Below are 72089 nucleotides of genomic sequence, written 5' to 3'. Positions count from 1 at the left end.
CCCCATTCATTCAGTTCCTGCATTGGCCAACAGTACACCATGTAGGTATGTCATGGGCACACCAGGACACTGGTGGTCTGCCTCACATCTACAGTCATATAAGTTCTACCCAATGTCAGTTTTGGTATTAGGTGACATCCCAAATTATGAATCTTCTGGCCTCAGTGCAAATTAGTTCAGTTCTCTCATGATGCTCCAATGCCTGACTCACAGTTGGACTGATGCCAACACCAGGTTATGTGGGCCATATTTTTTCTTGTGCCTTGGCAGCCTCCATGGCTGGCAGTCACCCTCTGTGAAGATCTGGGGCTTGGCTACACCACCCTTCTAGGAAGATGCCAAACTAATCACCCCAAATGTAAGAGTTGGCACTTCGTTCAACTCCTATTGTCAGAAGAAGTATTTCTCCCCAGAGTCTAACAGACAAAGAGAGTGGAGAGTACACAGTACTGTGGCAAAACTCAGTGAGACTGTTTAGATTGGGAAGACAAAGCTGATTTTAAAAAAGACACATTTCTGTTTCTCTTCCATTCTTCAACACTCGAAAGCACCTAGACATGGCTGTCCAGGATTCCTTGTGGTGACACAGAGGAGAAACAACAGATTCCACGTCTCCTGATGATCACTCATAATTGCAGTATCACTCATGATAGTGTGACTGTTCCTTTTACAAACCAACCCAGCAACAGAGGAAACGACACACCACTGCTGCTCCAGCATCAGTGTACATCCAGCACTCTTCACAGTGCCAACTCCTGTCAGTTCCCAAGCAATATCTGTATTCCATTCTGGATGGCACAGCTGCTCTCAATCTCTTGACTTGCTGTATATCTACCATTCATCGACTTCCTGCTCTGCTGCTTCTTCTGGCACTTCTACATATGTGCTCTCTTACAAGCAACTGTCAGGTTTTCTTTGCAAATCTCTATGTGCCTGGAATCTTCTACTTACTGTCGCTGGACCAGGCAGCTCTTCCCTTAAAAAAACAAAACAGAGAGTCAGAGACTGTAAAATCAGTGCATGAATCCAGCTGACCTGCAGAAACCTGTATAAAATGATGATCCTAAACAGTGTTACTAACCAGCTCCTCTTCGCTCTAACACTTGGTGTCTGTTGCATACCTGGAGGAGAAATTCTATGACTAATAGGCAGAGCAAAGGAAAAAAGACCTTTGCACAGGGCATGAAGGATGAGAATAACTTTTTCTTTGTGGACCTATTTGCTCTTTTTTAGTTCATAAGTGTCATGGAAATCCAAGTCCTGGACTTGTACAGGCTTGAGGAATATAGGCAGAGGGGTCAAGGAGGCAGTCCACGCCTCTCTTGTCTTTTCTCCGTGCTGTTTCCTGTTGTAGTAACAGTACTGGAAGGAAGCAGAAAAGTCAGCTAAACAGCTCCCATCTGCCACAGCATCACTTCAAGGGATGCCAGAGCTGCCTGTGCAACTGTGTTCAGAATAGAGTCACTGTGGCCTATCTGCTTTTCTTGTGGAAGACAGATGTTGCTTGAATTACATCCCTCCATAGATGAAATAGTTTGTTAATAGAAACGCAGCTTGTTGTGCTCAAAGTTTTGATGATCTCATAACAACTCCCTCACCTACTATCAAGATCTCATTCTTCTGTAATATACACAGTGCAATGCCTTAAGAAGTTACTTTCCAAGACAATCAGGTAACTTATCCCTTGCTTAGAGTTTCTTTGCCTTGACATTGCTGATTCTTTTCCCTCTAGTTCCACTTCAGGGTTGCCCTGGATGTGCTCTGCACAAGCCAAACAAAGAAGTAGCTGAGTGAACCTAGCTGGTATCCCAGTGCATTTTGCAATGCCTTCAGTGCCCTCTTCCATGCGTGCAAAGCAAATATATTGAAAACAGTGAAAATATTCAGTGTCTGATTTGACACAGGTCAAACACTTGCCTGAGGACCTCAGCATTACGTGGCTCGTTTATGCTAGGAGAAGGCCTCTTCTTTACAGCCACAGTGTGACACATGCCTAAGTTAAATGCTGTACCTGCTAGTGCAGAGCACACTGCCAAGAGTTAGTCTTGTGTGTAAGAGCTAGACCAGTTTTGCAGAAATCACCACTTCTGTTTTTAAGCCTACAGTATTTAGAGCAATAAATGTACTTGAGCTAAAAATTCTGGGACAATTCTCGTAGCTTGGCTGGTGCCTCATATGTTGTGCCCCCAGTCAGGGTGTGTGTTGTGAGCTAAGGAGACCTGCACTGTACATATAGCTGCTGGGTCACACTGCACTATGGGGTGCACAGCCACTCTACCTGTACCTGGCTCCTCTTCTCTCCACATGGCTGATTAGGGACACATTCTCATCCTTAATCTCCTTTCAGGTTAGTTCTGCCCTGACAAAATTTTGTCTGGCCTGTCTTTTTGCTATTTTGATTTTCTCCCCAGTCCATCTCTTTTTTAAAAAATACAAGTAAAATCAGGCTGTTATGGAAGGAAAATATGCCCAGAGGGTAAAATAGGAGAAAAAAAAAAAAGAGAGAGAAATACTGCTCTCTTTGGCCTGGCAGTAGCCAGGAAGAGCTGTAAGTCTCCTGGGAGGTCTTGTTACTGAAGATCAAAGAGGCTCAAAGCAGAATTGCCTGCTTTGGAAAAAGTCTCTAGAAAGCTCTTAGCTCAATCCACAAGCCATTTCCCATTCAGCAGCTTAGCCTGTTATATATCTTGTGAGCCTCCTCTAAAGCAGAGAACCAAAAAGTGCAGATTATGAAGTGGGATTTTGTGGCCCCATGTATATTTCCAAATATGTTTATTCTCTGAGCAGGTTGTAATTCTGAGAGCAGGGCTCTTGCAAGGCAGAGACAGAAGCATCCAGAAAAGTAACGTGTTATGCTGTGTGACAAATAGAAACCCAATCGGGCAATTTCCAATCAGAATTTATTATATGATAAAAGCAAATTCAGCGCTGGGTGATCAGGGAGGGGTTCAACAACTCCCAACACCTGTCACACCCAAAGAAGACAGTTGTTCTACATTTATTTCCAGCTACTACATGAATATTCATTATACATAAGTATAAACATTACACATTGTTAGGCACATGAGTATAAACATATTAGATACATAAGTATAAACATTACACATTGTTAGGTCATACATTCAACAGGTGTTTGCTTGTTATCTATGCAAAGTTATAAATTTTAAGAAAGGTGCTATTATCTAGCTAACTAAACAAAACTCTCTCACTATAAATCCTACACAAGGTAAAAGGGAGGTAACTTGTCTTTTTTCTTTTCATAGGGGCCCAATTAAGTTTTACAATTTGTTTTTCTTTTCTCTTTCCAGGTCATATTGACCTTACACTGTTTTCTCTTAATTAGCTCGAATCATTCTCTCAGTTTATCACATGCTGCAAGCACAGTGTTCATAATTTTTACTCACAGGCGAGCTATAGACATGTGAGCAGAGAGGCATAAACCAGAACTACCTCATAACAAGAATGTATATCAAGAGATGGAGCCAATGGGCCTGGCCACTATTGCTGAGCAAGTTAAATCTAGATCTCCCTGGCACACAGGTGCTTTATTTCTTTTTTCAGCATAATTCTGCAATAAAAGCTCTCTTTCCTCTAGGCATTTGTGGCAGATGACTAGCAATAAGTGTAATTGCATAGCTAAGATATTGCTCTTGCTGCAGCTATTGGTTTCTTTCCTCAATAATGATACAGGCAAGAATGTTTGCACTTGGTCCTTCACAAGTACTCTGAAAATCAGAGAAGACTGAAGCATTTCCTGAGTTCAAAATAGAATAATGTATTCAAAAATTATATTCAGAACATCAGTATTCTGAATGAGGCAACAAATAGAAGACAGACCATGTACCCACCAGCCTGATCAAGTGCTTAGCAGAAAGTGCTTCTGACTGTATTTTTAATGCATGGCAGTCACTATATCGCTGTAGTCACTACATCGCTACAGTCAAAATATTTGACTTTGTTTATAGATGCCAAAAACATCTCTGAAATTTATCTTCCCAAGTGACTGGGTTTCTTCCAAGCAAAGATAAACAAATGCTTGTCTCAGAGTTCTCAGATCTCTAAGTGTTTCAGGTTGTCTGAATTCTTCACAACACAAAAAGCCAGGCTGAGGCACCGGGAGACTCCTGGGGGAAGTATTCAGAAAAATACTGTCAGTGTGTTGCCCCTCTCCACGTGACAGCTAGACCCACAAATGAAATGCAGTTCAACGCAGGTTGTACTGTGGGCAGGAGTTACATGTAAATCTGACCTTGGCTTGGAAAGCTACTGAAGTGACCTAAGCCACAGAGAGGAGACAACTGTGCTCTTCCAGAGAAGGCACATCTCGTAGTGGGATGTATCACAGGCAGTTGTTCTTCTTGCATGTCTGTAGTCAACTGTTTTTTTCTATTTCCAAGGGGTAAGCTGTGGGCTGGAGAACTGTGTCTGAGCTGGGGTATTCACCATGCAAGGGATGTAGGCCTGTTGGAGAGAGTCCCAGGGAAAGCGTGAGGTGGTCTGAGCCCTAGGAAATGTGTGCTGTGACAGCGAGAAAAAGAAGGGGTTGACTGTACTTAAACTATCCTGGAATTGCCTTCTCTGCCACCAGAACAACAGGGCTTGCAGTCTGCCCAGGAGGCTGCACACTAATGATTCACACAAATATTTTAAAATTTCATATTCATGGTATTGACTACTGTGTGCCCTAAAGATACTGGTTGGTGAGCTGTCACTTGGAACATTTTAGGTGTGAACACATGCATTTTACCCTGCAGCAATTTTCCTCTGTGAGAATAGTGATATTATTAAAGTTTGCCCAGAGAGCCTTTCAGCAGTTCATTAAACACAGATGTGTATTTTGTGTAGTATTAAAGCAATTCACTCAGTAATTAACTAAATGTATGATAAGACATTATAACTAACATTGCTTCTCTTATAAAAGTGGTTCTCATTTTTCTCAATCTACTGTCCTCCAAGCTGATGGCATGGCAGGGGGAGGATCCACATCCAAATGGGATGGGGGTATATTGTTTTTGAAACCACTGCATGGCCCTGACAGACTTTCCACCCAAGCATGTCGAGTTCTCCTCCAAAGCAACTGCCTGCACCAGACTTGCCAGTCTTCTCCCTCCTGTCTCCATTCTACTCCTTCTCAACAGCAATCTTGAGAATTCTCCATATCTTGCCTTAGTCTTTAGGACTTCCATTTTTCTCCTCCTTAGGTACCACGTAGTTTCTCACTTCATGCTGATGCTGCTTCTCTTTTCTCAAGGGCTGTTTGGGTAGTTTTGCAGCACTGTGGGTTGACCCATATTCCACAGTGGCTCTTCCATGTACCTTTATTCCCTGGGGCTGTTGGACAGCAGAGCCAGAGCTGGTCTCAGATATGCAATGGCCTCAGACTTAGGACAGTTTTGTTAAGCCAAGGCTCCCGCATACTGGGACCTCTGTTCCCCTGAAATTCAGGGGATGTATTTATCATTCCTTGCCCTGCTCCACTGCTGTTCTCAGCTCTCTGAATTCCCAGCATTGCAATTGCACAGCAATTGCACAGCAGAGGGAAGTGCATCTTCAATTTTCAGGTCACAATTCTTGCTGCAGGGGATCACCAAGATTTTGGTTGAGAAAAGCAGTAGTCAAAAAGTCTTATGTTATACAGCCACGTGTTTTCTGTCCTTATGAGGGAAAAAATCTTTTCTGAAGGATGGTGGTGGGCAGGAATGCAGTGCTACACCTCCTATGGCAACGGGGAGCAGCAAGGAGACAGCTCTGGAATGGTCTCTGTCTAGTGCAGCAGCTTGCAGGATGTGTAGCCATGGACTGTGGGGTAAGCTATGCAGAAAGTGGGAAGGAAGATGGAAAAAGATGGCCTGGGCCATTTCTGCAGCTATGTTTTTGTTGAGCAGCCAGATCTCAGGTGATCCCTCTTCTCAGTACATGGGAAAATCTGTGGCAAATTCAGGGAGATGCTGTATATGCAGAGTTTGCATCTTTGCCCTAGATGCAAAAAAAAGAAAAAATAATTATCCACAGAGCAGCCACCATTCATCAAAATCATAATTTCACTTCTGTTGTTCATAAAGGGTGGTATAATTTTGTTTTTCCTAGCGATTAATAAGACATAGAGCATCCACTGGAAAAATAGAGTACTTTATTACACCACAATGTCCAACATTCCTAAAGATATCTGGGATACTCCCTAAATTTAAAATGGACACACATCCCCAACCTCAAGATAGAACTGAATGTAATAATATGAATCAAGTCTTCAGCAGGTTCCCACTATGTTGATTTGTAACCACAGAATGAAAGTTAATCAGTGTAAATCTTATTTTTGAATATTTCGGCCTCGACCCATTCTTATTCAAGAAGTTTTATTTTGTTCACTTCCACCAATAGTGAGCATATTGTTTGTAAGGTAAATAGAAAACCCCTAGATCAATCCACTTTTCCTTACAAATAGTTTGACTGGAGCCTCTTTGCCTTATTAGTACAATGTAACCTGCAAAGCTCAGTGCTAGACAGAAAATAGAACAAGATGAGGAACTTGCCTCCTCTTCTGAGCACTTACTGTAATTTTGCTGCCAGATTTCTCTCACTGGGTTTGGAAATGGTGTTCTGTATGTTGGTGATGAGCTGTAATGGGATCCCACAAGAGGTCCCCATGTCACTGCTTAATGTGCTGCTGAGCAGGAATCTGGGAATATGCTGACCATTATCTGTTTAGGCACTTGCAGCACTAAACTGGCAGAAAAACGCCAGAAACATCTCACTTCTAGAGTTAAAATCTGACACCCACAAATGAACAGGGCGTTCAAGGGATTATAATTAGCAGCCTTCGTCTGCTGCACAGTTTATATAATTTCAGTGTTTTCAACTGGGAGCAGTCAAACTGGACAATAGGTATATTAATAAACATTTTTTTTCTTGCATTTTCCCAAGGTATTATTTTTCCCTCTTGCTTAATGTAAGGAAGATGCCTTCAGACTCACTTCGACCAAGTTTGCTGGTGGGGGAGGCAGGGGCAGAGAAAATGGAGAAGAGATGCTTTTTCTTTGGCAGATTTTTTATAACTTCTAGATCCCACAAAAACAAGACACTGGTTCTCTTAGGGGAAGGTATTTCTCTTGTTCTGTGAAATTTAATAATAATAATTTGAACACAGGAAAAAATTCCATCTTGGTCTTTATGTCCTGGATCTCTTTACTCATCTGGCCGAGCCTGGGATTCAAATGCCTGGATGATGCACAACTCATCATTCATGCAGGAAGGAAACAGTGTGAAGAGAATCAGGAGAAACAGAAGCATGGAGAATTGTAGATACTCCTACAGACTTGTTGATGGAGTCACAGCAGAAGCAGAAACACGAATCAGTTTCTTGCTCTTTACCCTCTTAGCCAATACATACAATTGTGCATTCTTGTTTTCATCCCAAGGTGAGAGCTTCCGATCTTGACCTGCCCTGTGGGAATGACAGTAGTGGAGACTGTGCAGTCCCTGCCTGGTCTTTGGGCAAAGGAGGTGGTTGGAGAAGGTGGAAGCACTGACAGGCTAAGCAGGGTAAGCAGAACTTCTGTTCCCTGGCAGGGTGAACTTTCCCCTGGAGCACTAATCAGCAATATATGGTGAAAAGCCTCCCTTGGGATCAGGAGACAAATACTGAAGGTGTTCGTGAGACCAGAAATAAAATATCCTGAGAGTATCCCAGAGCCTGGGACATGTTAGCATTTTGCACGTGACCTGGCAAGTGTTATAAGAGATAGCAAAAATAATGGAGAGACAAAGAGAAGACTGGGGAATGTGGATGAGATTAATAATTAGTGGCTATGAAGAGGGTCTTCCAGGAAGAATTTTCAGCCTGAATTTTATCCTGACGAGTGTTGAGAGGTTTGCATGGCAGCTGCAGGCACTTTGGGAGCACAGCAAACCCTGTGCAGCACTTGAGTGAGACGGCGCGTGTGAGTCAGCCGGCACTGCACACCCCTCGAGTGGGTGGCCTGGCAGAACGAGGAGGGGCCCTCACACTGGCTGAGTGAGGGTGTTACTCCCTGCTTCCCCTGAAAGATTCACAGTTCTCAACAGCTGATCCAAGTCAGTCTCACATAGCTGCTGAGACATCCACAGGAAACAAAGCCCTGAAGCAAAATGGGGAACCTCTGGAAGCTGCCAAGGATCTTAGACTGAGTGTTTTCTGCTTTTGGGAAGGAACCTGTTCCCATTTGAATAGCAATCACTCCAAGTGCTTCCAGGGCTATATGAGGACAGCTCTAGGCAGATGCATGCCCCACTTCTGCCTTAGAGATATCTAGTAAGGAGTGCTTAAACTCAAGCAAAAAGTCTGACGTTACAACTGGATTGGATGATCTTAAGGGTTGCAACCTAAACAATTCTGTGGTTCTATGTTGATTTCAAAACATCATAACGAGATGCAGTATCCAAAATCCTCACAAAACTATAGACCTTTTGATGACTCTGGCGACAATTGTTTTCTCTGGCAACAGTCTCCATTTCATCAGCTAGTTCAAATGATTTTGGGAGTGGAATGGGATGGTCTGTTTTCCTTATGATGCTTGCACTGCCCATCCCTGCCAGTTCATGGGTTTCCCCATGTGTTTTTGGGCTTTCATCAACATTACAAATGCTGTGCAGTTCTTCAGGAGAGGCATACAGTTCAAGAACTTCTTGTGAACCTGTTACAGGTCAGCACTTGCTATTCTCACAATATCTGGAACAAGTTTTTGATAACACCTTGGATAACTCATTTTTCTACTCCTTGTAGTTCCTGGCTGGTCTGATGATTAAACCAGTCTTTAAAAATGCATTCTTCTCAGGATTCAAAAAGAGCAATGGTTTACCTTCTCAACATTATTTTTTTTTTTTATTTCACTCCCAGTGATAAAGCAGAAGGTACGCTGGTTTTGAAGCTAGAAATATATTTCAGTAACCTTTTGAACATTTAATGTTTTAAGTCTCCAGCATTAGCATATTTTTGTGTGCTATTTTCTCTGGTGTAATGGTTATCTGTGACTGTCGTATTCGTAGGTAGAAATTTAAGATTCTTGAAACAATTTTCAACATACATTTTTGATGTTCAATAGGGCTTGGGCACCTGGATCCTTATAAGACTTCTGAAACATCCATAATCAATCCTGATCTCCATCTTCTGTTAAAATGCTTGGCAGGGAAGGACTCAGTCTAAGGGTTTACAGTCTCCCATCCTGTTAGGGAACAGATATTTCTCCACGTGCCTGTTGTTCATACAATGAAGACAGCATATCTGACAAATAAAAAAAAAAAAAAAGAAAAAAACACACAAGCTTTTGCTCTTGGCTTCCCAAAAGCAAAATACCCTCATTTGGCAAGGATTTTCTAGTTTCTGAAGTTTAGTGTTCAGCTTCTTACCTTTGCAATAATATATATGATAAGAGCATTTTCTCCATGCCATTCAAAAAGAGAAAAATACTCACAGTTTGCTTGTGAAGTGTGGCCATGTAATGACTAGCACTTTTTTTCCGTGGTAGTGTTTTCTTCTGGAGATCTTTTCAAGTGGCCTGAAAATAAAGACTGAATAAAATTCTCTGCATGGATTTGCTATTGCTTGAAAATAGGACCTTTGAGGACACGATGTGCCTTCGTGAAGAAAGACCTCTGTTCTTTACTAAATGACAAATAGTAACACCATGGGCCATCTGGCCTAAAGACTATACTTTCCTGCCAACGTTTATGCTGTCCTTCAAGCCCTGAAGGTCCCAAAATGTTAGCTTCAGCTAATGGTCTTGAACTATTCCATGGCACTTAAGCCATGGGATTCTTCCCTTGTAAAATGGAGGTGTTTGCACACCCTGAGTGGTTTCAAACACCTGCATAGACTTCAGATAATGAACTGGATATATTGTCCTTGATTGGGTTATTAGGAATGTTGTTGGCAAACCAGAGGTTGTGTTCTGCTGCAGAACACCCTGAATGTGCTGTTAATCTCTTGGAATTGCTTACAAATGCTCAAGCAAATTTCTATGCAGTATTTTTTAAATTATTGACTTCACATAATTTAAACTGCATTGCTTTACTTAGGGTAGGGAGAGGGACAATCTACTGTAAGTAGTTATTTTATTACTGGCTACGGACACTGGAAAAAAACCAGTAACTGAAGTTGAAGTTCCAGTGAAATTTCTCAACAAGGAAATTAAACATCTTTTTTAAGAGACTGTAGTTATTCTTCTTTGGGCTTACAAAAACTCTTCTTTCTTTTTTTTATTTTCTTTTTTTTTCCCCCAAAGCCCAGTAAACCTAATAGGTTTCTGCCTTGTTCTTTGGCTCTGTTATTGGAAAGAGAACGTTGGCCTCAGCAATGATCTCTTCTTGTGGACATGCTTCCATATGTGCCTTTGGGAGTAACTACTGTTTTTCGTGCAGCTGCCTGAGCAGCATTTTCCACAAGCAGGCCAGACATCACCCTGACATTTGGGCCTTCATCTGTTGCTTGGACTGTTCATAGGCTGGGATCTGTCACTTAAATGCTGAGGAACAGAACAGGACTTGACTTGAGGAAAATAGTGTGTCTCACATTGCTTTCCTTTCTTCTCCTTCAGCGTGATATCTCAGGGTGCTGCTGAGATCTTCATTTGTTGATGGAATATTTCAACAGCTTCTTTAGAAGGATGCCAAGCAAGCAGAAAATAAAAGCATGCATTATGTATGTGAAGATACTAGTTCTCAATTTTTGTACAATTGCTTAGATCAGATCTTGACAGGATGTGGCTGTGAAGTTGTTCCACTGATTTCTAGTCAGTCTGCAATTACCTAGAAGTCTCAGGTTATGAAAACACATCACAACATCAGCCAGGGTCCCCCCAGGACTACTACCTCATGGTTTGGGTAAACCGCTATTATTAGAAACAAAAAGTGAAAAACACAGGTAAGTAGGGAGCAATAAAAAGGAGGAACATATCAGCAGACTGTGTTAGAAATTATGCAACTTTCTGTCCCTGCTGTGATTCTTCCCCAGTCCATTTCATTGCAGAGATAGGTGCCTCATTGGAGCCCGTTCTCATCAGATTCCCCTCCCAGAGTCAGCAGCCAGGCTTTTTGGCAGATCTCATAGAATAATTTGAGTTGGAAGGCACTTTCTATAGGTCATCTTTTCCAACCCCCCTGCAATTAGCAACAACATCTTCAACTAGACTAGGTTGCTGAGAGCCCCATCCAACCTGAGCTTGAATGTTTCAAGGGACAGGGCACCTATTACCTCCCCCGGCAACCTGTTCCAGTGTTCGACCACCTTTATTGTAAAAAAACATTTTTCTTACTTCTAATCCAAATCTACCCTTCTTCGGCTTAAAACAATAATCCATGGTTGCATGTGACAGCGGAGATGTAAGCGAACATTGTGCACACCTGGGCAATGACTAAGAAGTATTTCCTAACCACATGTCGCAGGCTGTCCCAGGCTATACCCAATTCTGCTTATCATGCAGCAGAACAGGGAGAGAGAAATACAATGAAAAGCTTATGAGTCAAGATAAGGTGAAAGACATCACTTACCAATGATTACAAAGGCAAAACAGACTCAGCTTGGGGAATTTACTTCTATTTATTGTCAATTAATAAAAGACTAGGACTAACCTACACATCTCCCTTCCTCCATGGCCTCAATTTCATTCCCAACGTCTTACCTTCTTCCCCCTGAACAGTGCAGGGAGACAGATATGGGGGGTTTGGTCAGTTCACAACACACTGCCTCTGCTGCTTCTTCCTCCTCCCACTTTTTCCCTGCTCCAGCATGAGGTACCCTGACCCAGTGTATAACCCATGAGAAAAAGTCCTTCACAACCTTCTCTAATGTCGATCTTTCATGAACTGCTCCAAAGGGCGTCATTTCTACAGGGTGCAGTCTTTCAGGATCAGACTGCTGCAGTGTGGGTCCCCTGTGAGGTCACAGGTCCTGCCAGGAAACCTGCTCCTGAGTAGGCTCCTGTTCACGGGCCACAGGTCCTGCCAGGAGCCTGCTCCAGCACGGGCTCTCTGCAGTGTCATGGTTTCCTTCAGGGCACATTCACCTGCTTCTTTGTGGGGACCTCCATGGGCTGCAAGGGCACAGCTGCCTCACCATGGTCTGCACCATGGACTGCAGGGGAATCTCAGCTCTGGCACCTGGAGCACCTCCTCCCCCCCTTCCTCACTGGCTTTGGTGTCTGCAGGGCTGATTCTCTCTCATTTTCTCACTCCCCTCTACCAGCTGCTGTTGCTCAGTATTTTTTATTCTTTCTTAAATATATCACAGAAGTGCTACCACCATCACTGATGGGCTCAGCTTTGGTCAGCAGCTGGCACTGGCTCTGTCTGACATGGGGGCAGGTTCTGGTGACTTCTCATAGAAGCCATCCCTGTAGCCCCTCCACTACTGAAACCTTGCCATGCAAACCCAATACATACAATATTTTACAGTGTGGTGATACCAGCCCACTTCACTGCTTACTGTACCTACAACTTATGCCAGCTGCAATTTGGATTGCTACACTGTCTGCACAAGGTGAGGATGAGCCCATGGTGAAAGTAGTCCTGAGAGTGGCTGCGAAGATTTGGGGATCCAAAGAGTTCACTGAAAGGATTGGTAGTAAAGCAATATTTCTCACTGTCCTTCTCGGAAGTCATTGCAAATGACTACTCCCACTACCATCAGGCATGAATGCTGCTCTGTGTGGTCATTTTAAAACTGAAGGAAGAGATAGAGTATGGGCAATGTGCTCAGTGCTAGTTTCTGGCTTGGCGTGTTTTTTCGTTTGTTTCATTTTGTTCTACCAATGTTTGTAGACAATACAGCCTGCTAGTCCAGATTTTCCAACATACTTGAACACCTAAGAATAGATAAAAGGATATATAACACGCACGGCAAAGCCTTTCAGATATGTATTATAACTTCTAGTACCTTAACATAACTAATTATGATACCCAGCAGAAGCAGCTGGGACTCAGGAGCTGCAAGTTGCCCAGAACCTGCAGCAGGGTATGTGTGACAGCTGTCAACAGATTATACTCCTTTTCACGTAGAAATTACTGATATATTGGTGCCCACCACTGTATTGAGGGCATTATTAAACTTTGAATTCCAGATGGAGCAGACTGGGGTTTCAACCAGATTTCAAACAGCAGATTTTACATGATGTTTCATGAGTGAGCTGAAGCTTGAGGAGAATAATCACAGCTTCCTCTGTAAACCACAAGTCTTAATATGTTTGATGAAGTACCAAATATTACACACTGAATGATTATGATTATAAGGATCATAGAATTACAGAATCATAGAATAGTTTGGGTTGGAAGGGAATTTAAAGGCCATCTAGTCAGCAATAATCAGGGACATCTTCCACTAGATCAGGTTGCTAAGAGCCCCATCCAACCTGACCTTGAATATTTCCAGGCATGGGGCACTTATCACCTCTCTAGGCAACTAGAGTTGTTTTATCATTCTCATTATAAAAAAATGTTTCCTTATGTCTAGCCTAAATCTACCCTCTGTTAGTTTAAAACCACTATCCCACATCCTATGACAAGAGACTCCACTAAAATCTTTGCCCCCATCTTTTGTCTAAGACTCTTTCCAGTATTGAAAGGCTGCAATAAAGTCTCCCTGGTGCCTTCTCTTCTTCCAGGTCTCTCAGTCTTTCCTCACAGAAGAGGTTCCATCCCCTTGATCACCACGCAGCCTGGATTGGTACCAGGGTTTGCCCAGGAGCAGACCCTTGCACTTGGCCTTGTTAAATCTCATCAGGTTCCCATGGGCCCACCTCTTGAATCCATCCAGGTCCCTCTGGATGCCATCCCATCCCTCAGGAGTGTCAATCTCACCGCTCAGCTTGGTGGCCTTGGAAAAACTGCTGAGAGTGCACTCGATCCCACTGCCTGTGTCATTATATAATATAAAATACAGGCCCTTTTAAGACCCTGAGAGTGAGCAGAACTTGAGCGGTGCAAGCGGTTAGGTCCCAGAGGCACAGAGACAGACGCTGTTCTTGTTAGCACTTTCCCTGTGTGCTCCTGGAGAAAGGAGAGAGGAAGACTTTTTGCTTGCCCTACAGAGAGTTGGAGGTGCTGAAGTTGGTACTGGCAGCATAGCTTTTCACATCCTCTTTGACAGCATGCTCATGCTTACTTACCACACCCAAGAGAAAAGGATCTGATATTCCCCTCAGTGTGTTGGGATGTCTGAGGCAGAAAGTTCAGACCTGTCTGACAGTTATTCCACCTGTTAGTTCTGTATTTAAGACACTGACATAAAGCAGCTCAGCTGCCCTGTCCCAGGTCACCTCCACCAGTTCACAGGACTGGTAGATGGCAGACTTCTTTTTTAATTTTTTTTTTGAGTGTTGCATTAATTTTAAATTTTCTGAATCTCTGACACGTCAGGGAGAAAAGAAAATCTCATCACGTCTTCTCTAGAAATGTAGTTTGAAGAGGATATGACAGTACATTTTAATTTTTTAAAAGTTCTCTCAAGCAAAGTGAATATTTATTTTGTGCCTGAAAGCATCTATTTTTTGAGCCATAACTTCTAATGTCTATTATTCATAATGTACTCTTTGGCTTCTTGACATTCCCTAGAGATGTCCCAGTCCCTGGCAACATGTCATTCTTATTAGAACTGATTTCTATGGACCCTGAGTGACTCCCGGAAAAACACAGTGGTCTCTCTCAGGAAGACAAGGCAGGCCTGTTCTCATTGTTGCTGTGAGAGAAGCAGTCCCCCAGTACCAGCTCTTAGCCTCTTAGTTTTGTGCTGCTATAGCGGGTAACTGACATGAGACTTGACTTTTTGCTTGATTCTTCAGTACATTTGCTATCTCAGGAATAAGCCTTTGGTCCATAAGCTGAGCTGGGTGTTGCTCAAACGAGTCATGCAGAGAGGAAGTAAGTGAATGTAAGGTGCTTGGCTACCAGAGAGCAGGACAGTCCCAGACAACAGTCCAAAAGATAATAAACTTTGTGGCCGCAAGTTCCCCAGCTCATAATGCATCCTTGACACCAGCACAGGAAAGAGGTAGAACCAAGTGAGTAAGTGCAGGATGGATAAGAACTGTTTAAGCTGTCTTTTCCTGCTGGCTCTGTGTCATCTGCATCCCCAGCACTGACTGCTAGAGCTTATTTAACAACTTAAGCATAGGCAACAGGAAGCTGTCCTGAGGGTCCTGGAGTCATTGCAAAAATTGAGGTACTGCAGGTAGATAAATAATCTCTTGGTCTGGCATGCACCATTAAACTATATACATAAAATATCTGTATGGAGTGACTCTATGACACACACTGCTCTTACTCCTTTAAGTACATTGTTCCTAAAGAAAGAAAATAAAGACCCCAAATAGTCAAAGAAGCAATTCCAATTTAGACCCTATAGGTTTGGTGCTGGTAATGCCTTTGTCCTGTACAGAATTTCTGCCTTCCTTTGGGGTAAGTGGTATCTTTCGGGGTGACAAGTATCAAAGTTGACTGTTCTGTTCTTTGTTGACTGTACTCATGCTCCAGATGGAGGCAGGAACATGAACCTGCAAGTAACAGCTGGCAGCTTTATTTCATTTCCTGCTGCCATGTGACAGTGCAAGAAGTCTTTGCAAGAGGAGGTCTGCAGATATGAGTGTCCAGCTTAACTGCAGTAGCTGTTCCTGTATGATTTCTCACTGCACCCTCCATTTCACATCAGGTCTCAGGAAAATCCAGTGTTGGATACCTGTAGTGAAGCCTGGTGTGACAGACCCCCTGTGATTTCCTGTTCTTGGAATCTGCTCGTGCCTGCACAATATTGACAACAGGACTTGTACTGTCATTGCACTGGCACTGCCAGAGCAAGTGTCCCTGTCTCCCAGCAGCAGCTCTTCAGAGCCAGAGTCCATTGTGCACCTGGGTGCTAGTGGCATCTGATTTTTGGAGACAGCAGCCTTTGCTTAACAAATGATATGTGTGAGACAGATGGAGAATGTTTTTTATGGCCAGCAATGGGAAGGAGAACAAATAAATAATGTGAAGAGCAGACCAGTTGCTTTTTTACTACTGCTGTATCTGTGGCTGCTGCCATACAGGAATCAACTATGATGTATTTGGTGCCAGGTAACAATAATATTTAGATCTCAGAGGAAATGTGAGGTGGAACAGGAGTCAGATGAATGTTACCCTGCCTGAGAGGTATCTTTGAGGAGCCTCCTGAGCCTGCCAGATCCTGCTTTGCATATATGTTTATTGCCTTGTATAACTGATTGACTACTGTTCCGATTGCACAACCTTCAAACCAGGTGCCTGGCAGTAACCATCTATTTCAAGAGGCATGTAAATGATTTTCTGTCCTGCCTGGAATTCAGTATGCCTTAATGGAGCTGGCCACAGGAAAGTTTCAATCTCTTTCCAGCTTTCACTTTGGCAGGTTATTGATGTTTACCTCAGTAACACAAGAGAAATGATGGCAGTAGTCACATTAACCTTTCCAATCAGCTACATGCTGGTTTCACATTGCTCTGCTAAGAGCCTGGCAGTGGCTTTTGGGAGTCACAGATGCCATCTCAAAACAATTAAATACCAAGGAATGCCATTCCATTCTTTTGGCTTAATTAGCAATACCACTGTGCAATTGCATGTTAACTGTTTGAATGGCCAGTGCACCTGCTCATTTTCCTGCATGATTCTCAGCACAACAAGCAAGGCCCATGCTGACCAGCCATGCATCAAAAGTGGAAGAATAACCAGGCAGAGAAGCCAGCAAGCACTCTAGATCTAAATGTGGCCATATTTTTTTATTGGGAAGAAAACAAGGGTTTCACCTGGTGCTACCTCACAAAATGTTTTTAGACACAGCACCTTTACAGCTGCTGTAAATCTGCCATGCATATCCCTGATAATGTGGACACCTGGGATTCTCATGTCACCACTTCTATAACACGGATGCTTATGGCCAAATAAGAAGAAATGTCAAGTACCCAGATCTCCTGAAGAAAACAAATGATCAGTCAAATGTGAGACAAGTGGACTAAAGAAAGAGAGACAGAGAAAGGATACTTATCAGGGCAGGAATGTTCTTTTACTACAATTCAGTGAGCAGATGTACCAAACACCCATTGCAGATTTCAAAGTACTGAAATCTGACTGGTTTCAGTAGTTCTGTAGCAGCTCTAGGTTAGGAAAGAGCTGTATTGTCTTTGCCACTCTCCTTGGCATCTGATCTTTGGTCCCAGAGATACACTCTGTAGCAATATTGGAGTTTTACAGCATAGGACCCTCCACAGACCGGCACAGCAGAGGAGGAAATGAAACACCATGCAAACTGTGCTGATTTTGACTTGACTAAACTTTCTTCACAGTGGCTGGTATGGGGCTGTGTTTTGGTTTTGTGCTGAACACATGGTTGATAATACAGAGATGTTCCCATTATTGCTGAGCAGGGCTTACACAGAGCCAAGGCCTTTTCTGCTTTGCATAGTGCCAATGTCGAGGAGGCTAGAGGTGCATGTGAGGCTGGGAGGAAACACAGCCAGAACAGGTGACCCAAACTGACCAAAGGGATATTCCACACCATATGACATCATGCTCAGTATATAAAGTGGGGGGAAGAAGGAGGAGGGGAGTGACAGAGTGATGGTATTTGTCCTCTCAAGTAACTGTTACACATGATGGGGCCCTGCTCTCCTGGAGATGGCTGAACACTTGCCTGCACATGAGAAGCAATTAATTAATTCTTTGGTTTGCTTTGCTTGTGTGCTGGTCTTCTTGCTTTTCCTATTAAACTGTCTTTATCTCAACCCATGAGTTTTCTAGCTTTTATTCTTCCAATTCTCTCCCCGATTCTGCTGGTGTGGGAGTGACTGAGCAGCTGTGTGGGGTTTGGTTGCTGGCTGGGCTTAAACCACAACACAAACACAGCTAGGAGCAATAGGGTAGCCTTTGCAAGGGAATAGCTGATTTTGCTGGCACAAAACAAAGGACTGACCACCTGGGAGACAGTGTGCCAGTTACTGCTGACTGGCTGAGGACCAGGGTTTTGGCAGAAACTCTAAAAACACCCTGGTTTTAAAAGGCAGCAGCACTCTGGCAAGGTATACCCTCACAGCCTCATGGATACTGTTGATGGCATCCTCTGGCATCTTTAATGACACCTTGTTGAAACAGGATTCTTGATGGTGCTCATCAGTCCCCAACGTGTACAAAAGCAAACTGTTAAAGTGCAGGTTTCCATGGAGAATCTGTTAGACTTTCTCCTTGTATATCTGAAGTTCCTACCAAGGAGGCGCCGAAGCAGAGTCACGCATTGTTTTTACAATGGGAAAATGTACACTGCGGAGTGACTTTAGAGATTTACAGGCAATGAACCAGCGAAAAAACAGTGTTATCAGTTGTTAAATTTCTCAGTCTTGCAGAAACAAATTAACTAGATTGAGACTTATTATTCAAAGATAGGAAAGCCCTAAAAAAAATCACATCTCCTCTGAAATTTTGTCTGCTGGTGTTAGAGTGCACTATTCTTCCTTCATTGGAGCAGGCAGGCTGCCCTTGCATGGTCCATTATCAGCCTGCATTGGTGTCCCTCTCAGTGGCAGCACTGTTCACACATCAATGGCCAACACCGGCTCAAATCAGTTATCAGGTATGATGGGACTTTTTTTCTCTGCCCTGAGACAGCAAAGAAATAGCTGATAGCATCACCTTTCTGAAAGTATTGCAGTGCAGGACAGACCTGATACGTGTCTCACAGGAGTGCAGTGGGATACTAAAAGCACTAGGCTGCCTGATGGATGCCTGTGGAGTGAGGCTTTTCCACCTTAGCTTCCTCATCACAGGGAGAAGGGTGGTTGCAACATGTTTTAACAGAACATTCTGGGCTGGTCCTGGTTTCTTTTCCCCACCAAGGGTACATCTTTTCCTGTCTACTAACCAGGTGCTACCAGTGACTTGAGTCATCTGGTTTCCCTCCATCTTCTCATGGCATCACCCACACCAGCTTCTTGCTCAGACACCAAGCACTAGCACTAGGTGCTTTTCTTGGACCCCATCCACTAAGACAAAACTTTTGTAGGACACTGTCTCAGTTTAAGGAGACTGGAGTGTTTTGCTAAGGAGGATGAGTTATGAGGTAGACCAAACTCCTCTCTCTCAGCAATCGTAAATCAAAAAAATTAAGAGGCTCCAATTGAGGAATTATGGAAAAAGGAAGAAATAACAACCCTTTATTAAAGGATACATGTATATTGGCAAAAACAGCAAAGGAACACAAAACCAACTAAACAATAATCCTGTACGCAAAAAGTCCCCTTCAAAAAGGAGACAGTCTGATACTTCTCTGTCCTCTGGTGCGATTCTAATCACGGTTGGCAGGGAGCACTGTTGGATCACTGGTGGGCATCACTGGTGTTGGATCACTGGGGGCCCCGGATTGCAGGAGAAGCCGAAAAATGGAGATTCTCCCCCCCCACACCAAGGAGGGGAAGGGGAAAAAAGGGGAAGGAAGGGCAGTTTCTTTCCCACTAAACTCACACTGTTTGCAGCTGGCTGTAGTCAGGAGTCCCCCTTTTTCGTCAAAGAGCACAAACTCTGCGATGAATTCTGAGCATATTCGGGCTGGAGGCAGGGGCAGCGCGCAGGCAAGCCAAGGCCAGAGAGCGGCCAGATGACCAGGCTAAACGGCCTCAAAGCTTTTCCAATACACACCATTAAGGCAGAAAGTGAAGTGCTACTTTCTAAGGAGAGGAGGGGAGAAAAACTCCCCACCCCCTACCCAGCCCCAGAGAGGGCTATCAGGCTGGAATGTAGTTCTGCCAGCCAGCTCCTCTGTGTAGGTAATCACCCAAGGCAGAAAACTGTCCTCTCCATTCAACATCCCCCCCACACATGCAGCTGGGGAAAGAAAAATTCCCTTTTGGTTTTTCAGAACAAGTAAAACCATGACAGATACTTGTGTCTCTGTGGAGCTGAGGGCACACAGAGAGATGCTACTTCCCATTCTACAGAGACAATAATAGAAGGGTTTGGGCTGGAAGAGACCTTGAAGATCATCTAGTTTCAACTCCCTGCCCTAGGCAGGGACACCTTTCACTAGACCAGGTTGCTCAGAGCACCATCCAACCTGGCCTTGAACAGCTCCAGGGATGGGGCACCCACAACTTCCTTGGGCAACCTGTTCCAATGCCTCACCACCCTCACAGTAAAGAATTTTTTCCTAACATTTAATCTAAGCCTACTCTCTTTCAATTTGAATCTGTTCCCCCTCATCCTGTCACTACGTGCTCTTGTAAATAGTCTTGCTCTGTCTTTCAAGTTCCCTTCAGGTACTGGAATGTCACAATTAGGTCACGGAATGTTCTGAGTTGGAAGGGACCCACAAGGATCATCAAGTCCATCCAACTGAATGGCCCATACAGAGACCAAATCCATGACTTTGGCATTAGTAGCACCATATTCTAACTGAGCTAATCTCAGGTTCCACCTTGAAGCCTACTCTTTTCCAGGCTGAACAATCCCAATTCTTCCAACCTTTTCTCACAGTAGATGTGTTTCTATGAGGTGCTCTCAAGGAGAGAATTTGGGGTCCAACCAAGTAAGATAATAATAGTTCAGAGCTAATGAAACCAGATTGTTTTTAAGAGGGTCTAAGTGAAACTCCCAAACCACAAAACCATTCTGAGTAAATTCACAAGTTTGTTAACTTTACAGACTTGGGAGGTTTTGCACCAAGATGTTTTAGCCTTTTGGAAAGTCTTTTCTTAAAATGTAGCTCCATTTTTAGTGGGGGTGGGAGGAAAATAAGTGTAACAAACAACTCTCACAAAGGAGGAAATTTGTCCTCTTTGAGTTGGGTCTTGAAGTGGAACTTCAGGAACCAGCTTTCAGGACTGTATATCACTTTTTCTCCATCTTCTTAATCTATGCAGCATTCTGAGAGACTGGTTAGTGCATAAACCAATTCCCACTGACACAAGACAAGACACACTCTCCCCTACACTGCTGGCATTGACCAGCTTTACCAGTATAACAAGGTACAGTGACTAAATAGTCATTTCACTGCCTGTGCAACAAATTTGTACACGGCAAATTCTTTCTCTTTGGTAAATGATGCACAGAAAGTGGCATTTCCATAAGATCATCCAGTGCATAAATATAAAAGAGAGTTTAATTCTCTATGTGACAAAATTACTTCCAAAAGGAAGAACTGGAAATAAATACCACAGTGAAAATATCTGCAGGAATTTATGAGAGACTAATTGGTTTTATCCTTAGTGACACTGTCAGGGTTATGTCCTGATATACTGTGGTATCTTAATGCTGTGAGAATGGGCATATTTAAAGTGCCGGAAGATAAGATAAAAATCCCGTTTAAAAGATTATGTCTTGCATCAATTTTCTGCCAGCAGCTGGTCTGTGAGTACACTAGAGAAAATTCTTCCTTACAGCTTCTCAGTGAATTTTTGTTCCATAAGGTACATAGCAATCACTGTGTTACATGTTGAGTGTATGACAAATACTGAAGACATTGTAGGTTGTGTGCTTCTGCTCACTAACGCAAATTAAGCAATTTGTTATCGCCGTAGCCTTTAATACTGAAACTAGAACATCAGGAAGAAGAATGGTAATGCAGTATACGAACATGCTTGTATTGCAGAAGAGGGTACTTAGACAAACAACTCCATCAGCTTTGCTGCACAGAAAGGAGAAAAATAAGAAGGAAAAAAGCTGCCGTGAAGCCGCTCCAGCAAATTTTCCCTGCCCTGAACACTGTTCTGAAAAAGCAAGAATTCATACCCTAGTGTTCTGCCTTTTCATCCTTGGTATAATAATGCCTCATAGCCACAGCGGTAGGCACTGTGCAGGAGATGGTTCCCGCCCCAAGGCGACTGCAGCAAAGGGTACAGGGTGTGTGCAGCAATACTCAAATGCCAGGTCTTCTTCTTACCCCTGTTTTGAGTGAGTTTGGGGTCCTAAGCAGCTCCTTAAGTCCATTTAGACACAAGTCTTTGTGTCTGGGTGAGATTCATCCAAGGGTACTGAGGGAGCTGGTGGAAGAGCTCACTAAGCTACTCTCCATCATTTATTATCAGACCTGGTGAACCGGGGTGGTTCAGATGGCTGGAGGTTGGCCAGTATGGCACTCACCTACAGGAGGGGCCAGAAAGAAGATCCAAGGGACTACAGGCCTGTCAGCCTGACATCAGTGCCTGACAAGATTGTGGAGCAGATCATCTTGAGCACCATCATAAGGCACATACAGGACAACTAGGGGATCAGGCCCAGCCAGCAGGCGTTCAGGAATGACAGGTCCTGCTTGACCAATATGATCTCATCTTATGACCAGGCAACCCTCCTAGTGGAGGAGGGAAAGGCTGTGAATGTTGTCTACCTGGATTTCAGTAACGCCTTTGATAGTGTCTCTCACAGCATTCGCCTGGAGAAGCTGCAGCCCATGGCTTGTACAGGTGCACCCTTTGGTGGGTTAAGAACTGGCTGGATGGCCAGACCCAGAGAGTGGTGGTGAACGGTGCTGCATCCAGTTGGCATCTCATCACTGGTGGTGTCCCCCAGGGATCAGTGTTGGGCCCAGTCCTGTTTATTATCTTTACTGATGATCTGGATGGAAGGATCAAGTGCATCCTCAGTAAATTCACAGATAACACGAAGTTGGGGGGGAGTGCTGATCTGCTGGAAGGCAGGAAGGCTCTGCAGAGGGATCTGGACAGGTTGGATTGATGGGCCAAGGCCGATGGTATGAGTTTCAACAAGGCCAAGTGCCAGGTCCTACACTTTGGCCACATCAACCCCATGCAGTGCTACAGGCTGGGGGCAGAGTGGCTGGAAAGCTGGCCAGCAGAAAAGGACCTGGAGGTGCTGGTCAACAATGGCTAAATATGGGCCAGTGTGTGCCCAGGTGGCCAAGAAGGCCAGTGGCATCCTGACGTGTATCAGGAATAGTGTGGCCAGCAGGACCAGGGAAGTGATTAGTTCCCTACACTGGGGACTGGTGAGGCCAAGCCTCGAGTGCTCTGTCCAGTTCTGGGCCCCTGAACAACTCTGAAATAAATATCAACGTCTCTCTCTAGTGTGTAATTATTGGCTTGTTGCACACTGGGTAGTGAATACAATTTTTGTGAACAACAGTACTACTGAAGTGAGACCAGAAACCTAAACACTTCTCTAATGCCAGCATTTATTCCAAGCACCGGAAGATGGAGCATTAGCAACCTTTAAAAGCATAGTTCAAACGATGAGACACCAACGGTGGTGGAAAAGAAGCACCTGAGCAAAACCTCTTCTAAAAGAGAGACCTCAGTGCCCACCCACTGTAACCCCAGAGCTCCATCCTTCGCCACTCACGGAAAACCCCCCCCCCCCCCCCCCCCCCCCCCCAAGAACCTACGAAAAAGAAAGGCATTGCTAAATGCCGTCGCCTCCATCACAATCTCGCAGTAGCGCCCTGACCACTGAGGAAAAAGCAGTTTTCACACAACTGCCCTCCCAGCTCTCCCCGCTCCAGCACAACCCACCGACGGCTCCGGGGTCGCACGCGCGGGCTTTCCCTTCGGGGCTGTTCGCCGCCTGCCTGCCGGATCGCTACGGCGCAGGTGCCCGCGGGAAGGGGCCGAGGCGGTGGGAGAGCTCCCGTAAAGCTTCAGCGGAGTGCCTGCCCTTGGTTTTTGCCTCCCCGCCCCGGTTTATCCCCAGCCGCCCTCCCGCCGGCCGCGCTTTCTCATCAGGCAGCGAGCGGGGCACCCCAGTACAGTGCCGGGAGCGGCGGCGGCGCCAATATGGCGGCGGCGGTGGTGGCGGCCGGGCGGGCGTGTGCCCGGGGAGCGCTGCGGGCGGGATGGAGAGGTGACGGGGGGCCGGGGTGTGCTCCGGGCGGGATGGAGGGGTGATGGGGTGACGGGGGAGCGCGGGGCTGGGGGGGCGGCGCGGAGGGCAGCGGTTACCGCCCGCGGGCCCGTGTCCCCTGGCAACGCCCCGGTCCGGGCGGTCGCCGCAGGAGGCCGGGCCCCGAGCGGTGCCCTGCAGATCGAGGGGGGCGCGCTGCGTGTGCACATCCATCCGTCCCTGTGTACACACATATATCCATACATACGTCCATATGCACATGCATATATCCATACATACATCCATATGTCCATGTGCACATCCATTCATCCATGTGCACATCCGTGTGCATATCCATCTGTCCAGGTGCACATTCATCCATATGCTCATCCATAAGTCCATGTGAGTGTACATCCATCCATGTGCACATCGTTCCATCCATCCATCTGTGTACACATCCATATGTCCATGTGTACATATATACATCCGTGTGTACATCCAGTCACGTGCACATCCATATATCCATGTATTCATCCATCCGTGTGCATACACATACATCTATGTGTACTACGTACATCCATGCGTACATCTGTCCACGAGCACATCTGTACATCCATCCGTGTACACGTCCATATATCCATGTATACATGTATACATCCATGTGTACATCCATCCACGTGCACATCCATCCATCCATCTGTGTACATGCACGGCAGCACAGACAGGGGGTTTGCAGTGTCCCTGCTGCCTTCCTATGGATCTGAGGTGTGAGCAGGTGAGAGCAGCCCCTGCTGCTTCGTGTTCCCGGGCTGCACTACAGGGCTGCTGTGGGATCAGGGAGATCAGGAGTGTTCCCATGATTCCAAGGCGGCTGGTTGTTGGCAAAGTGTACTTGAATTTGATAAGCCCTTGCACTGATTTTCCCTCCAGTGCATCAATTCCAGTGTAGAAAAAGAGTCTTGGGGTGTGTTGAGCACGGCTGCATCTGTGACCCTTTAGCAGTGGTTGCTGTGGCACAGCATTTAAAGGCCAGGGATGAACTCAAAGCCAACAAACAGCCCAGTGGGTGCTGCTCTGTGGGTGCCTGGGTCAGAACACACCACAGCTGCACGTGTTCCCTTGTCAGTTCAATCACTCGGGGGCCTACAAGAGCTAGAGAAGAATTCAGTTTTGCATCTAAGCAATGCCGATTGGATTTTCTAAATAAATGTCAGGTTTTTCTAAAACTTGTATTTTGTTAGGTAGTGTCAACCTAATTGCTCTTGCATGTGTTATTCTTCTTTAGGATAGGAAATGTGATAAATGCCATATAAAATAACAAGCTTTACACTCACATCATCCTCAGTGGACAAGGTTGCTGCTGTCATTACATAGCAGTTTCCATATTTTCTTCATGTATAGTAAACATGCAGTAAACAGGTACTTCATAACATAAATGGAGTTTAAGCATGCAAGTCTTACTTGTTGTAGGGTCTGGGGCAGGCCAGCTGAGCGTTTGGAAACCTATATCAGTCGTCTGTCAGAGTAACATGGGCAGCAACATGTGCCTTAAGATAGTGGAGTGAGGTGGTTTGCTTTGTAATTCATATATCGTTTTCTTCCCACGCTTTCTACCTTTCTCCTCTTATGTCATCCTGGACATTTTTAGTTGATAGGAATCTAAGTTTGTTTCCTCCAGTTCTGTAAGCATGTCTTTCTGGTTTCTAATCCTCTTCAGTTGCTTTTCAAAACTCAAATGTGTTATTTTTTTTTCCCGGAAGAGGTTTAAGTGTACTTAAGAGGAAGTAAAAACATATATTTTTTTCCGCTGAAGATCAGAGTTCTTCTAAAATTTTGGTTAGAAAATTGGGGAAATTATTTTTTGATATATGGGAAATAATACTCTACAACTGAAAACTGCTACTGAGTGGCATTTTCTGAGTTCTGTAGTTACTTTTCAGATTTTTTTTTTTTACTTGCATGCTCTCTTAAAGTAAAATTTCTAAGTTTTTTCCATTATACAGTGTGTTTAAGCACTGAATGCTACTGAGGTTTGGACAAACTTGAGGTGGTATAGGTGTAGTTGATGTAATGCCACGGGTACCTGAGCCTTTGTATTGCTAAGTGCCCTCTATTTGTGACTTCACTTTGCCTTTCAGCAGCTCTGTCCCCATTCACTCCAGCAGCCCTGGCACTGTTGCAGAGCCTTTGGGACATTATTTTCCCCTTGTTCCCATGCTGTTGTCCTTAAGATCTTGCAGCTGTGAATCCCAGTAGTGTTTGGTGAGTTCTGCTGGGTAACAACTGGCAGGAGCAGAAAAAAATTCTCTTCCTCCCTTTGCATTCTTCTGGATTGTAGGTTTTGGATTCATTAGGGTATGTGTTCATACTGCTTAACAGCCAACCAGCCTGCCTGTATCCAGTGAGGAGTTTAGAGTTTACACGGATCTTGATGAAAATGGGAAATTCTTATGGGGGAAATCATTTGCAGCACTGGAGAGTCACTGAGTGCCAACAGCAATGCACCCTGCTAATAAATCTTTGTGAACCTATCTCACAATCCTCTACACAGCCTAAGTGGATTGTATACACTTAAGTTACAGACAAAGTCATAATGAACTACATGAATGCCTATGTGTTTTCCATGGAAAACTACTGAAGTGGGAATAAAGACCAGATCGCATTAGTAAAAGTATATTAAAGCTTTCTGTTAGAACACCTGGAAGCTAGGCATGTTCTTTGCTTTCAGTAGAGCATATTCCTTCTTCCCCACCTTAAAAAAGCAAAATAAAGTCCTCTAGGATTTTTTTAGCTTCTACAGTCCTCTAAAAACTTCCTTGCCTCCAGTCCTAAAAAACTCTAAATCTAAGTAGTTAATGAATTTCAGATCTCTTTTCATCTGGGCAGTCTATAATGAAGTGATACCCATTCTGTAGCCAAACTGCAATTAAAGCCTGAATATTTGGGGGAGGGGCTGGAAAACAGGCCAGTGGTGTTTCCCTAGTAGAGGGAAACATTTTCACTGTCTAGTCACAAGTATATCCTTAAAAAACCCAAATAATTTCTTGCAGGTAGACCAGGAAACATAAAAGGCTTCAACTGCTCCTAAATTATTTATTAAAATCATCGGTGTCTTCTCAGGTGGGATCCTCTAACTCTTTTTGATTTGGTTACTTTGGTGTTCCATGCTTAGCTCAGATAGATATGTGTGCTGTGATTTAAAATGCTCTCCTTTCAAAGTGTCTGTTCCCTTGGGAGCAGTATATGTACAGAAGTGTGTTGGTATACTTTATTAAATACCAGCATTCAGTGTATTAGACTTTGGGAATCATGTGGGTTTGAGTGGGGTTTTTTTGCCATGTCTTCCTCCACCCTCTTGTCCTGCTTCCATTCAGACTCCAAAACAGTTTTTCTCCCAGTGTGCAGAATATGGTCAACACAGCTCCTGTGGGCTTTCCTAGCCATGCAGTTTTGATTGCCAGCTCCGAAGTGAGTTCTTTCACTGTCAGTCTTAGAAGTAGGAATTGCTCTCACTTTAGAAATGGTTGTATCCTAAGAGATTTGTCGCTGGTTGCAGTGAAGCCAAGATCAGGTCTTCTGACCTTCTTCTATCACAACTGTGTTTATTTGGTTGGCTTCTTCTTTTTCTGACATTTGACTTTTACTTCTGTGCCCCAGCCATTCTGTCAGAATTTTATTGCCTGCAGGGTTGATGAAGATTGAGTGAATGGGCAATAAAATGGTGAATATAAATGATGATAAATTTACATTTTAAGACTATTTTGAGAAGAATTTTTTAGAACTTCCTGCTACATTACCCCAGTTAACTGAAGTGATTGTTATTGGCCTAGGGGGAGCTATTGTCCTGATTTCCAAAAAGATTGTTGTTTTATTGATACTGAGCATGACATATTCATGTTCATGTTCATGACATGTAACAGAACATGGCAAAAGTCATGCTTATTTTCTGGTTTTAAAATCTAGCTGAAACGAATTTAAATGTTGTTTAGGAAAAAGTAGATTTAATTTTTTTTTAAATTTCATTGTCATCTTCTGAATAATATTGAATAATTGATTTCAAGAGAGTATAGCCCATTTTAGTTCATTCAATATGCGTGCTCTTTGGATTAATTGATGATTTAGGTAGAAAAAATTTGGATTCCCTATTTTTGAAGAACAAGCTCTCTGTACTGGTGAATAAATGAAAGTATATCTTGCTTTCCTTGTTGCAGGCAAGCACCTAAGCCTTAGCAGTTATAACATACTCCCTTTGGCTAGTGGAATAGGAAACTTTCTGCATTATCTGCACAACCTTGATAAACTAAAGTAAATCTCTTCTGGATATGATAACAGCATGTGTAATTGGCTATCCTTGTAATAATCAAATCTGGAAGGCCATGGAGAAGGTACATTCTCCTTTCAGAATGCCAGAGTAAGTTCACAAATTCACAGAATCACAGAACAGTAGAGGTTAGAAGCTTGGAGATCATCTAGTTCACCCTCCCTGCACAGAACAGGATCAGGTAGAGTAGGTTACCCAGGACTATGTTCAGTAGAGAATTGAAAAAAAGTTTCATATGTTCATATGGAATTTTCTGGTTTTAAATTACACCCATCTTGTCCTGTCACTGGGCACTAATGAGAAGAGCCTGACTCAGTCTGCTTTTTACCCTCCCTTCACATATTTATATACATAGGTAAGATCTCTCCTGAGCCTGCTTTTCTCCACACTAAATGTTCCCAGCTCTCTCAGACTCTCCTCTTAATGAGAAATGATCCAGTCCTTAATCATCTCTTTGCTGGACTTTCTTGTGGAATATCCGAAGTTGGAAGAAACCCGAAATGATTGTCAAGTTCAACTCCCTGCTCCTCAAAGGATTCCCTAAAACTAAATCATGTGACTAAGAGCATCATCCATACACTCTTTGAACTCTGGCAGGCTTGGTGCTGCAACCACTTCTGTGGGGAGCCTGTCCCAGTGAAGAACTTCTTCCTGATGTCCAATTCTCCACTATGTCCAAGTCTCTCTTGTAATGGGAGAACAGGACACAGTGCTCCAGGTGTGTCTCACTGGCGCTGCTTAGAGGGGAAGGATCACCTCCCTCAACCCATTGGCAACAGTCCTAACACAGCCTAGGATGCTGTTGACCTCTTTTGCTGCAAGGATACGTGGCTGGCTCGTGGTCAACTTGGTGGCCACCAGGAGCCCTCGAGCCCTTTTCTGCCATGTTCCTTTCCAGCTGTTCAGCCCCCAGGATGTGTTGGTGCATGTGGTTCCTCCCCAGGTGCAGGGCTTTGCACTTGCTCTTGTTGAACGTCATGAGATTCCAGCCCATTTCTCCAGCCTGTCAAGAATCAGCAGGACTCTCTGGTGTATTTCCACTCCTCTCAGTGTTGTGTCATCAGCAAACTTGCTGTGGGTACACTCTACCCCACCACTGAGGCCATTCATGAAGATATTGAGTAGGTTTATCGGGCCCATTTCCGATGTGGTTTTCGTAGCACATACATGATTTTATGATGTATTTATTTATCACTTTTATGTCCAGGAACATTGTTGCACATTTTGCTGGTAGGACAATATTTCTACTTTTTGAGGGCATAGAAGTCTTCTAGTCTTCTGCTCCTTGTGGCATTTTCTATTGCAATATATTTCCCCCACGTTCTGCTTTGCTCTTCAGTACAAAAGGTTCGAGTCGGATTCCCTTTGAAAATTACTGGTTTTTCTTCTGGTGCGTATATTTGCAGAAAATAATGTTTTGAGGAAGAAAATGTCATACATATATAAATACCCTTCTGTCTTTGTTCTCAGGGTTTGCCTCTGTACCAGTGAAAGGGAGTTGCTGTTCCTATTCTAGCCTGGCATGGACTTTCCAGACACGATGTTCCATCTCTGCCCCCTGGAATGTGACAGTTGAGCAATGCAGAAAAAGCAGTTTCTTCAATACAAGTAAGTGTCGAATTGGATAAAAATTATTAACTAATAAAAAGAAGAAGAAAAGAAAATACTGCTTTGGAGAGAGACAGTCATAAAAATCTATGCATAGTAACTTTTTTCTATCTCCTAAGATTATAGTCGCAACTAGAGGTATTGACAGAAGTGCATGCACAAAGTCAGTTTATTATCTTTTAATAGCAGGCAAGGGTTTGTTTTATGTCACAGTGAATCCATCCAATATATGTCATTGGATGGAAGGGGGAAGCACCTACCCCTCTTTCCTAGTCCTTCATTGTGAATATAACTTGTGTGTTTATCTTCTAAATTATTTTTGAGCCACGGTCAAAACGTACAGTTCAAGCTGTGCTGTCTCAAAAATGAAATAACTGAAATGCAATAATGTGTTAAACAAAAACTGTTGATAATGTCCTGCTAATTGTCTGGTCAGCTGCAGTATTTTCTTCCAGTCCTGAAAGGAATTACACCCATGCTTAACAAAATGGAGAAATGATGACTGTTTCAATTCGCACTCAGGACTGTGAAGTGAGATAACTGAGGGGCCATCTCACCTACTTTATGGTTCCTTATCCTACCCATGGGGGAATAGAAGGAATAGTAAGGACAGAATCTCTGGAGGAGATAAATGCAACAATTTGAGAGTCTGAGTTCTTTGACTGTTCATGATGCATAGACTTTAAGAGCTTTGCAAAATCAGGATTTCAGAACTGGTGGTGTCTTCCTATTCTCAACATCTGAGTGGCAGAATACTGTATTTTTTTTCTTTACATTTGGTAATGAAATGGGGTTTAAACAGTCACGCTGCCTGTCTGTTACTCTTATCCAGTAAATTTTCACTGTTGACTGATGTCAAATAACTGAAGGTAGAGAGATCTCCAAAGACTTGCAAAAGGCTGCAGTGTGAACCACAAGCTCTGCATGGTAAAGGTTTTCTAAGGATGCCACCTGCAGGAAAAACTCATTTAGACGAGCAATAACAAGATAAGAATATGTAAGAAGCTAAGCACTGTTGATATTTTGTTTATCTTAAATTTAGGCACCACAGATGATTGCAATGTGATTACAATTTGTAGGTTAGATTGTTTCCTTAATTAGGTTTATGTTCATATTCACAAACTCTAGATGAGCTCTGTTTTACCAGAAGTTTTTCCAGATGCCTTGGTAATGACTGAATTAAAAATATTTGTTGTGATGGCATCTGTGCTGCTTGACTTAATAAAATTTTAAACAAGTTATTTTTAAACAAGTTATTTTTACTACTGAAAAGTATTGGCTTATCTAATAAGATGTAACAACCTGGAAAAATTAAAGTGTACCTCCTTTAGGTAGTCAGCAGAGATAGTAGCCATGAGATTCAGAAGATGGAGGGGTTTATATTTCAAAGTACAGTTATTCTAAGAACAGTTTCTCTAACAGAAGTAAAAAATAAAATTTTCAGAATTCAAATGAAGTAGATACAAACAGTATAAATCACTCATATCCTCTAGCAGTGCAGTTACTTTAGAAGTGGTAACATTTAAAATGCAGATATGACCGTTTTATGTGACATAGTTTTCAAATGAAATGTCAACCATATGACAGTGCTTTGTGACTGAGAAAGGTGACTATACTTTTCTATCTTGTTCGTGAATGCTTATTTATCTTCCATCCTACTTCTAAAAATAATACTATGCTCTCGTTAGTAGGGTCACCTATACCTTCAACATAACTATTATTTTTAATATTTTAACTGATTGAAATAGAAGGAATTCATTTAAATAGGAGGAATTGCAATTATCCTAGGCAATCTGTGAGCCTTATCCAGATAGGTGTCTCCTCCAATTCTGACACAAAAACATACACAGGGATTTATTCTTGTCCTATGACATATTTCGGTGAGTTTGTAATGAAATAATTTAAAATTATCTTCTTATTCCAGGCTTCTGTCCCTCCCTCCTTTCTCCTTTTCACCGTCCTTGTTATGGGAAGCAGTTCAGTTTTTGTTTATTGGTTTGGCTGTCTCCCAGCACTGGGAGTTATCTTTGACCCCAGTCGTCTAAACTAGCCACCATAATTTTCTCAACATCCCCTATGTATCCGATTGTATGTGAGAATAAAGAACTTTACTTGATACTGGGGCTATATAAAAATTATGCTCTCCTACTCACAGTATTAATTCCATTAACTACCCCTGGGAAACAATCACAGAACCATAGAATGGTTTGGGTTGGAAGGGACCTCAGAGATCATCTCGTTCCAGCACCACTGCTGTGGCCAGGGACACCTTCCACTAGACCAGGCTGCTCAGAGCCACATCCAACCTGGCCTTGAAAAGAAGAACATAGTTTCTCTGTTGCTGGGTGATGTTTCCTCTTAGTTTAGAATACAGAATAAAGAAGACGATGATTTTTCAGAGTTTAGAAAACTATATATTGTAACAATCAAGGGAGAATCCTTTAGACCTACAATATAAAACTGTACTCTAGTAATGTGTTTTGTCTCTAGATGCTTTGAGTACTGGAAGCAGTTGTACTTAGTATAAATCTCTGTGTTCTTTCTCAGAAACATCAGTTTCTGAAAGGCTGCTCCTTAATTACATTTCATGTTTTCGTAGTCCTGCGTGAGTTTTCTTTGGATTAAATTGTTCATTTTGACTGCTAAATCTAACTCGAGGATCAGAATGAAAAAAAATACATATTTTTTCAGTTTTTAAAGAATTTTTCTTTAAGTATGAACAGTGCAGATAAATAATTACTGAGTTACCTCTTGTCATTATCAGTATTGTAAGAAGAGTTTTGCTGTTTTAGCATTAAGGATGTGAGGAGTTACAATTATACAACTGCTTACTTAGCTGTTTTACGAAATTGATTCTTTCTTCTCCTTTTACTCCTTTCAGTTTTCCAACTTATTACTCTTTGTCTTTCTTTGTATTCTAAGCAAGCTGGGAACTCATCTTTCAGGAGACAAAGAAATCTGCTTTTAGCTTCAGTTCTGTTTTCTGATATGGTTTATAGCAAGTCTTTTGGTAGTACTTGTGAATTACTCAGGTGTGATCTAATATTAATCTGAAGTGAACACTTGGCTTACTCCTGATATTCAGGGATAGTATAAAAAGACACAAACCCAAATCCTTTTCAGAATATTACAAATATATTTTCTGTAAATTAAGCAAAATTGAGTGATGTCATACAGACTCTCTTAATGGTTAGTGGTGATCAGCTGGCATAATACATGCTTTCAGCTAAATTCAGTAGTGGATCTCTTTCTAGTCTATTAAGTAAATCTTACATATGACACTTTTTTCCCCCCCTCTTAGTAGCTATGTGCTTTTGGTAACTGACTAGGAATGTGTAGTGGCTTTTATGATGGTTTCTATTTTAGCTCTTGAGGAATGCATTGCGTGCATCCTATTTTACAAAGGCAAAATAAAATAAGGCCATAAATCAGTAAGAGACTGCACATCTACTGTACTGTCTTCATTTTGGAACATTTCTATAAATGTGAAAAGCAGTACAGTAATCCTCACGTCTGGTTGGAGTTATTTCCTCCACTTCAAGACATTTCTCCTGCCTATGTATATGCTCTCTAATCACCTTGGTGCTTTGCTGCCAAGTCAGATTGACCTTTCTTATAGTCAGATTTTTATTTTTCTCCATTGCTGTGTTGTCTGTCTGTCAAAAGCAATGTCCCCACCATTGTAATCTTCTTGATGACAGCCTATCCCTTTCATATTCCATTCTTGTCACTTCGTCTTAAAATCAGTGTGATATCTGCCATCTTATAAAGAACTCAGCTCTGTAGCCTGTAGGCTTCTGATGTGTTTCATTAAATTCAGCTGCTTTCCAAACACATGATGATATTATTATAGACTGATTAGATGAACTGCACTTTGGTACCAAATGTGATGTTTTCATCTGATTCTAATTTTGTCAGAATTTGTGCAGTGCTCGAGGCCAAAACTTGACTCGGTCTGACCTCTTCTTGCTGTATCTGTTGGCATTGCCTAGTCTCCTTTTGTACAAGACAATCTCCTTACTCTGTGACCTCTGCTAATTTCCTCTGTTGTAATTAAAGTGATCTTATTGTAAATGAATTTGGAGTGCAGCTCAAAGTGCAGAATTTTTTTTGAGTGTATTACCAGCTCAAGAGCTTGTTCTTTTCTCTCAACCGCTTGTTGCTGCCCCTCTGCAGCCTCCTTTGTAGCTGTTATGACCCTTTGTCAGGCCACACAAACTGCAGACTGGGAAACTGTTCTAGCTTAAAAATAACCTTGCTAAGAAAAATGAAATACCTTTATTGTATTTCCATGTTTCCAAGCTAGCAGGATTATCATTTTAAAAAAATAATTGCTGGTCACAGTGCTTTTTGAATAAGCTAAGAAGCTTAACAGGATTGATGATCAGCCTTCCAAGTCATGGAACAGTCACATAGTTCACTTAAGAATGTGGAATTACTGAATCATGTCTTACCTAGTTACCTTACTTTTTTTCCCTGAAAAAAACTGATGGTAAGGAGGTAATGCATTTCTATATAAGTTCTGGGGGGTTTTGGTGGGCTTCTTTGTTGGCTTTCCCCCCACCACCTCCTGCATTTAGCTCATGCATCAGTTAGTCATAATCAGCTGGAAGGTTTTTCAGTGCCTGACATTTCAGACACTGGTTTCAAGCCATTTGATACAGCTGCTGTTTGTGGGATATTTTTTTTTACTCATAAACCTCTGGACATTAGGGTTCATTTGAATGTCTTGAAAAGGGCATGTAATTTCAGACAAAAAATTCTTTTTTTGAGAGCTAAAGCCTACCAGGAGCAAATTCAACTCTTGCCTCACAGCATATAAGAAGTGTGATAAACATTGCTGTTATCCATGGGCATTTCTATTTGTCTGTAATACACAGATTTTCACTTGTCTGCAATACAGCTGAAATCTGTATTAAATATTTTGCCTAGTTGTATTATTTGTACAGTATGTTACTTGGGTATGTAGTGACTTTGGAGGCCATACTGCTCTTGGCTGTCATGAAGGAATACTGTTTTGTAGCTTCTTGACTTGCATAGTTGTGTGTACTTGCTTTCTGGTGTACTGAGCTTTGATTGTCTGATTCAGAATTCTCAAAAAGGAGTCAGTTGTGCTTCCCACTTTGAAAAGGATTTTTGAGTGAAAAGGTGTTCATCATATCCTTGGAAGGGCCACCTTGACACCTTAAACAAACTTAGTCAATACAAAAATGAACCTGGGCACTTAGTGGTACCTTTGGGCATCCTGGATAGCTCCTGTCAACACCTCCCCACGTTGTCAGCATAGCAGAGCTTTTCCAGTTCCAATGCATTTGCCAGTCTGTGGGACAGGATCTCCCAAGTGCATTAATTGAACAAGAATGAACTGCTGATAGGAAACTGCAGCAATTTGAGCGTGGTTACTTTAATTCCTTTGGTTAAAAGTGTTTACTGCCTTTTTTTTTTTTTTTACTTTAAATACACAGATCAGAGAAGACAAGATTTAAACTGCCATAGTAACATTGCCCCCAGGTTAAACACGTAACAGCATTAATCTGCAAATAGAACAATGGTGACACTTCAGTATTCTGTGGTGAGAACCTTCTTGTCTGGACTAACAGAATGAAAAATGACCAGCCTAATTGCCTTCTATGATGAAACAACTACCTGGATGGATGGAGAGCAGTGTGTATTGTCTACCCCAAATTCAGCCAGGCTTTCCATACTGCCTCTCACAGCATCCCCATAGGAAACTGAACAAGTGTGGGTTGGATGAGTGCACAGTGAGGTTGATTGAGAACTGGTTGAATGGCAGATCCCAGAGAGTCATAATCAGTGGCACAGGGTCTAGTTGGAGGCCTGTCAGTAGTGGTGTCCCCCAAGGTTCTATACTGGGCCCAGTATTGTTTAACTTACTCATCAATGACTTGGATGAAGGGCCAGATGCCTCCTCAGCAAGTTTGCTGATGACACAAAGCTGGGAGGAGTGGTCAATACCCCAGAGGGCTGTGCAGCCCTTCAGAAGGACCGTGACAGGTTGGAGAGATGGGCAGAGCAGAACTGCCTGAAATTCAACAAGGGCAAGTGCAGAGTCCTGCACCTGGGGAGGAATAACTCCAAGCACCAGTACAGGCTGGAAGCCGTCCTGCTGGAAGACAGCTCTAGGGATAAGGACCTGGGGGTCCTGGTGGACAACAAGCTGTCCCATGAGCCAGCAGTGCCCTCGTGGCCAAGAATGCCAGTCGTATCCCACAGTGCATTAGGAAGAGCATTGCCAGCAGGTCGAGGGAGGTGACCCTGCCCCTCTGGTCAGGCCACATCTGGAGAGCTGTGTCCAGTTCTGGGCTCCTCAGGACAAGAAAGACAAGGAACTCCTGGAGCAGGAGTTGATCAAGGGACTAGATCATCCCTCATATGAGGACAGGCTGAGGGACTTGAACCTGTTCAGCCTCAAGAAGAGACGACTGAGAGGGGACCCCATCAATGTCCTTCAGTATCTGAGGGAAGGGTGTCAGGAATGGAGCCAGGCTCTGCTTGGTGGTGCCAGACAACAGGACAAGAGGAACAGGCAAAAACTGATGCACAGGAAGTTCCACCTGAACATGAGGAAGAACTTCTTTACTGTGCAGTGACTGTGCACTGGAACAGATTGTCCAGAGAGGTTCTGGTGTCTCCCTCACTGAAGATATTCAAGAACCATTTGGACACAATCTTGTGCGATGTGCTCTGGGATGACCCTGCTTGAGCAAGGAGGTTGGGCCAGATGACCCACTGTGGTCCCTTCCAGCCTGACCCATTCTGTGATTCTGTGAAATAATAATCCGTGGTGTCTTTTCACATAATCAGCTTCCTTTTGGTGTACTTTGTCTAAGTTCCCATGGTGTCCTGCATTTCCATCACCTGGGTGAATAGTAGTTTGAAGTTAACAACTAAATACACGCTTCCTAAGTCATGCTCTTGTGTTGAGTGAAACACTGAGACAGCGCATGGTCCTGTACACAGCCACTGTGTGAAGAGGCCTGACCAAGGCCTGAGCTCTGGTGATGAGCCTCTTTGAAGTGTTTTACATTCCTTCCGCCTTACATTTGTTTTGCATTTTGTATAAATAAGGCAATAAGGGGGATGTTGTATTTTCAGAACATGAGAACAGCAGCAGATTTATGTTTTGGTTAACTTTCTGTGCTTTGTGGCTTTTTAAAGCAGGCTAACCCCTGGATATTTTTAGGGCTGATTCAAGCTGATTGTCATTGATCGTTGTCCTTGGATAAGTGCTTCCAGGTATTGCTGCTCTTGAGTTACTAATGAATGACTTTCTTTTAATGACCTTACTGGTTACTTGTTAGAAATATTTACCATTAAATCGATTTCGAAAATCCATGTAAAAAAAGTGCATTTGGCTGTGGGCCTGTCTGACTGCAGGATTGTCAGGAGCAGAGGCACATCTTTGCACCAAATACATATGCATATAGTAGGAAATTACTTTGGTAGCACAGCAGTAATCCTACAGTTTAAGTTCCAGTAAAGCGAAGATCAAGCAAATTTCAAGTTCAGGGTAGTTTTTGTTCAGCTTTGGTTTCCAATATAAGCTGTACTTGTACATTACTTACGGAAGATTTTTTTATTTCAGTGACAGCTGAACAGCTATGGAAAGGAGCTTTGGCAGAGACTGGTGCAGGAGTAAAGAAAGGAAGAGGAAAGAGAAGGAAGAAAAAGCTGAGGAAGAATCTCAATAGAGGCCAGGAGATTGGTGAAGGTAGATTCACAAATAAGGAGCTGAAGACATCTTGACCTTTTTGTGTGTAGTGTTTCTTGATTTAATAAATTGACAAATTTCTGTTCCTTTCTGTGGTATCAGAACTGCTTGAGATATTTTTGTCTTTAAACAAAAAATCTTTATATGATTATTTAATGTTATAAATTCTGCATCATAAAATGTACTTGAAATATGTGAGAATTTACCATTTTGTTACTTTTTTCCAAAGTTGCAGTCCTAATTTGGAATAAAACATAATTATTCTCTGTTATTTTTAAGGACGTTCTGGTTTTCTCTGGCCTGGTCTTAATGCTCCCGTGATACAAACTGGGAAAGTCCAGGCAGTTACTCAACGAAAAAAAGAAGAAAGAGACAGAATTCAGGCTGAAATTGTTCAGCAGAGAGATACCTGGGAGAAGAAAAGAAAAATAAAAGTTAAAAGAGAGGGAGGATGGAGTGGAAGGTGTTGGGGAGGTGTCCTTCTGGATCCTCCTGACCCAGGTCCTAATGGAGGTAAGAAAACCAATTATCTGTCTTCCTCTTACTTAACCTTTCTGATAAGGGGCTTGGAGAAAGTGAGATCCAGGCTTTTCCTGTGATTGAAAATCAGTTTTGTACTTCTCTCTTATATACCTATACATAAGCAAGCTAAATCAAAGAACAGGTTAACACAAGTGAAATTTGTTAAAACACTTAGTTTCACTGTGGTAGTATGTTATAGACTGTATGATGTTATGCTGTCTTACAGAATACTGTATTATGTCATAGACTGTTATAGGAGTCTTGAACTATGGAAATATTTTTCTGTGTTCAACATCAATTGTACTGAGTATGAAATGTAGCCGTGGTTTTTTAATAGTTTCTTAATGGATCCTGTGGGATAAATCAGGCTTTTTTTTTTTTGATTCTAGTTCAAATAATGAAATATGGTTAAAGATTGTGTAGTTTGAATGTATCTTTTAGAAGAAGCTATAATAAATAACTATGATAGTAACTATTATAACTATAAAAGTTATTTATTTATTTCCCGAGTAGTTAAATGCCATAGTGAAACTATAGGTTCTTTACATAGAGCAGAGAGGAGACTTTTTTTATAATGCTGTTATTTAAACTACTCTAAATTCTGTAGTCGTTTTAACATTTAGAAGCCTAATCCTTTTCAACTAAACATAAAAAAGACTTCTTAACTCCCGTGGGGCTGAGTTTTTATTGCAGAACTTGTATGCTTACTGATGTCTCTCTGTAGGCTTTTGTAGCAAGATGAGCTAGATGTTTCTAGCACTGTTGTTTCAGGCTTGTTGCAGTTGTTTGAGATGTTAAGCTTGTTCATGTTTTCAGAGCTCTCTTTGCCCAGGAATATGTTCTCCCAGTGCAAGTTTGCACCTTGGAACTTATGTTGCAGCAAGTCAACATAAATGGAAAATTACTTGCATGGAATCAAAGTTACCTTGTTGTCTGATCATCTTGCAGTCACCTGTGCTCTGCAGTCTACCTGGTGCTTTGTTAACTAATTTCTTTCTACCTGTGAATGTTTTCTGTTTACATTCTACTCAGTGCTAATTAAAAATCCTGACGTGCTTTGAACCGAGCCATAGGGTGGTTAGAGCATTGTCTTTCCAGTATGATCTCGTGCCTTTGTGCATGTGGATTGAAGTCACTGTGGCATTTTTGTAGCTTTCTGCTTTAAAAATTCACTCTGTTGTTGCTCTCTGCTGCTTCTTTGTTCCATTCCTTTATACATGAGTCTGTGGTGTCTGTTGCTATAGAGTCTGAGATACACTGTTTCCCTCAGATCTACCTTGGGAATTAAGGAGGTCTTGCCCACCAATCTCTTTGAATAGTTTCTGCTTGTCTTCAATTTTAAGAGCAATTCGTTCCATTTTAATATCAACATAATACTGCAGTATACAACTGCAAGATTTCCTGTATTTACTTCCCTGCATTTCATTCTGTTACCTTGAAAGCAGATATTCCATGGAAGACAGTGATGTGACAATGGACTTGGCAGGCTGTCACCGAACCTTTCAATGTAAAAATAGAAAATCTGAGAAATTAATTAATTGTTCCAAATTCCCCATAAGTCAGTGGTGGAATATATAGCAAGTCAAGAAAATGTCATGGTTCTAGTTCCATACTGCGAACAGAAGACTGTGTATAGTTTATTCCACTAAAAGAGGTGACAGCTGTTGCAAACAATGTTTATGCATTTATGAATTTTGCCTTCTGGTGTTTTCCTTGATTTTGCTTTTGACTGATACTATTGATGTGGATTACTTGCATTAAAGTTGGCTGCATGGAGGCTGTTCTAGTCAGGTCAAGTTCTGCCAAAAAGAGGAAAGGGTACTGCAATCAAAATAGGAAAATGAAACTGTCAGCTTATATTATAAATGTGCGTGAGAAAAAGCAATTCCTGATTAGTATACATCAATTCCCTTTCAATCTGTTAAAAATATTGGGGATTTTTCAGGTCCCCATAGTTATTTCAGCGTCTTTTTATTCAGAGAATTAATGATTTTGCAGAGAAATTGGGACATTGGCTGTATGCAAAGCACAGTCAACGTGACAGGAGGAACAGACCTGAAACTGCCAAAACCCAGTGAATCCTTTTGACCTGAGGCAATGGCATGACTGGATTCCTGCTGTCTAAGCAAGAATGTGTTCTGGTTGAGATTCTGCAGTTCAGCTCTTCCTAGTATTCTGGTATTAGATTCTCTAGTAACAGATGGAGTTTAAGCATACGATGCAGCTTTCCCCTAGCAGCATTTGTATTTTATAGTGAAAACAGGTGCAAGAGGTTTGTTGAAACCTCAATGTTGTTAGCCTTCAACATCTGACAAATTTGGTTGAAGATGACCGGTGTGTTATAGGAAAACACTGGGGGACATATTCTGATTGTATATGCTAAATTCTTTCAGGGGGTTCTTCTTCCACTACACCTTTACTTACTGTGCTAGCTAGGACTAGGGAAAGAAAAGTGTTTTTCACTTAGAAATAAAACTGTATTTCTCACAAGTTTACAGTGTTTTTTTGCAACTGAAGAGGCTTCAGAGAGGAAACAGAGTGCCTGTTGGCTTTCATATCCTCTGCTGTGAGCTAAAAGTCTACTTGGTGTAGACTAACAGATCTCTAAAATGGTGCCAAGATGATCATGTTTATAGTCATCTTGGAGGTTATGTGTAAATGATAAAACAGTGTTAAGTGAAGGACTGAGTTCCCAGTTCTACACTCTTATACCGTTCTTAGCTTTTCTCCAGAATCTCACTGTAACTACACCAAATAAAAGAAGTATTAACTGTTTTAATTGGCACTGGTCTTCTATGTTATTCTGAAATGCTCTTGTTAATGAGATAAGTTGGAAAAGCAGGAGTTTGTAAGGATCTCTTATCTATTCTGCTTCTTACACCAAGATGTTGCAATTTGCTCCACTGTCCACTGTTTTCAAAGTCAATACATTTCCACAACCAAACTGGTAATAGGATTCTTGTGGAAAATGTATACATAAATTTTAAGTATGTTCTCAATTGCTTAAAAGGAAACAAATATAATTGCAATTTATATTTAGATGTGGTAATCAGGTTTTGAAACAGAAACTCAGAGAAAACAGCATCTTTTTGTCAGTGTTTGTTATTTGATGCATTCTTGCCTGCTTCTGTGAAATGGATATTGAGAAATGCTGGTGGGACTGCTGAAAGCCAAGCCTAACTTGCTGACTTTTCTTGCACTGTGTAAAGACCTGTGAATAAGGTTTGACTGGGCTGCATTTTGCCTGGGTTTGTGCTCTCTCATTTGACTTGTCTGGAGGTAGTACATGTAGATGCCCATGTCACACCCAAAGCTCTTTGCTTGCTCTTTGCTTCCCTACAATGTTGTAAGACATTTCAAAAACATTTTACTTCTTTGAAGTCCCTTACAATGGCAGAGCAGAAACTCACTTTCTGTGCAGTGAACAGGGTATGTTCACCACATAGAGCTGAATATTTAACCTTCACCTGAACGTGTTCAGCGTTTCATTACCACTGTGGTGAAAAGATCTGAACATAAAACATAGAAGTGATCATTTTTTTTTACAATGCAAAACACCTTAATTGCTAATAGACAAAATAAATTATGCAATAATTGTCTTTGGTGGCAAAGGTTTTTTTCAGGCAGATTTGAAAGAGAATTAAAAATAAAGTCTGGCTAGGTTATGCTTGGTTATTTGAAGTGGTTATGTATTGTTTTATTTTATCCTTTTCTTCCTTTTCCTGGAATTTCACAAAAGCGTGTATCAAGAAGTACTTGCAATTTCATAGAATCAAAGAATAGGTTGTGTTGGAAAGGACTTTTTAAAGGTCATCCAGTCCAAACCCCAGATTTCTTTGAATCGAAGGGATTGATTGATTGTCTAATACAAGCTTCAGAATATCAAGAAGAATATTGGGTAATACTTTGGTCATAATGGAAGTGACCCATTTGGTAATTTTAACGATTTACAGCCTTTGCTCAGTGTGTATGAAATTTGGGGGTAATTTGCAGTTTTAGAGCAGTATTTAGAGAAGAAGGCAAGTTTACTGCCAGCTAGTGAAAACTCAAAACATTCTCTTTTTATAACACACTGTGGATAGATATTTTTCATAGTCTTGCTGCAATTGGAAAGAATTAGAAAGAATATCAGATACAATTTAACAAAAATGCTTCAAGGTAAGCGGGGGGGTTAAAGTGATTTCCAAAAGAAAGTTTCTGATTGAATGTGGAGAGGATGTATAGCTTAGCTTGTAATCAAAGTATTCAACATATTCTAAGGGAAGCTTTGCTTTCTGTGTGATGTCCAAGCAAAGCAGTTAAATTTGTATGCCTTGCTTCACATTAAAAAAAATGTATTTTTCTTCCTCTCTGCTACTCTGGTTATTTAAGTTCTGCAGTCTTGGGAGACTGTTCCATCTTACTTCCCTGCATGTATGGTACTTTAAAAGCTGAAATATTGATTGCAATTGGAGGTTGGGGTCCCCAGCAGAGCACAACTAACATATTTAATTATAGTAATCTCTTCATTCTAACAGGAGCTGTATTGTAATTGTAGCAAGTAGTATTACAGTTTCTGAGAGGTTATCTTAACAGGATTTATTATTTTTTAGAGCTAGTTGCCTTCACATAACCTGATTTTACTGAAGAAATGGAAAAAAATATACTTTATAAATAAGAGGTGTATGCTGTTTTTTCACAGAATTTGCTCTAAAAGACTAAACAGAGTCAAGTAAAAAAACCTTTTTAGAAGGAAGCAACTAATAAAGCTCACTTTAGATATGCTTGTTCAAATAATTTTTATCTTTTCTACTTACTGCTGAAATTACTTTATAAATTACAGTTACATAAAAGTTGTGTCTTTTTTAAATTATACCAACTTCAGGGAGATGTGCTCACAGGGAGGTAACACAAGGAAATGTAACACCCTGTTTTTCTCCCAACAGAAACTTTTGAAGATTTTGAAGCAAGAGTCATTGAGGTAAGCATTGCAGATCTTTTCAAGGACTTTAAAGAATTATCAATATTTTATATTGACCTTGCAATTATTTAACAATTCTTTGTTAAGTCAATGTTATAGCAGTAGGAATTAGTCTGGTATCCTGTTTCAGCTGCTTTACATACTCTTGTCATTCTGTCCATTGGGGACTTGTTTTCTCTGTTGAGCAAATAATAGCCAATTCAGAGGTAATTTTGTGTGACTCCAAAATGGCAAATGCCTGCAGATAAAGTTTTCACATTGAAGTTCTTCACATACAACTACAATAGGGAAACTAGTAAAGTAATTGGGTTATTTTTCAGACAAAACTACAATTAGGAAGTTGTATAACTCTGCTAGTAAAATAAATGAATTCCTAAGGCCTTTTTGTCAAGGATCAGTTAGTCTAACTCCTGGCTTTTCACAGGACAAGGTAAAACTAAATCATACCACTAAGAGCATCATCCAGATGCTCCTTGAGCTCTGGCAGGCTTGATGCCATGACCACTTCTGTGGGAAGCCTGTTCCAGTGACTGAATACACTCTCAATGAAGAACCTTTTCCTAACATATCATTGGCAAACTTAATTAATGTACATTTAATGATCCTGCATCCAAATAATTTCTAAAAACACTAAAGAGTACTGGCTCTAAAATTGAGCCTACTAGTGACTGATTGCCAGCCTGATGTAACCCCATTTACTGTAACCTTCTGTTGTTTACTTACCTACAGGTGAAATTTTTTATTAGATTTATGTTCCTTTAAGGATTATTATCAAAACCTTCATTTGTAATTAATATTTACCTACTTTATTATTGAAAACTAGACTAGTCTAGCTGCTTTGTAAAGGAGACTTCTGTCCTTTCTAACCATGATTTGAGAGTGAAGGTATCAACATGGATCAGTACCCATTCTGTGACAGATCAGGTCTCTTTGCTTAATATGAATGTTGACACCCTTTTATCACTATAAAATAAAGTGACTGTCCATTGAGTTGTTGTGCAGTTTTAAGTGAGTAGAGGTGACTATTTATCACTTTACTTCAGCTTTACTACCAAACAATACTGCAAAACATTGCCTGTATTATGAACTGTTAACTGTTACACATGTCCAGATGAGGTACTTGCTTTAAAACATCTCTGTTTGAGTTTCTTTTAGTTTCACTCACAGCTGAGATAACCATCTTGTGTTCCAGCACCAAGTTCACTAGTCATGTCCTTTTTGGAAGGGATCACATTCTGTCTGTCCACTACCATGCACTGTCATATACTGTTGGAACAGCAGGTTTTCCTTCAATCCTTTTTAAATCATTTGTGTGACAAAACTAAGAAGAAATAACATGTTCCTAATTATTGAATGCACTTACTCTTGTGTCAAGAGTTTGCATTGTGGAAATATTAAAATCTCATACTCAGATTTTAATATCTTTGAAACAACTTTCTTCTTCACTGCACACCTCTAAGCAAATACTGACTTTTCTCTCCAGAACTTATATCTGATTGCATTTTTCTTGGAACGTGGTCAAACAACTCCCTATTTGAGACAGGAAAAAGTGAACCTATCTCTTGACAACAAAATCAGAACTGCTGCCTAAAGATCTGTGAAATCAAGTGTTTACTTGGTTTGGAGAGAAAGTAAAAGGTTACCATTTAAATGGAATTGTTGTCAAAGAGGGAACGAGATGTCCCAGTCCAGAACAGGACCAAATGTATAAAGCAGAGTCCTTTTATCTGCCAGTTTTTCAGGGTTCATTGCAACGCAGGGCTGTATAGGTTTAGGAGCAGGATGCAAGATTTGCAAGATACAGATCAGCATATAGTTTCCGTCACTGTCTCTTTTGAAAAAAACCCCAGATACTCCTCGTTAGGGAAATAAATAGTGTCCTTTAATAATAATACTCTTACATGTTGCCTTACTTAGAGGCTTAGGATGTAGGGTGGAACCAGAAGTTCTGAATATCAGCTGTGAACCAAATCTCTCATGGTTTTTGGTTTTAGATCTCTATTCCTTGTCATTGTTCGTGCCATCTGTCTATGGAATGATGCTCAACTGCCTTTTGTTTTGTCATTCCTTGGTGAGGTACTTTCCATGAAGAAATGTTTTATCCAGAAATTATTTTTGGCAAGATTTGAGAATATTAATGTTATATTTGATGTGATAATAGGAGTCTATCATTTGTCTTAATTGAAATATATGTGGACAGAGTAGGTAAGATTTTACCAGAATTAAAGTAGCTTTTAAATGGCCTTGAGTAAGTAATAAATAGTGTGTACAGGGTGCAAGAATAAGAATGAAATTAATATAACTGAGAGCAGCATTAATTTCTTTTAAACTGTGTGCAAGAATAACCTATTGGAAAGGGAGTTTACATTGTCTGTTCAACTGAGAGGGATTATGAGAAACATTTCCTTAAACAAAATAGCCTGATTTACAACAGCTCCTTGTCTGAAAGTTAAAAGAATAATCAGGCAAGTCAGAAGTTGATCTGACTGACAGCTTTACTCCAGAAAAGCATCTGAGGCTTCTCTCCTGTCCTGATAAATGTGCAAATTTGTTTCCTTGTCCTTGATTATCTTTCTGCATTTTGCTGAGATAACCATCAGTTGGGATTCCATCCAGTGGCTTGACAGTGTTTTCTGGATTAATCTTATGTGTCAAAATCTTTGCTTGTTGCACTGGGTTTTAGTATCTTCAGAGATGTGGAAAACAGTGATGCTGTATTGTAATCTCAGCTTGGGTAATTAGAAGTCATGAGTTGGTTTATTTTTTTTTTTTTATATCCTGCAGAAGGGAAAAGTATAAGCTGTTTTACATGTCTACTGTGGAAAGGATAAAAAGCAACGGGTATGAATAACAAGCAAGGGAAATTTACATGTAAAGCATGAGATGCAAGTGGTAATTTGAATACTGGAACTGGTTGGGATGTCTGTCATTGGAGCTTTTTAAAAACAAGTTAGATAATCTGTCAGGAGGGGTGGGGAGACAAAATCTGTAACCTGTTAACCCGTTTTACCTAAGTGGGGTTTTGGAGTGGACTGGGCACTGTGGGCTCTGACTTACATAGCAAAGATCTTTTGGATCACATGGCCTTTAGCCATATCTGTGTTGGAAGGCAGTTTGTAGTAAGTGAATTGCATGGGCACTGTACGTGAAAGAAGTGATTTTTCTTGCTGAGCCCTGCAGTTGGCAGTGCTTTCTGGTAATTGAAAGGGCACACTGAAGAAAAGTGGCTGTTGTTTTGTTACTGTGACATGTCACAACTGGCTGTCAGTTTGGATACTTGAGTTGCCATTCTGTGCTGGCATAATTATGTGCAAATGGCAAAGTAAGTTGCTATGCAATGTTTCCATGTGCTGTAGAAGTCTGTTTCAATGCTTTATTATATTTGAATAATTAAAAAGCTTTTAGAAGCAGGCTGGGGGTCTACTCTTATATGAGATTGCCATAGATTTGAACTGTGGAAGAGGAGTGGTTTTGCAGAAAAATAACAGCAGCAGCAACTTCTATATTCAAAGCCAGCAGTGAGCCCAAGTTAATTGAGTCTTATAATTTTCTGATAACAAGTATGAGTTTTGAAATAAATAGACCTTTTTTAGCATTCTTGTTTTAAATAGATGACAGACATGCTGCTATTTCTGTATATGTTTTCCATTATCTTTATATTCACAGTAGTACAGGAGATAAAAGTAATGTTTGCTGGGAAATTATACTTCACAGCAAGAAATTAAAAGCCATTTTTAAAGGTCTGACTTATGAACAAAGATAAAACAGGCCCTTTCTGTTGTGATTATGCTACTGAAAAGCCTGTGCTCCCTTGCTAAAAGAAAGAAATTGCTTATTAAAGTGTTTTCTTATAATGTAGAAATAGAAGGGATATAATTTGATTTTCCCCTGCTTGTAGAATAGGTTATAGACAAGTTCAGATTTTCATGTACACTAGAACTAAAGTTGTCATAGAGAAAAAGCAAGCTTAAGTGAGTGTTAAGGGACAGCAGTAGGGACTGTAGCTTGGTTTTCTTTCTGGCTTTCGTATAGACTATTGCATTACTTAGTGTAGGTGACCTGACTTACCTGTTTCTTACTTTCCTTGCCAACCTGGAGGCACATTTCCTGTTTTGCTCATATATGTCACATAAGAAAAATCTCTTTGAATAGAACTGGTGGTAGTACTTAAGTGGTGTCTAACATAGTGTAACCATGGTGGAAATTAAAATTTACAGGTGTAGTTGACATATGCCATTCTTATTTTCACTGGAAAGCTTCATTTCACGTGTCATCCACCCTCAGATGAATTTTTCTTTTATTTTTCTTCAGAATGAACATGGTAACATAGCAAAGAAAGTAGCCTACATGATATCCTGTGCTATGATAGTAATTGCCTTGTAGTGCAATCAAAATCAGAAAGTGAAACTTAATGATCAGTAAGGCCTGAAGGCACAGAACATGAGGTTAGTGGCCCTTTGAATCTTTCATGAAGGGGAGCTTTCTCGGGCAGAAGATGAAGTTATAAATAATGCCCTTTGCAAAAGACAGATCCTGGAGGGGGTTTTGTCCAACACTGAAATTGCCTGCTACTAGTTGTGAAAATGGTGCCTTTTGTCTCCTATTTCCTTCCCAAGAGGGCCCACATTATCTCAAGTCTTTTGCTTGCAGCGTATCTATAGAAACTGTTCCTGTTATCCTTGATATCCTTGGCCAGATTTAATTCTAACTGGGCCTTGGCTTCCTTAACCTTATTCCTAGCTTCCTGTACAAGTTCCCTGAATTTCTCCCAGGCCACCTGTCCTTGTTTCCACCTGCTGAAACTTTTTTTCACTCTGAGTTAGCTCAGCAGCTCCTGACATTTTTGCTGAATTTCCTCCTCATCGAGATGCATTGCTCCTGAGCTTGGAGCAGGTGATCCTTGAAATTCAGCCAGCATTCTTGGGCCCCTCTGCTCTGCGGGGCTCTATCCCTGGGGACTCTACCAAGCAGGTCCTCCTGAAGTCCAGGGCAATGAGTTGCTGTGTGCCCTCCTCACTGCCCTGAGGATCTCCAACTCCACCATCTCGTGGTCCCGGCATCCAAGGCTGCCTTGGAGTACTACATTCCGCGCTAGCGCCTTCCTGTTGGCGAGCAGAGGGTCCAGCATGGCACCTCTTGTTGGCTCATCTTGATAGACTTGCTACTTGTGACAAAAAGAATATTCTTAATTGCACAGCCTGAAACCCTTGTTTCTTTTTACAAGTAATTGGAAATTGTTTTCTAGCTGTCGTTTTTGCAAAGGGTGCAATAAAAAAGGCTTGTGAAAAAGAAATACTGCGTGAAATTACAGTGTTTAGGATCCGTTGTTTGACATCTTTAACTGAAAAATTAGATGGTATACAGGATAGTGTCTGAGTAACAATTTACTTCTAATGAGATGTTGCCTCAAATGTTCTTTTGGGGAATTTGTAGGCTCTAGATTTTGCTTTTAGAACTATGGGGAAATTTTCTGTTCTCTGGATGATACTGACAGTGTCTTTAGACTGACAATAAAAATTTCAGACAGTTTTTAAGATAGTACCTGAAGCAACCTGTCACAGGAAAGAATGAGAGGTTGGAGCTGTGCACTAGAATTTAGTTCTGATACTCTTGGAGTTCTCAAAGATTTTGGCCTGCCCTAAAAGTAGAGTTTAGGGATGCTACCTTCAACTGGTTCTGTTTATTAAATAGTTAATTTTTTTTTTGTCTCTTTTACCTGTCAGCCTGTATAGAAGAAATAACTGTTTGGAACACTCAGAGACTTTCACTTACCAGCAATACTAGTTCTGCCCACCAGCTTGGGCAATTTCTGATTTTTAGGTATGGTAGGTTAACATTAGAACTGGGAAATGTTCTGCCACAGTGGTACAAATCTGCTCTGCCCTTGATGTAGGGGAGAGAAGGCTGACAGGGATATGATCTAGCTAACATGATTTGAGTAACTGGTTTCTCAAATCTTTTAGCTATATCCCCGAGCCTCTCTAGGCTTCCTTGCATGGAAGTGCTTTTCTTTCAGCACTGTATCCTGCTCTCATTTTATCTCATCTCACCTTGTACCTTAGAGAAGTGTTGGGACCAGAGGTTCTTATGCCATGAGGGGATCAGCCTATGCAGACACTGTTCTCTGCATAGCAGCGGCAAAAGCATAGCAGTGTCAAGAATGTGGCCTTAGAGGTAGCAGGTTCCTAAAAATCATGACTAGAATATGATTTCTAGAAAGGAGGGCTTTCCAAGGACAATGGGGTTGGCCAGTCAATTATTCTGCTTTTACAAGAACAAAACCTCCAGGGAAGTGTTGGATTTTTACCCTTTTTCTAACAGAGTGCAACAGCTGAAATCACAATAACGTTTAGCAGCTTGTCTTTGGCTGTGGCTTATTTCCACATTGTCATTTCTCCTCTTAATAAATATTTGAGGTGGTTTTAGTTTGGTTTTGAAAGGTGATGTTCTTCCCTCAGTTCTCAAAAGAAAGCTGAATTTGCAATATCATCACTGGATAATGGATACAAAGAGACAGTTAATTTGAGGTACATTTTGATTAAGGTTGAACATGTGTTGCATCTTTTTTCAAATTTCAAAAATTGGCTTTAAATCTAGCTTGAGTGGCAGTCTAGTAAATAGGGGTACTTGTGTCTTAGTTTCAGTCACTTTTCTGAGGTCGTGTTGTTTTAAAAGTGGCATATTGTTCATTTTGCATTAATTAATTCCAGTGCAGTTTAATGATAGGCTGTAGCAGGATGCTTTATTTCCCAAGACAGAAATGAAGCATTGCTGAGCACGCTCCAGAAGAGCACTACTTCTTTTTATATAAGGAGGCATGGGACTGTGTTGTTCCAGCAGTTGTGACTGCCTGTGTACATTATCAAGCTTGAAAGGCCTTCACAGCACTTCAGGAGAGATGCAATAACACTGATCATGACGGGTGGCTGAACACATTTTCCTACAGAGCTGCTCAGAAACAGCTGACAAGTGCAGTGTTAGGAAGGCTCCTGGAGAAGCTCATTGCATGTGTCTTTACTGCCACATTCTGGAAAGGGAGAAGAATAATCCATGAAGAGGTTTCTACAAACATCATGTCCTTTATTTTTGACAGTATGCATGCCAACTCTGTTTTTGTACAAGTGCTTATTCAGATTGGCAATGGAAGATAAAAGTATGTGCAAAGCAAAAATAGTATGCTCTTGATGCTCCTGGAGAGATCACTCTGCTCCACTCCCTTTTCTTTCATCATTATTTTGCATTTTCTGTAAATAGCCTTTTTCCACAGGCACTTTCATCTTGTGGGGCTTGGTTTTTTTAGCTTGTTCTTGTAAGCAGTAAGATCGAAGAAAGAAAAATAGCTTGGAATAAGCAATTAGCAAAGCTGGTATTTCTTCAAAGTGCTCTGTAGAATGTGTGCACACCTTGAATTAAACAGTATCTTTATTTTAAGGAAAGCAAGGTGGAATTTTTCAGAAGTACCCATTCCTAATCTGTACCTAGTGAAGGCACTGGAATTTTTGGGGGGGTTGTTGGGTTTGGGTGGTTTTTTTGGTTTGGAGTTTTTTTTGTGAATTTTAGTAAGAATGTTAAGGCCATGACCAATATTTTATAATAATCCAGTTTCAGATGTATAACACTAAAACCAGACTAGCTTGCTGAAGAACTGGATAGAGAGAAAAGGAGGGAGCACTGATATGGAAATCATATTGAGGCTTCAAGAAAGTAGAACCTGATGCATTTGACAGGAAGAGGAGAAATAATACCATGAAATAAATCCTATCTTTTGACTGGTAATTCTGAGACAGATATTAACACAGTCAAGCAATATCCAGTATGTTATTTTATATGTATCTATTTTCATAAATACTATATATTATATTTTTATACTTTATATGTAGTTCTTATATTACATACTGTATATAAACTATATGTCTATATTTAAATAAATGCATAGTTTAATATATAAACAAAACCAAGGAAACTAGAACAGATGGACAAAGGATCTGAGATTGTTGTCCCAAAATCAGGTCCTTTCACCTGGTGTGCAAGAAGCACACACAGCGTTGAGATATTTGATTTATTTATGCCTCCGCTCCAAATAGAGTGCTAGAGGGTAAAGCTGGCACACCAAAGGCCAAAAATACAAGCATATTTATACAGTTTGATTATTTACAGTTCTCCATGATGAATCTACATGAGTACTCAGCTAAGCTGCTATTTGCTTAGCTGTCTCTTACCTGAATTTAAAGGTACAGCACATTTTAAATTCACTGCACATGCTCAGAGAGTAGAGATCTTCACTTGGAGGCAGCTTCAGCTTCAGAGGTGTGATTTTTCACATTAAAATGATCGAGTTTACCAGAGGACAAAACTTGGAAACATTCTAAACCCCAGCAGTCCAAAGCCAGTTTGAGTTGACATGTAATCAGTCTCTTCCCTTCTATATCATCATTTTAGTTACCTTTTATCACATTATGCATTCTTTAGGTCAAGTTATTCTACCTTTTTGCCGAACGTGCTCTCGCTCCCACTTGTACATCTGTCTTTTTTCTACATCAAGGGGATATATTAGAGCATATAAGGTTGGGAGACTATAAAGCAGTGACATGCTTATAGAATCATGGAATATGCTGAATTGGAAAGGACCATCAGGAACATTGAATCTGACTCCTGGCCCTGCACAGGACACCCCAAGAATCACACCGTGTGCCTGAGAGCATTGTCCAAATGGTTCTTAAACTCTGGCAGGCTTGGTGCTGTGACCATTTCCTTGGGGAGCCTCTTCCAGTGCTAAACCACCCTCTGGGGGAAAGACCTTTTCCTGATATCCAGTTTAAACCACCCCTGACTCAGCTTCATTTCATGCCATTTCCTCAAGTCCTGTCACTTTGTCCTGTCAAAAGTGAAGAACCTGTCCCTCCACTTCCCTTCTTGAAGATGTTGAAGACTGCAATGAGGTCTCCCTTGAGTCTCCTCCAGGCTGAACAAGCCAAGTGACCTCAGCCACACCTCACATGGCTTCCCTTCAAGGCCCTTCACCATCCTCATGGCCTTCCTTTGGACACTCTCTAATAGCTTGATGTCTTTTTTATACTGCCACAATATTCAAGGTGAGGCCACCCCAGTGCAGAGCAGAGCAGGACAGTCCTCTCCCTTGCCCTGCTGGCGATGCTTTGCCTGATGCCTCCCAGGACACAGTTGGCCCTCCTAGCTGCCAGGGCACTGCTGACTCATATTCAACTTGCCACCAGGGACCAGGACCCTCAGGTCCCTTCCTGCAGCTGCTCTCCAGCATCTCATTCCCCAGACTGTAGACACAACCAGGGTTGCCCTGTCCCAGGTGCAGAATCCAGCACTTGCCCTTGTTAAAGTTCATACAGTTGGTGACTGCCCAGCCCTCTGATTTGTCAAGGTCTCTGCGGGACCTCTCTGCCCTCGAGGGAGTCGACAGCTCCTCCCAATTCAGTGTTGTCAGCAAACTTATTTAGTATTATCATCACACGGGGGAGCCTGTAGCAGAGTCAGAAGTCTGCTGTCTCCCCAGTTGTAGCTGTGTCCCCCACTCCGAATGAAAGAGCTTTCCTGCATCGCTGCTTGAATTTCTTGCAGTTTCTGTAAACATTTCTAGTTCCAGGAATGAAATACTATTTTCTTCTTCCCTCTCTTAAATAAAGTCTTCTTTTCAGCAGCTGTCATCTCAGTAATGAGACTGCCTTCTGCAGTCTGCAAGTAGATTTCAATCCCAAGTTTTAATTCATGTAAACCAACAACAGACCTTGAGCAATTCCTAAGAGTGCTTCTAAAATATGTTAAAATATGAGGGGGACAGTTAGATGTTAGTGTCACTTTCCATTTTTTTCCCCATGTTTTTTTTATCATGCTTGAAATCACACATAAAACTAGCAGCATTAGAGCATTATCTGTTGTGCAGCTAAACACAACAGAGGGGATACTTTAATGAAAGTGCACTGAGGTAACTTTGAGTATGGCTTTTTTGGCAACCTTTCTGTATTTAATGCTTTGAAGCCAGTGTCCCACTGCACATGACACCCATTCACTAAAGCATATAGATATATATTGTAAGTATATATTACAGATCTCTGATAGTCTTTTTTTGTAAATTTGACTCTCTTTAAAAAAAAACCAAACCCAAAACATTTGGACTGCGCAGTAACAGGATGCTTTGTGTTGTTTTTTCTTCAGGTGAAAAATGTATTTTGTATGAAGGCAAAGGAAGGCAGAAGAAGATCAATACGTGCCTTAGTGGCTATTGGAAATGGTAAAGGGGCTACAGGTATGTGTGTTTACTGTATGAAAAGATGCCAAATCTATCACTGTTTGTAATAGCACTTCAGGAGGCGTGGTGATTTAAAGGGATTTTTATACTTTAAAAAAAAATTGGCCTTTTCTCTATGGACAATATTGAAATACCTGTAAGAATGTTGAGTTTCATCTATAACAGTAAGCTTTATAATCAGATTATGCACTTCATTTTGTATTAAAAAAAAGAAGAAATAGAATACTTGGGGCCCTTTGAGTCAGGTCTCATGGTAAACTTTAGTGCTCTGCAGCTTGACCCATTTGTAGACTTTCTCCATTATGGCTCTTCATAATGGTCTCTTCAACAGGCAATTTGAAATCTAGCCATAGAAATGCTGTCTATGGCATAAAGTAAATAGGACAAATAAAAAGAAACATAAGGTTATGAAAACTCTTGTAGTATGAGCTGTGAAAAGAGACCCTTTTCCTTTCCTTTCTCAGCAAAGACTGATGCCAGTCAGGGGCATTCAGTTTAGTTGTGATTTCCTTGTAACAGGACTCTAATTATGTATGGAGCATAGTGATGACCAAGCTGTCTTTAGGAACAATCAAACCCTCTCAGGGCAGCAGATAACTTGGATTAACTAGCCCTGGATCCCAACATGAAGGCTCTATGCAGCCACCCTGTACACCAGTGAGTTTCTTGCATGTTTCCAGTTCTGTTATTGAGGATATAGAGTTTCTCTTTCACTCAGTTTTCAAATACTAGGAGTTAAAGATGTTATTATTGGTTTTGCAGGGTAATTTTTATTTAAGAAGCACCCTTGAATGTGCTAAGTTTTTCCCCATAAGGAGATAGTTTTCATGCATTCTCTTGTGGATATAAACCAATGTACATTAAAATTCCCTTTAGACATCAAATGGACATAGAGATAAGACAGCTGTGCAGAATTAAATGAAGAATCAGTTAAAAAAAATAGCTGTGAAGGAAATAATCCAAATAATTTAAATGATAGAGGCAGGAATATGGCATGTATTGTATTGGTCAGAGTACAGGAAATTGCATTTGTATTTCTGTGTGCCTCTAGTAAAGAAAATCCTGCTTTCGATATGTATGTAGAGCACCCACCTTTTGGATGTAGTCTCCTTATTATCAGCTGAATAGATATCTCTGATGATGGGATCTGTATGGGAGCTTTAATAAGACAGCTGTATTTCCAGTCAACCAGAGTTTGGTAGAACTTCTTTTATGTGAAAGATTGAAATCCATGTGTTTCTTGAGCTGAATTTTGATTGCAGCTTGGAGTGGAGGAAAATTTATATAGAGAGGAAGGTGTGGTTCCTTAGCAGAAAGATATGTTACCCTGAAAAAATTCTTTCTACCTCTTCTTTGGAAAGCTTTTTCATGAAACATGTTATTACTGTAATCCATATGTCCTGAATGACTGAACTGAGGTTGTCCCAGAGAACACATTTTTGTAATTTTCTAATGCACTACATGACTTCACAGCATTAATAAATTGTGCTATTGTGCTCTGTGTGTGTATTTAAAAGAATAGCAGAGTTTCCTTGTATTTTCTTATGGAGAAGGTAGAAAGTGATGGAGACCTCTGGGTGTGTGGTGTGTGCACAGGGAAAGCTGTCTCAAGAGGCAGCTGATAGCAGACACTACCCTTGACTGCTTCTTCCACAGTAGTCTCCAGGCTAGAGGTCATATCCTTTTTGCTTGTGGCACCACAACAGTTGGGATGGTATTTCTTTCTTAGATCTTTTCGAGCCCATTTCTGCTGTAATGTCTGCATGACATTAGTGAGTTAGTGTTGGCCAGTGGGTTCAATCCTGTTGATTATTTATTTTTTTTAGGTTTTTGGATACAGGTAACCCACAGCCCCAGCTGACACAACAGAAACATCAAAGGACCAGAAAAGACAGACCTGTTCATTTGAATTTAAATGGTTTTAATTCAGTCTCTCTTGACATTGTTAGACTCTACAGAGTTTGTAAAAATGGTTGTCACATCCTCTTTTTCATTCTGTACAGTCAGTTGATGTCCTGCTCTGAGCTGACTGCTGTGAAATCTCTTCAGTGTTACCATTGTTGACCTGGTAAATAGGAGTAGGTCTGAGAGTTCAGAGGGAATTAGGTATCAGTTTGTAAACTGGCAGTCTGTATATTCTCTGTTCTACAGGCATGTGTTTTTTTGCAATGCATGATTGTGTTAAACCTGGTTTTCACAGAATCATAGTTTTCATATTCTCTATTTCACCAACAGCAAACCAATAGTCTCCTTTGCTTCTAGGATCTTGAAGCTACTGTTTGTACAGACATAGTTGATATATCTGCATCAGCTTCCTTTTTTTTTCTTCAATCCCTTCTTTCCTTTTAAACAGAAGAATGGACTTTTTTTTTGTCTGAAGCAGTCACCACTATTCAATTATTTGAAACAGGTTTGGTCAAACACACGAAAATAAGTTAAGCCTTATTTGTTTTCATTTGACAACAAGCAGTTGGCATCCAGACCTAAGGCATTCATAGCTCCTAAACTGTTTGTTTCTGTGATTTTCTCTGAACCATTTCTGAGTATGATCTATGCAATGGAGTGGAAATTTAAATACTAAACGTGGTTGTGAAGTTCTGGGTTTTTTGTTTTTCTGCATCACCTGTTTCTCATCAATAAAATGACTCTTTCTGTCTTGCAGGTTTTGCACTGGGGAAAGCAAGTGACAGGGCGGCTGCTTTACGGAAAGTATGTGGATTGAATATTTCTTGCCATGTCCCTAAGCACCATGTCTACACACCTTTTAAATACCTCCAGGGATGAGAACTCAGCCAGGGATGAGAACTCAACCACTTGACTGGACAGTCTGTTTCAGTGCTTGATAATCCCTTCAGTGGAGAATTTTTTCCCATCTAAACCTCCCCTGGCACAACTTGAGGCAATTTCCTCTCATCCTATCACTTGCTATTTGGGAAAAGAGACTGACTGCCACCACACTTCAGCCTCCTTTTGTGTAGTTGTACAGAGCAATACGGTCTCCCCTCAGCCTCCTTTTCTCCAGGCTAAGCACCTCCAGCTCCCTCAGCTGCTCCTCATAAGAGCTGTGCTCCAGACCCTTCACCAGCTCTGTTGCTCTTTGGTCACACATAGTGAAGTTGCCCTGCAATGAAATTCTGCTAATGCATCCCTTTATTTTCTTTCTATTCCTTTTGCTGTGGGTATTACCTATCCCCCTCCTCGGTCACTTGTTTCCAATATCTATGTAGCATACAGTCTGCTTATACTGTGAGTGTGTAAGAATTTTTCTCTCACGCATGCATAATGACCTTAATAAGGCTCCCTTAGATTTCAGAATGTTACTTGTCCATCTACATTGATCTAGTTTGTTGTAACACTCAACTAAGCTATGAAGTAGCAATGCTAAAATACACAAAGTTTGATGAAGTTGTTGCTATATTGAGAAATTGTTAAATCTGTTAGGAGAAGGCTGTTCTTTAAAGAGAACATTTTTATTTCCATAAAGTTTAGATGTGGCAAAACCTTGTTAAGTTTTTTTTTTCTTGCATTTTATTTATCTAGTTAACTGAACAATGGTAAATTTCAAGTGTTTAGTAGAAAAAATCAAGGAAAAAAATGTTTTCTGCTTTTATTCCCTAGGCAAAGAATAAAGCAATAAACTGCTTACATTTTATAGAGCTGTATCAGAACCACACAAGTAAGTATTATACCTTCGATATAAGTACTGAATATACCAACAAGAGCTGTTTGCAACTACTTGCAAAGCATAAAAAAATGTTAACTAACTTTTTTTCTGATCTGATGCATTGTATTATTATTCATCATGCATTATTTTGCTTTTGCAGCATGCTGTGTGAAATCTTAGCCCCAGACTGCTTTAGCTAGGCAGTGGTAATGTAAGAGAACAGTCATCAATCCCTGTGTTAAATAGGTCACTATTACCTGGAAAGAATATGTGGTTTGCTCTTTACTTCCATTCAGGTTTGAATCAACTGTTTTAGGAAGGTCCATGCAGAAAGGTTAAGATTAAATAATAAGAGGTGGTGTTAAAATATTGAGAGGTCTATTTCCCTTCTAGTCTCCTGCCTTTACCATGAAAGACTGGGACAGACTTTTTAGCAGGGTCTGTTATGAGAGGACAAGACGTAATGGTTTTAAACTAAAGGACAACAGATTCAGACTAGATATGAGGAAGTTTTTTAGTTTTGTTTTTCTTACAAAGAGGGTGGTGAACCACTGGAACAGGTTGCACAGAGAGGTGGTGGATGCCCCATCCCTGGAAACATTCAAAGTCAGGTTGGACGGGGCTCTGAACAACCTGATCTAGTTGAAGATGTCCCTACTCATTGTAGAGGGGTTGGACTAGCTGACCTTTAAAAGGTCCTTTCCAACCCAAACAATTCCATGATTCTGTGCTTAAAATTTGGTTACTTAATCTGTAGTATTTCAGTCTTTTCAAAAAATGGGAGTGGGGGAAGGAGGTAGTAGCACAATTAGATCTTTTCTGGCACATTTGAGTTAAGGAAGTCAGATACTGTCAGGGCATTTTTCCCTACAGTGAATTCCTGTGCTTTTCCACTTTCTGTGTCAGAAAAGATGATTCCCTGTTGATTCAATCCATGTATGCTGACAAAGCCCAGCAGCCAGGGAGAAACCAAACTGGAGAGGCAGTCTGATGTTTTCCTGGTAGTTTTTTGTTAATTCAGTTTAATTCAATTCAAGTCCTCTCTGGTGTCAAATGTGGTACCTATATACCAAATATTCAGTTATATTTCAGAAAAATTTTGAAAGATAGTACCTTACAGATTATATGAGTATTTAACCAAGACGTTATGTAGATAAATATTGAGTATAATGGAACTTTGACTTATAAATACAAAACTCTAGTCATTTTCATGAGTCTGTTCCTTGAGCATTATTATTTCACACTAACAGATCAGAGGTTTTATTCAAAGCTGGTGGTGTTTCTACCATGCTTTCCATTCTACTTAACATAGAGGTCCTCTCTGTTCCACTGTGACTGCTGTGCTAGAATCCACTATGCAGAGACTGAGTCACTGAGTCAGATGTGTATAACAGCCACCTGAGTTTGGGGTTCCTTCTGAAGCAGAGAAAAGCAGGAAGACTGGAAGGGTAAATATTCTGTACAGAAAATCCAAGAATGATGATGTCTGTGGGGTTAAAAGCTGAATTATTAAAATATCTGAGTATGAGGAAGTTCAAATTGTATGATGTGAGCTCACTTTAAAACTAAATGAGGTTCATTGGAGTCATACAACATACTTTTCAAGTGGTTTTGTACACAATCATAACGTAGTATTCACAGATATGACAACATTCATAATCTATTCCAGAAATTTACCTAGATTAACCCTTCTCTTTGAAGAAGTCAGAGGAGAATAAAACCAATTTGCCATTCACAGTTTGGAAAAAGAAAGGTACTAGTTAAAACTTTTCTAGAAGGAAGAATTTAGCTGTAATGCCTTTTTTTTCTCCCCCTCCAGTTTACCATGACATTACAGTGAAATTTAAAACCACCAAAATCTACATGAAGAAGCAAAACAAAGGTAACTAAAACTGCCTGGAAATTTTGAAGTTTTATCAATTACTGACTAGTATTTATTTGATTAATTTAAACTTGTGCAGTGTCTAGTCTACCATGTTTTAAATATTGGAATTGATCAGTTGTTTTTCATTAAAAATAGCTACTGTTGATGACATGGCTTTGCTATTGTAAATCAGGGTTTGCTCCTCTTACACTGCTGGAAACTCTATTTGTGGTTTTCTTTCACAGTTCTTAAGTGTAGTTCCTAGGTGTGGAGAAGTCTAATCTAATCTAATTAGCATAGGTGTTGAATGCAAAGGCCTTCCAGAAGAACCCAGCAGGTTTTGCTTCCCACCATATGCCCTGTGCATGCTTTGGAAAACTGACAGGCTCATTTGATTATTTTTCAGTGATGAGGTTTTTTTTAACTGTTGTTTCCAAGACAAGATTCAGAGGTAATTTAGTGTGCAGCGGTGGGAGTGCTTCAAATGTGAATCAGAGTGCAAGGCTGCATCTGTGTGCCTGTCCCTCTTAAGTCCGCACTGGGATAATGTGGGCAGATGTCCCCCCTTAATTGCCTCAGACTTCCTGGAACCAGGACAGCATACAGCCTGCTACTTCCTCAAGACCATTACTGCTTTATTCGTCCTAAAATCAAGAATTCCCAGTGTGGAAACTGAGTCGTGTACTATGCCAGCAGAAAGACCATCTGATTGTTACACCAGCTGGCTGAGCTTGATGCTTACCAGCCAACACATGCACACAGACAGTTGTCCCTCATGCACTCCACACTCACAAGTCCCCCCGGGTATGCGAGCACGGACCCCCTGCCCACCAGATACCCTGGCCTAGAGGGCTGGTCTAGCTTATGAAAACACAGGCACACCTCACGCTCACCAGGATTGGAGAAGATACAGATCCTCAGCTACCCTCTCCAACAGCCACCACCAGGGAGATGGGCTGTGACTCATGGCCCTGCTGCAGCCATGGGTTTGTACGGTGCTGTCAGTTCTCACATCCTTCCCAGTCCAGGTCTCCCTGGGTTTACAGTCTTGGTGGTTGCGAAGTCCAGGTTGATCTTCCTGGAAGTGGCACCTGTAGTTTCTTGATAGCTCATCAGTTAGCAGTGGTGTGTGTTTCTTGTCACTGTCTCTTTGTTTTTTTCAGATCTGTGTCTCTGTATATTTTGGTTCTGGTTTCCCTTTTTTCCCCTCACTTCCCTAACTGACAAGGTCTGCAGTCAGATAACCTCACTAGAATAAACATTCTGACACTCTAAACACGCTCTCACCAGTTAGTGTGGCTGACCAGGTTTGGTTCTCATCACTGCCTTACCATTTGTCAGTCATGTTTGTGTCCCTGGATGTTCCTGTCACTCCACTTTGACATACCCTTACAGCTGCTAATCCATTGGAAGTAGTTGCAATTAAAAATACTTTCAGTCCACTGTGGTATTCTCAGCCTTTCCTAGTTTGAGAAATGCTTTAGTCCCTTAATCATCTTCCTACCACTTTGCTGGACTCTATCCAATATGTCAACATCTCTCTTGTAATGGGGAGCCCAGAACTGGACACAGTGCTCCAGGTGTGTCTCACTTGTGCTGAGAAAGGGGAGGGATCACCTCCCCCAACCCACTGGCAACAGTCCTAACACAGCCCAGGATACCACTAGCCTTTTTTTGCTGCAAGGACACGTGGCTGACTCATGGTCAACTTGGTGGCCACCAGGAGCTCCTGAGCCCTTTTCTGCCATGCTGCTTTCCAGCTGTTCAGCCCCCAGAATGTGTTGGTGCTTGTGGTTCCTCCCCAGGTGCAGGGCTTTGCACTTGCCCTCACTGAATGTCATGAAGTTCCTGTCAGCCCATTTCTTCAGCCTGTCAAGATTCCTCTGGGTGGCAGCACGAGACCTGGTGTATCTCCACTCCTCCCAGTGTTGTATCAACAGCAAACTTGCCAAGATTACACTGTGCCCCACTACTGAGATAATTTATGAAGATGCATCTAAGTGAGGCTGACTGTCCTACAGTTGTAGGAAGGAGGAAGTTGTCATCAATGCATGCCAGGTATTTCCTGTATTGCATATTCCTTTCTGTATTGTTTCACCAGAATCTGTTGGGGTCGTTGAAGGCCCTGTGAAAATCAGGGCCTGTGAACACGATTCTCTTATGTCTGTAGAAGGCCTCATCCACTTGTTCTTCCTGATCAGGTGTCCTCTAGCAATCTGACATGCCCTACAATGTCGCCCATATTGGTCTGCTTTTTAACCATAAACTTACCCATAAGCTCTCACTTGGGATCATCCATCCCCAGAGTAGAGCAGATCTCCAAATATTCCAGCTGTTTTCTCACAGAAAGGGCAACTCCACCTCTTTGTATTCACAGTCTCTCCTTTCTAAAGAGGCTATATCCCTCCACTGTAGCACTCCATTCCTGTTAGCCCTCTGCCACAACTCTCTAATTTCAACTAGACCATTAGATGCACAGCTGCACACAGATATCTCAGTTCCTCACGTTTATTCTCAGTGCTGCATGTGTTAGTGAACAGAGGCCCTTACTGTGCTGATTTCCCAGAAAGCACTTTTCCATAACACTACCTTGCAGACACTTCCTTGCTTATGTGCAAATGCTGGCAGTGACCCTACTCAAAGCCCTTCTGATGATTGTTGCTTTCCCTTTTGCTCACATCACTCCAAGCCCTTTGTTTATCGGCACTCTCTGTCCCACCCTCAGAGGGCTGCTGATAACTCTATCCCTAGTGTAAAGCTGTCCTTACAGATCAGTCACCCTACTGGCAAAGATACCTTTGTCCTGCTTAGCAAGGTAGATCCCATCTCTCCCAAGCACACACTGATCCTCAGCAAGGTCCAGTTGTCATAGAAAACAGAACCCTGTTGCTGGCACCACCTTCTTGACTATTGTTGACCTACATTATCATTGCCCTCCTCCTCATACCCTTTCCCTTTCTCAGCAGAGTTGAGGAGAACACTGCCTGGGTCCCCATGCCCCAGCTATCACCCCCAGAGCTCTACAGTCACTTCTGATACTCTCCAACTTGCTCCTGGCAGTACCATTGGTGCCCTCATGGAAGTGAAGACTGAGGCAAAGAACTCATTGAGTATCTCAGTCTTCTCCATATCCATTGTCTCCAGTTCTCCCTTCTGGCTTATCACAGGAGATAACACTTTCCTTGGCCTTTCTCATCTGGCCTTTGTACTTACAGAATCCCTTCTTGTTATTCTTCACATCCTTTGCCAAGTCCTTTTCCATCTGTGCCTTGGCTTTCCTAACCCCTGTACTCTCCCCAGGTCACCTGTCCCTGCTTCCACTGGCCATGCGTTTCCTTCTTACTCCTCTGTTTGAGAAGCAAAACCTTGCTCACCTGTGCCATTTTCCAACCTGCCTTGCCTGATTTGGTACACACTGGGATGGAGAGCTCTTGCACTCTAAGAAAAGTGTCCTGAAATTGTCGCCAGCTCTGGTCAGCTCCTTTGTCCCTAAGGACAGTTTCTTAGGGGATCTCATTCACCAACTCCTTAATCATCTGGAAGGTTGCTCTTCCAAAATTCAGGGTCCTGACCTTGCTCCACACCAGGCCCACACTCACTGAGGTGACTCAGTCCACCAAGGCATGGTCACTACAGCCCAGGCTGTCCCCGGTCTGAATCCCTCTAATCAGCTCATCCACACTGGTGAGCACCAGATCCAGTAACACCTCACCTCTGGTTGGTTCGTCCAATACCTGTACCAGGAAGTTGTGCTCTGTACACTTCAGGTCCCCTGGATTGCTTGCAGCCCAGCTGTGTTGCTTACCCAGCAAGTGTCCCTGTGGTTGAAATCCCCCATTGCGGTGAGAGCTTGCAAGTGTGATGCTTCCTGTATCTGAGGCAAGAAGGCCTCAAAGTTCCCCCTGGTGCTATCTCAGCAAATGCTCACAGCAAAGCCTAATGTTTTAGTAGAAAAGGTGAAGTCGCTGCTATGGTCAGATGTTCCTTTCTTGAATTTATTCCTAATCCCTGCGAAGCGGAGAAATCCCCCCCTCCTATAGGTAGGATTAGACAAGTAAAAATCCAAATTAGAAAGTAACGTAATGTGAACATGTGAATGTGAGCTTCACTGAGTCGTTCCTTAGTGTGGATTTAAAGTGGATGTTCTGTTTTCCAAACTATCCCTAGTTATTACCCAGAAAATCTGTTGTAGATTGCCTTTTACTGGCTGTGTTAGTTTATAGGAAGGATGCATTTTAAATACTTCTTTTGCTTACCTTTGTATCTTTTTCAGTGTGAGAAAATGTGTTACATCTGAACTGGCTTGTTCTATTATACTGGGCTCGTTGAATTAAATCTCAGTACAGCAGTGTGCAGGTTAAACATGGCTGAGCCCAATTTTCTCTCCACAGCTGGAATCCTTTGCTTTTGTGTTTGGAATAAATTTCGTCCAGAGACTAATGGATTAGTCTGCTGGCTTCTGAGTTTCATGTATTAATAATCTGCAGAAACTTAATTGAGATAAGATGGGAGAAAAGCAGCAATAAAAATGCCAGAAATTAAATGCTTTCAGTCACTGAAAATGAAACTCTCACAGCCTTTCAGAAGTAATTCACATGTAATTGTGTCTAAAACTTGACTTTGTTTTGTAGCACAGGAAACAGTATTTTCTCAAATGGCAGAACAAATGGCTTTGGATGGTTATAATTTCTTTTCTGATTATAGGTTCAAAGAAAAATGGATATAGTGACACAATAAAACATGCAACACTGGAATAGATTTTTTTTTTTTGCCTCCTTTACTCAGCAGCAAGACCATCACATTAGACCTATCACAAATCAATTTTTAAAGATTACTAGTGCTAGGCCATGTGAAACAATGGCTCTGGGGAACAAGAGAGCAAAATCAGACTCCTCGAAAAAATAACTCATCCATTAAAATCTGCCAAGTTTAAGGAAACCATTTGCAGTTAATGCCAGTGTACTGCAACTATGCTTTGGAGTTTATATGTTTATATAATCTCCATCTCTGTAAAGGAGATGGATGCAGATGACGTGCAAACATCTGTTGTTGTTTGTGAATTTTGAAATATGTTTGTCTCTCCTTCACTTTGTGCCACTAATATAATAAAAAAGTGTAATTCATGCCCGTTGCTGGGCCAGGAAAAAAGGAAGTGATGCCTCTGCACAGTAGTGTGCAGAGTGCAGTCTTACTCTCTTGATAGTGCATAGTATTTTGCTAGGTTTTTTCAGCTGAAAGGGAAAAGCATCACTATTTTTGTGGCTGCTGGCTAATGGCTGTTGTATTTAGCATAGACTGTGAAGTTGGTGAATTGCTGTTTCTCAGTCAGAAGGCAAGTAAGAGGTTCACATTTTGGAGATCAACTGCAAAGTGTAAATTTAGTATAAGTGGGTGCAGTGATGCCTTCCTCAATTTGCAGGCAGGTTCAGTCCCGTTTTCACTGCTCAAAGCTTTGCACACCAAGAGCCAAATAAAATAAAAATGTGGTTGGTTTTATTTGTCTACCAAAAGGCCTGTGAGCAGCAAGAGGCACCAGTGTCAGTGGGTGCTCACCCTCTTTCCCAGCAGCTCTGTTTTGAGACCAGACTTTTCTACTGCAGCATTATTGCCCTCCTTACTTCCCCAGTTTCCCTACCAGCTCTGTGTCTGATAGAGATCTTGAGCACAGTCTCAGGCTTTAGGAAGGCACTGTAGGCCTCTCATCCAGCAGCAGTCTCCCTGGGAGTGTGAGATACTGACATGTCTTCTACTGCAGGGTCCTTCTGGAAGGAAGCCCAAAGGACAGCAGTTTAAATCCCTCCATCATGTATATGAACCAGGATTTACCATCGTTAGGAGTGCAGCAGTTGCTCACCAGAAATTGCAAAGGAAGTGGTGTTGGAATTTCTGTAGGTGTTGCTTTTTAGAAGAGACAGTCTTCATCAGGGTCCAGTTGCATTTAGATCCTCTCCCCTTGTAGTGGCTTCTTTTTAATACTCTTTTATGTAAACTTGTTGCCTTGCTTCTCTACTAGTTTTGGTAGTGGTAGTTTTGGGAAGTATTAGAGTGTTCTTTTTCTGCTGAGTAGGAGAAAGAAATTGCCTTTTGTTTGCTGAATGTTTGCAGGGTGGGGGGTATCTTTGTGGAAGATTGTTCTAAAGATGCCAGTGGTAATTCTAAGGAATTCTATCCAAACCTGTGTCATTAGATAATTCTTCAGGTTGCATTTTTACTGGCTTTATGTTTATAGGTGGTGACATTTTAATTTGGTTTTGCAATATGTTAAGCAAGGTGTATTTAGTATAAAAACTGCTCTGATCTTTGTGTTGGCATGTCTGCAAAGACTGGGAAGAGTGGTCTTCCCAGAATGGTTTTGCCATTTTTAACATATAATGTGTTCTAACATGCAAGGTAACAAAAATAACAAAGCCGATGTTTTAGTGCTCATCTTCCTTCTTAGTGAGTTGGAGGCTTACAAATAATCACATAATGCTAATTTACATGTTTTTTCCCCCAGGGTATGGTCTTCGTTGCCACCGAGCTATTATCACCATGTGCAAACTAATTGGCATTAAAGACATGTATGCCAAGGTTACTGGATCCAAAAACTTGATTAACATTACCAGAGCTTTCTTTAAAGGCTTGACCCAACAGGTAGGTGCACTCTCAGTGGTTCTATCCATTCTATCTATCAGGGAACAGAAGGGGATTGATGTTGTAATAATTTGTGGTCAAACCGTTTATATCTAGGCTTTAAATTAAGTAATTTTCCAACGAGTGAACAAAATCAGCAAGGACATAATTCCTCAGCAGTTTTATGAAGTTTTCCAGTCAGAAATAGATATATGTAACTCTGTCTGTTCCACAGCCAAGTGCCTGCAGGAGACATCTGAATTTTTGGGCTTTCATTTGTTGTATTTTTTTTGTGACAGTTGATAAATCATGGTAGAGGAAGTTGTGGACCAGCTTTGGTTGCTGCTGCCTGTTCGTCTGTATTCTAAGTTTTCATTGCCCAAGGAGTGAATGTCACAGCTTCTATTGCTGATATAATTAAGATCTCTGAAATAAGTCAGGGAGCTGCTGTCATTTCCTCCAGCTCTAAGTGCTCATAATGGAGATGTCTCTGTCTGAGCCAGCTGCCTGTAGTTGATGGAGAAGATCCAACATGCAGCATTTCATCTGACTTCCTTTGAACACTTAGAATGAGTCACTCCCTTGGAAATTCCTGGTTATCTCATTTGTTCATAGTTTTGGTAGCTGCCAAAATTTAGCTGCTTACATTCTAAACATAGCCCTGCATAGCTCTAGTCAAATCTGTCACCCTCCTAGCCAACTTGATCAGTTTAGCCTCAGAAGGTGAGGGGATTATGATCCTCTTTGCCTAATTGAGATAGTTACAGATCTCAAAGCTTGGTTATGAGAGGTTATGAGGTTATGAAGTTAATCAGACTTGAGGAAGTCTGGCCTGTGTTTTCAATGCATTGTCTCTGAGAAGTCTTCCACAGAGTGAATAGAAGAACAGAAGAAGGGCCTACTGTACAGATTACTGCTTTGAGAGATATGCACTTGATATCTTTTCTTGACTGCCCTGAATAGGAAAAGTTTCCCGTTACTCGTACACATTTATTCTGTAAAATCTGAGTGTTAACAAACACCTTGTATGCGAGGAAGAGGTGTAGTTGTGTTAAATTCATATAATTATATTAGCTAATATTACCTGTCAGGGCAGTAATAAGCACTATGCTGTTGTCAAGGCAAAATTTATATCCATATAAAGACATAAAAATGTTCCTGCACGTTACTAATGTGCCAATATGCATGCTTATTAGCAAGATGTGTCTTTTCTGGACAGATCCTTCCCAGAAGCAGGTTCCTCTAGAATGACAGTGTAGTGCTACTTAGTATATCTGCAGTCTAGCTATCTGAATTTTTGCCCATGTAAGTGAGCCTGACAAGTCATTTAATTTACACATTGTTTAAACTGTTTATTAGTAAATGATTTTTCCCCCCCTACCTCATATGCCATGCAGAGTTTGACCTGAAGTAAACTGTGCATCGTTGTTTTGGTTGTCTTTTCTCTCTCCTAATCCCAGGAGACTCACCAGCAGTTGGCAAACCAGAAGGGTCTCTATGTAGTGGAGTTCCGTGAGGAGCAGGGCCCTCTGCCCATCGTTGTGGCTCTGCCTGAGGGGACTGTCCGCAAGGATCCTGAGCCTGAAGATGAGGTTCCCGACACAAAGCTGGAGTGGAGCGAGGTCAAAGAAGCTCAGGGAATGAAGAAATCTCCCTGGGCAAATGTCAGAAGGACAGCATGTTAAAAGCTTCAGTCCCTCTGTCTCTTCAGCTCAGAGGTGCAACTGGGAAAGCCCAGCTCAAACAGACCCGTTGTCTAGGCTTACGTTTCAGAGGAGGGCAGCAGTAGCTCTCTCATGCCATTCATATTGCTGCTGCCATTCTACCATTCAGTAACACTGTTTGCTTTCCTACAATTCTTCTGACCACTGTTTGACTGGGGATGTTCAGATGGAAACACTCAGTGAACATGTCTTAGTCTTCAAGCCTGTATTTACTTGATTCCAGAAGGTGATTTTTAGTCAAGAGCTCCCATGATTCTTCCACAAGCTCTTGGGAAACTACTGAAAGTACAAGATTGTGAAAACAATAAAGAATCATCAGAGTGGGTTTTGTGTGGGTTTGTTGGGGTCTTTTTTTTTTTTCCAAAATCTTGAAGCCAGCAGCAGTTGTGGGAATTAATGTGTGCAGCCTCTTATCTCACTCCCTGGGCTTGCTCATTATGGTGGGAGAACTGGGAAATCAGAAAATATAAGCTGCATGCCTTCTGGTGGTGGGTAAGGGGGACAAGGTGATGATGGTGGGCAACAGCTAGAGTTGTGCAAACACTATTCATGCAAGTGGGGGAGTTCCCCAAATGAAGCAGAGCCCAAATAACTAAGGAGAGCCACCACCCCACAGTCTCCTGTGGAATATTGTGGTATTTTGACCGGCTTTGGAAGTCCAGTCCAAAATGTGCAATCCGGCCTTTCTTATGGTATCTCATCTGCAATGTGTGCTTCATTTTCTGCCAGTTTAGTACTGAGCACAGAAAAGTCTGGGATCCTACCCAGAACTCAGAAAGTGCTACAGCTGTCAGAGAATTAAAGGAGAAGGAGCAAGTCCACGATACGCACCAGCCTCTGACTAGAGATGGAATAATCCCCTTCAGGTAGACGACCTCCAACTGCAGCACACACAAGTATTTACTAGAGGTTAGATTAGCTCACTTGTTGGAGGGGATCCATCACCCAAGTCACACCAGAAGATACACAGGCTCTGCATCCACATGAGAGGACACAATGCCCTTACCTGGCAGCTCCATGTTTTTGTCTTGGGCATGGCAAAAGAAACAGTGGAACTAAGCCCAAACAATGTCTTCTCACAAAGTATTAGAGCGATCCAAGCTATAAAACAAGTTAGGGGTTAAATTCTGTGCCTCCCAATCTGTGAGTGCTTGTCATGGCATTTCTCTGTATGCAAAAAGATGCTGCTTCTTTTGTTAGTACAGGAGAAAATACCTTTAGAATCCTTCAAGACCAACCTGGGAATTTACATTTGAAGTTCTGATGTTAAAGACAATATTTTATGTTCATTTCAGTGCAGGTTTATAAAGACAGCAATTGTGTATATACAAACAGGCAGGGTGAATTTAAATGAGTTTTATTTCACTCTCGTAAGGAAAATTCTAATTCTAAGGCTGTGTCTGCTGAGCAGTTGGCTGAAGGCTTTATTCCTGTTTACCAGCTCAATCTAAATACAATTCCAGTAGAATTGCCAAGTGTTCAGTTTGAAAACTTTCTTGTAAGCAGCCTATCAAACTACTGTTAAAGAATGCATGCTCACATTTAGCTTGCACCTTACAGCTGAGCAAAATCGAAGATTAAAAAACTGGACTAAAGGAATCGAACCTTTGCTGTATTTAGATGACCTTCAGTTTGCCTGTGTCCTTGCAGAAACAGAGAGCTGAAGGGAGTTGGCTCAGCTGCTGACCCAAAACAACCTCAGTTTGAGTAGTGAGCATAAAGTGACTGACTGTATCAGCTCTTTGTCGTTTGCTTCCTGCAGTGAGCAGAAGCATTTTCTCCTCAGAATCGGAAATCAGGTGTGTCTCAGTAGCAGGTGGTTGCATCCATGTTTGGAGATGTCCTTCTGCTTCCTTGCACACTGTTCTTACATTTCCTCACCCAATGCGTATGGAAAAGCCCCTGGTATTCTTGCCTAAGGATGATGAAGGTGCTACAGGAGATCCCGCAAGGCCACTGCTGCACAAAAATTGGGGATGTAGGTTGATGTCAGTGTCTCCAGCTATGCATAATGGGATGAGGTGGCAGCATTCGGCAGGCTCTTGGGTGATCTTGGGATCACACAAGAAAGACAAGCTGTAGGGACAGGTCCTTGGATAACAGCACCCAGCGCAGAGCAAGTTGTAAAGTCCAGCTCTCCCCAGCCAACCTGGGCCTGAACACTGTTCCTTGTGCAACCCAAACTGAGATCTCACACCACATTTTCCCAGCTCGTGAGGCACACGGGCTGTCACTTGGCACAAGGGTCCCCGTGTGTCTTCTGTGTGTAGAGGTTGGCAAACAGACATCTCCTTTGAACTCCTCTTGGTCACTCAGTAATTTCTGTTCTCACTGCTAATGCAGGGGAAACATTGTTCCCAGTGATCTTTACTCCATCAGCCAAAGCACTTGGAAATGTCTGACTGATTTGTAGCTGGTGCCTCCAAAAGAATCCACACAAGACTTTCAGGTCAACTTTGTGAGCTAGTAGATATGTGCTGTAAGATAAGGAAGTGATAGGATGAATGCCATTTACCTTTACAGAACTTATGGTTATGTCGTAACCACAAGTCTCCCTCTTTCCCCAAAGTCTGCACACTAGCTACACTTGCATCTGATCCCATGAGGGTCTTCAGGAATCCTCTGCCTTGTCTCTGCTCTCTGGAGGACCTTTAGGGTTCTTCTCAGACACACAGGACAATAATTCATGTTTGAGTACTTCCCTGAATCGGAAATAAGGCATTTCCATCCTTCACAGCAAATGGGGTTTCATTGCTTGATCCTGTTGGCATAAGGGAGACCAGGGAGCAGGAGGGCCGTGGTCTCAGTATAGAGACCAGAGGTGTGGAATGAACTATAAATGAGTCAGGAGAGGGAGAGGCAGACTGAGCTGGCAGTGAATCACACTGCCACAGACCCAGTTAGAGCTTAGTTCCCTACAAAGAAGTAATCTTTTGTGGGTTTACTGCTTTCACAAGTTTGTTCACATTAATATAGATGCTCGTATAGATGTTTTACCCAGCATACAGGCTGCTCATTGCTCACAGATAAGGCTGACTGTAAAATAAGAAACTCCTGCATTTTCCATGGAGCTGGCCATAAGTTTCTTTGCTCTCAGAAAAAACAAATTCTTCTTCTGCAGTTCAGGAGAAGATGGAAGTTCTACTAACTCATTGCATCGCTGGAGGGCAGGTATCCAATATACAAATATTTGGGGAGCAGTTAACATCTCGGTCAAGCCACTTAATTAAGCAAGAGCAACCAAGATTACAATCTGGGCATAGTTAATGAATAGGTCTGTAATTTGTTTTTAACGGGAACTAAGGTTTTGCCTGGCTTCAGGTAGGTAGGTAGTTTTAACTAAACATGTTCTCTGGATGCCTGCAGACCTCTTGGCATGCTGAGGAAGCTGGAGAAGAGCAGAGGGAAACTCCAGTTATATTACCGGTTGAAACCTGGTGGTGGCTGTGGGGACACAATAGACCCACTGTTTTAACAGTGGGAATGGGACTTGTAAATGCTCTGAGGGGAAAAAAAAGGCAGATATGTGGCTTTTTAAATGGGCTACTCCATCTATCGACATCTGCAATGGAATCCCAGGCATGGGGAGGATGAGAATGTTGAAGATGAGATACCAGTCTGGAGGGATCTGGAAATGCCTAAGCAAATGCAGAGGGTGGGATAGAGCAGCCCCATATATTGGGCCAGTCTGGGAGCAGCTCTGTAGGCAAGGACTGCAAGTGCCTGTGGTCAGCAAACTGCAAGGGCCAGGTGTGCAAACAGCATTCCACAGAGCCAGGCATCTCACATCCTGGGGAGCCAGGCCAATTTGGAATTGACTCCATGGAAGTATCTCCAAGGGAAAAGGCTTGTTAGCCTGCAGTGTTCATCACGCCAAATGTTTCCAGTGGAGTGACAGCAAATTCTCAGGCCAATGCTGTCCTCAGGGTGAAGGGATGTGGTGAAGGGATGTGGTGCACGTGTGGTAGGTGGTCTGTAGGTCCTGGGAGATTCTCTGAGCTCTGGGCAGCACTTTTCCCTTCCAGAATCACTGAAGTGTGCCATTTTCCAGACAGCTACCTTGGGCTGCCCAGGTTCCAGGGCATGGCAGTCTTCGTGGCTGTATTGAGATGATAGGAAAGCTGGGCATGATGGGCAGCAGAGACTTCTTATTTTTCATTTTTCTTTTTTCTCTTCTTCCCGCCATGCAGGGAACATGCATATTGCTGCAAATGAGGTTCAACTCAGCAGCTTGATGACCTTACTGTGTCACTGTCCTGCACTGGGGCGCAGCAGCCCTGTGCCAAACAGGGACACTCAGTCACCCTGCAAGCTACTTAGCTGCATGGGATTGAAGTTAGAGTCACACCAGGAGGGTTTCAAAGTTTCAACACCACTTTGTTGTTCATTCTTGACCCTTCGTGGTTTTGACCCTTCTACCTGCCCAGCCCTCCCCAGGAAAAAACATGGCCCAGGTCACACTGGGGTCACAGAGCGTCCTTCCCAATGTCATGTCCACGACCTTGCCACAGCCCTCTCCAGAGCAGCACTGAGCTGATGAACACGCCCATGCCAGCAGCACACGGCCGTTTTTCTCCAGTGCTGGTTTTCAGCAAGGTTAGGATAATACTGTGGTGGAAGTATCTCAGCAAACTGGGTGGGGACAGAGAGAAACGGTGGAGCAGGTGAGCTAGTGCAGACTATGGTGAACTGGTGTGTGGCAGGGAAGGGAGAAGCAAAGGCAGAAAGAATGAGGAGGAGAAATGGGAGCCCTGCCAAGGCATAGGCTGTAAATGTGATGGCCACAAGGGACATGGATATGAAGGGACAGGCAACACTGCTTGTTGCTGAGGTGCTGGCAGAGCAAGAAGAGGAAGACAGAGATACATGATCCCAGAGTGCAGAGTATGACTGCAAATGTCTGCCTTTGTAAACAGACCCAAGCAGAAAACATCTTTGTGTTTCAATGTTAAATTCAGGGGCATTAACAGAACGAGGGCAAACCTGGCCACCAACACCCCCTCACACACCCATGAT

At 41.8% G+C, this 72089-nt stretch overlaps 1 protein-coding gene across 1 annotated transcript; it reads left to right on the top strand.

Annotated features, from left to right (window-relative positions):
* Positions 1-23706: 23706 nt before the first annotated feature.
* Positions 23707-67398, top strand: MRPS5 (mitochondrial ribosomal protein S5). The gene is made up of 11 exons (XM_027664666.1): positions 23707-23808; positions 29579-29716; positions 37323-37448; positions 37728-37961; positions 42896-42930; positions 53116-53206; positions 55872-55918; positions 56828-56885; positions 58693-58755; positions 65234-65370; positions 66810-67398. The coding sequence occupies exons 1-11, from the start codon at positions 23742-23744 to the stop codon at positions 67032-67034; spliced, it is 1221 nt and encodes a 406-aa protein (XP_027520467.1). The 5' UTR covers positions 23707-23741; the 3' UTR covers positions 67035-67398.
* The last annotated feature ends 4691 nt before the right edge of the window (positions 67399-72089 follow it).

This window comes from Corapipo altera, unplaced genomic scaffold, assembly GCF_003945725.1.
Source record: "Corapipo altera isolate COAL_440 unplaced genomic scaffold, ASM394572v1 76, whole genome shotgun sequence".
Taxonomy (NCBI): domain Eukaryota; kingdom Metazoa; phylum Chordata; class Aves; order Passeriformes; family Pipridae; genus Corapipo; species Corapipo altera.
The sequence above is the reverse complement of the archived record's forward strand: the minus strand, read 5'-3'. Positions and strand labels throughout refer to the sequence as shown.

What these genes read in the sequence shown, in the direction of transcription:
- MRPS5 (XM_027664666.1), top strand. Translation starts at nt 23,742, where the DNA reads ATGGCGGCGGCGGTGGTGGCGGCCGGGCGGGCGTGTGCCCGGGGAGCG. An exon ending in GCTGCGGGCGGGATGGAGAG is followed by an intron (nt 23,809 to 29,578) that starts GTGACGGGGGGC and finishes CTTTGTTCTCAG; the next exon opens with GGTTTGCCTCTGTACCAGTG. An exon ending in TGACCCAGGTCCTAATGGAG is followed by an intron (nt 37,962 to 42,895) that starts GTAAGAAAACCA and finishes TTCTCCCAACAG; the next exon opens with AAACTTTTGAAGATTTTGAA.